The 71295-nt window shown below is 47.3% G+C and overlaps 4 protein-coding genes across 6 annotated transcripts; 3 read left to right on the top strand and 1 right to left on the bottom strand.

The window, feature by feature from the left end:
* Positions 1-4676: 4676 nt before the first annotated feature.
* On the bottom strand, positions 4677-9275 carry LOC149443136 (uncharacterized). The gene is made up of 6 exons (XM_089655868.1): positions 9200-9275; positions 8956-9112; positions 8436-8839; positions 8150-8356; positions 7901-8042; positions 4677-6901 (listed from the first exon to the last, which is right to left on the bottom strand). Exons 2-6 carry the CDS (start codon positions 9083-9085, stop codon positions 5949-5951), a joined length of 1836 nt encoding a protein of 611 aa, XP_089511994.1. The 5' UTR covers positions 9086-9112; positions 9200-9275; the 3' UTR covers positions 4677-5948.
* A 14086-nt stretch (positions 9276-23361) lies between these two features.
* LOC149443135 (gastrula zinc finger protein XlCGF66.1-like) lies at positions 23362-28267 on the top strand. Of its 2 annotated transcripts, XM_089655882.1 has the most exons (7): positions 23362-23664; positions 25429-25573; positions 26003-26137; positions 26224-26347; positions 26462-26559; positions 26686-26827; positions 27044-28267. In XM_089655882.1, the coding sequence occupies exons 2-7, from the start codon at positions 25478-25480 to the stop codon at positions 27790-27792; spliced, it is 1344 nt and encodes a 447-aa protein (XP_089512008.1). In that variant the 5' UTR covers positions 23362-23664; positions 25429-25477; the 3' UTR covers positions 27793-28267. The 2 variants fall into 2 exon arrangements, with proteins under 2 accessions (XP_089512008.1, XP_089512007.1); XM_089655881.1 differs by lacking the exon at positions 23362-23664 and having other exon boundaries at positions 24226-25573.
* Positions 28268-35392: 7125 nt separating this feature from the next.
* On the top strand, positions 35393-43048 carry LOC149443134 (uncharacterized). 2 transcript variants are annotated; one of them, XM_089655874.1, is made up of 8 exons: positions 35393-37734; positions 39041-39149; positions 39423-39557; positions 39644-39767; positions 39882-39979; positions 40059-40265; positions 40389-40530; positions 40759-43048. In XM_089655874.1, the coding sequence occupies exons 2-8, from the start codon at positions 39060-39062 to the stop codon at positions 41601-41603; spliced, it is 1641 nt and encodes a 546-aa protein (XP_089512000.1). In that variant the 5' UTR covers positions 35393-37734; positions 39041-39059; the 3' UTR covers positions 41604-43048. The 2 variants fall into 2 exon arrangements, with proteins under 2 accessions (XP_089512000.1, XP_089511999.1); XM_089655873.1 differs by having other exon boundaries at positions 35393-39149.
* Positions 43049-48609: 5561 nt separating this feature from the next.
* LOC149443133 (uncharacterized) lies at positions 48610-58603 on the top strand. Its single transcript, XM_089655854.1, has 8 exons — positions 48610-50609; positions 53144-53253; positions 53750-53884; positions 53971-54094; positions 54211-54308; positions 54380-54601; positions 54748-54886; positions 55115-58603. The coding sequence occupies exons 2-8, from the start codon at positions 53170-53172 to the stop codon at positions 56275-56277; spliced, it is 1965 nt and encodes a 654-aa protein (XP_089511980.1). The 5' UTR covers positions 48610-50609; positions 53144-53169; the 3' UTR covers positions 56278-58603.
* The last annotated feature ends 12692 nt before the right edge of the window (positions 58604-71295 follow it).

The following is a 71295-nucleotide window of genomic DNA, read 5'->3' as shown; positions in this document are numbered from 1 at the left end:
CATAGAGGGTCCACTATTTCACCAAATATCAGAGGGTCCACCATCTCACCAAATATCTGAGGGAACCTTATAGAGGGTCCACCATCTCACCAAATATCAGATGGACACTTATAGATGGTCCACCAGCCACAAAATATCAGATGGAAACCCATAGAAGGTCCACCATCCCAAAGAGGGTCCACTATCCACAAAATATCAGATGGAAACCCATAGACGGTCCTCCATCTCACAAAATATCAGATGGAAACCCACAGAGAGTCCACCATCTGCAAAATTTCCAATAAAAACCCATAGAGGGTCCACCACAGGGGCGGACTGACCATTTGGAAACTCGGGCACTGCCCGAGGGCCCGGGGTCAGTAGGGGGCCCCATGAGATGCCCCTGGTACATTTTTCATAGGCTTTTTTTGAGTTTGGGCAAGGACATAGGGGCCCCATGATCCCCTATTGCCCGGGGGCCCCATGAGTTGTCAGTCTGCTCCTGGTCCACCATCTCACCAAATATCAGATGGAAACCCATAGAGAGTCAACCTTCCACAAAATTTCCAATGAAATCCCATAGAGGGTCCACCATCCACAAAATATAAGATGGAAACCCATAGGGGGTCCACCATCCACAAAATATCAGATGGAAACCCATAGGGGGTCCACCATCTTACCAAATATCAGATGGAAACCCATAGAGGGTCCACCATCTCATCAAATATCAGATGGAAACCCATAGAGGGTCCATCATCTCACCAAATATCAGATGGAAACCCACAGAGGGTCCACCATCTCACCAAATATCAGATGGAAACCCACAGAGGGTCCACCATCTCACCAAATATCAGATGGAAACCCACAGAGGGTCCACCATCTCACCAAATATCAGATGGAAACCCACAGAGGGTCCACCATCTCACCAAATATCAGATGGAAACCCACAGAGGGTCCACCATCTCACCAAATATCAGATGGAAACCCACAGAGGGTCCACCATCTCACCGACTGTGGAGGAAGAGGACGGGCATGACGATGGAGGAAGAGGATGAGCACAATGATGGGGATGGGGAAGGGGACGGGCATGACGATGGAGGAAGAGGACAGACACGACGATGGAGGAAGAGGACAGGCACAACAATGGAGGAAGAGGACAGACGTGATGATGGAGGAAGAGAACGGACGTGAGGATGGAAGAATAGGATGGGCACAACGATGGAGGAAGAGGACGGACGTGACGGTGGAGGAAGAGGATGGACATGACAGTGGTGGAAGAGGACGGACGAGACAATGGAGGAAGAGGACGGACATGATGGGGGGGTTACTGGGTGTAAATAGAAAATAAGATCTTATTACCTCTTCTTCTGCCACTTCCAGCAATGTCTCCTCTCTATGTCGTCTTACCTTATAGAACCTCCTGTCTTTATCTGACATCACTTCCTGTCTACCATAGAGACTTCCTGTCTGAGTAGAAGTGAGATCACCACCTTGTGGAGCTCAGAGGAACTGCAGCCCCGAGAACCGTCTGGTAGTGTGACCCCGGCCTTGTGCTGGGTGTGTATGGACTGTATATCCTCATAGAGGGGTCACCTCCACTCCCACCAAGGGGGACAGAAATATATGCCTGCCTAGTCCAGCCTTTCTTAGCCAGGGGTCCTCCAAAGGGTTCTAGTGGTTCCTCCAAAGGGTTCTAGGGGTTCCTAGTTCTAAATTCTGATATGTCCCCTGCCCCCAGACTCCCTCGTCAAGTAGCCATGGTTGAAGGGATGAGGTCAATGTCCTGTTATTAATAAGGACAAGGTGCTTTACCAGGAAGGCCCCCCTGGTAATGCATCCCTACATGTTGAGGGAACATGGCCTATATGGTGTGGGGGGAGGCACAGGCTCATTCCCCCTTTCCTAGCCAGCCAGGCTGCATGCTCGAATCAGGGTATGGAATGGATTTCCCGGGAGACCTCTTTATTTTTGTTTGTGGGGGGGTCTGCTTTGTATGTCGGAGGGGACTCTACTGCTTTATTTCCTGTGGTAGGATGTGCTAGAGCAAAAGTGATATTTACAAAAAAAAGATAAAGTATAAAAAAAAAAAAAAAACAACACAGACCCCTCCACAGTTCCCCAAAAAACTTGGAGGGGAACCCCCCCTTTTTTTTCTTTTTTTACAATGCCCTGTCTACTAGTACAGAAAAATGGGAATTTTTTTTTCTATTCCCATTGATTACAATGAGGTTCAGGTTCAGCATCTGAACTTCCTTCAAGTTCTCCAAACCACCATCAAACCGAACCCAAGACAGCTCGGTCCATTCGTAGTGGAGTGGCCACAGGCATCCTGACAACTCGTCACACATCCCCGCCTATCCCGTATAGCCATGTATTCCCAGAAGACAGGTGAATGTGAACAAAGGGGAGTGTGTGGTGCCCCTCCCTAAAATGTATACCAGGTTCTTTGGGTCTTGCATGGATTTCAAAGGGCACATCACGCAAATAAAACAATGTAGGGTTGGTATTTCTGACCTGCCATCGGCATCATGTCGCGTTCCATGAGAGCGGGAAGTTTTATGTGTGTTTTCCCATCAACAGACCAAACAGTGAAGCTGGGTGGCCTTCACACTGTTTGGAACCTGAGCATGATTTTAGTGTGTAAGAGAATTTTTCACCACTAATGTTGAACACCTTAAAGAACTCTGCTTTGGCGAACGAGCGATTACCTTAATCACCTAGCACTGCATCCATTTTCACCCAACAGTCAGGTTCCTTCGAGGGGTGTACAGTCACTAAACACATCTTGGAACATGATCTGGGCCTCGTCCCATCTGCACATACCTACGTACACTTGGATACAGCAGTTGGGGTAGATTCATCCTCCGCCCTGATTTGCTCTTTGTAGGTTATCAGAGTCTCTGTTGCCCAAGGGGCTGGTCCTGGATGCAGTGCCGAGGTCTGCTGGTCACTACTGCACTCTCTGCATCTTAGATTGACCTTGCAGTCTTTAGCAATGTGTGTGGTAGATGCCCAACATCTGAAGCAGATCGCATTTACCTTCAGGTGAGCTTTACATTCACTGACGTGCTTGCTTCTGAATCCATGACACTTTGACTGTGAGTGTGGTTCTTTTATGGACTGGCCATGAACTGTCTGGGTCCATGGACTTCTTTTTAGAGTTGTTAAGGCGTAAAGCTGCATCAATGGCTGACACCGATGGTCTGTTGCCATGCTTTGCTCCTATCTTCTCTTTTTTGTGGACATCTGGTTATTGCAAGTTGAGAATATGAAGCTTGGGTTGTTTCTAGTTTTTGTTTGGTTGATGGTAAACTCTGTGAAGAAACTGAATGGTGAGAAGGAGACATGATGATGCTCCTTGTACTTAGAGCCTTGAGAAATCCACTTATAGATGGTAGAGGAGCATTTCAACTATTGGTTTCATCCCACATGCCATGTCTAGGTATCCCAATCCTGGTAAGCGGCCTTAGTCTTGGCTGCATTGACCTCCAACAACGTGTCACCAAGTCCTCTTGGGTTGTCTTTAGGGAAGTCTTCCAGTTTCTTCAGAAGAGCATTTCAATAGCTTCAGAGCTGCCATAACAGTCCTCTAGTCTCTGCCATACCATTCTAACCTAACCCCAGCAGTTGGATCATAAATGTGTACAGACCCAATTTACTTGGTCTATCGAGATGACTGTGGTCCGAGTCACTTTGTTAGCAAATCTAGCTCCTCTCTAGCCGTAAGACTAAGATCTCTGATGATGCCTTGGAAAGATGTCTAGTTCTTGGGGTGATCTTCAAATGTGAGTAGCCCTGTGCTCAGTAATTCCCACCGAATTAGGTGCTTTGCTAGATCAGTTGTCCCTGAGGATCCTAAAAGGCCATTTCTGAAGAAGGATACATGATAACCCAGGTCACGTAATGGATGCTGAAGGTTAACATCGTCTTTGTTTTCTTGAACGTGTACCCTTGGTTCTGGGACAGCTTCAGAGTTATTGTGAAGAGCGGGGAGCAGTTCAGTCATATCTGGAAAGGGCTGTCGGTTCGTCAAGTCAGGAACCTGGAATTATATTAGGCGTGATAGAAGCACACTCTGTCTTCAGTTGGTCTGAAGCATGGCTCTGTATATATTTCTGTCTTTTGTACTGAATTGTAAGGTCCTAGAGTGGACTTCCTCTGAGTTTCACATATTACAGCTTCTGCTGATGCTGCCACCCTTTGAATCTGCAGCACATGCATACTAGGTTCTAGCTCTGCTTTCTACCTCAAGTCACCTTCTTTTTGAGCGTATCAGACCTCTGCTCGAGATGCTTCCACCTTTGTGCTTGTTCTGAGGCCTGCAGATCTGACGATTGGCTAGAACACAATGAATATCTGGAGCCAGACATGTGAGACCAGGCCTCGGATGTTTGATGCAGAATGTCCACGCTCTTACCTAGATCCGTGATGTTTGCTGCAGAATGTCCGCGCTCTTACCTAGATCCGTGATGTTTGATGCAGAATGTCCGCACTCTTACCTAGATCCGTGATGTTTGATGCAGAATGTCCACGCTCTTACCTAGATCCGTGATGTTGGACGCAGAATGTCCGCACTCTTACCTAGATCCATGATGTTGGATGCAGAATGTCCACGCTCTTACCTACATCCGTGATGTTTGATTTAAAGTGGAGAACTATCCCAAGCTGACGGCTAGCTAACATAACTAACAGAAGCATTGTTTATGTTTAATTTCTAAACCGAATTTACTTCTGTGAATCGGTAAACTTGCAATGCAATCACATAAACTGAGGTTACAATATGCTATTTATGCGTGTCTCTTTCAAATGCAGACAATAAGCACATTTCTTTTGCAGACAGCTACCTACAAATCCCACGGCAAATACATAACATTGCAATCCAGATAGATCGGGGGTCTCCAAACGTTCTAAACAAAGGGCCGGTTTACTGTCCTTCAGACTTTAGGAGAGCCGGAGTGGCCAGTGGGAGTAGAAAATGTCCCAGCGTCAGGAGTAAAAAAAAAAAAGACAAGTGCTTGTAGTCAGCGGAAGGAGGAATAGTGGCCAGTCATTGGTATAAGTGGGAGGAATAGTGTCCCATCATTAGTGTCAGTGGGAGGAATAGTGCCCCATCATTGGTGTCAGTGGGAGGAATAGTGCCCCATCATTGGTGTCAGTGGGAGGAGTAGTGTCCCATCATTGGTGTCAGTGGGAGGAATAGTGCCCCATCATTGGTGTCAGCGGGAGGAATACTGCCTCCTTGTTGGTGTCAGCTGGAGGAATAGTACCCCGAGAGCCGGATAGAGGCAAGCAAAGGGCCGCATTTTGGAGACTACTGAGATCGATCATAAAAACGTTAATGAACGATAAACAGACTTACATGCATCTGTGTCTCAGAAGGGGAAAGGAGGAGAGCCACAGGGTGTGCTTGGCAAGATGGCTCTGACTGATGTGAGGGAGAAACTTTATTAACAAATACAAAGCACTTCCTGTTTCTGAACAGAGTGCAATTGCAGTGACCACCAGCTAGATGGCTCCCTCACCAACACAACAATGCGACAGCCAATACAACCCAATCTGGCTCCTAGCTGGAGCTCGTCTCTATGGTACTTCCTGCCATTTAATTGCCAATTTTGGTATTTTCAGTTTTGAGTCAATAATTGTCTTTTTTAACAAATTTAAAAACAAAAATGTATGAAAGGAGTTGATTCCATTTTTATTCATCTCCTGCCATCAATGGCCGACCCGGTCCTACACTTCATTCAAGTCTTTGGTGACCTCTGACCTCCTTGTGAACTGTTTCTTCGATGATGAAGATCAGCCATGGAGTATATCTGAGGTGTATATCAGGGTGTGCTTCTTCCCCACATGAGAGCTGGGATGTCCAGCAACATTCATCTAGAAGACATTTCCCGCACTCAAGGCACTAATACACCTCCAGGACTGTGTGGGACCCCAGGAAGACAGGCCTTCAATCAGGAACATTTCCCTCACTCAGGGCAGGAACGTGGCTTCTCCACCGTATGGGATCTCTGATGCGTGTCAAGATGTGACTTCTCCCCCGTGTGCACTTTCTGATGTGTGTAAAGGTTGGACTTCTGTGAAAAACATTTCCCGCACTCAGGACAGGAATACGGCTTCTCCCCCGAGTGACATCTCTGATGTCTGTAAAGACTGGACATCTGTGAAAAACATTGCCTGCACTCAGGACAGGAATACGGCTTGTCTCCTGCGTGAGACCTCTGATGTCTGACAAGTACTGACTTTTGAGAAAAACATTTCCCGCACTCAGGACAGGAATACGGCTTTTCCCCAGTGTGAAACCTCTGATGCGTGTTAAGACTGAACTTTTCTAAAAAACTTTTCCCGCACTCAAGACAGGAATACGGCTTCTCACCTCTGTGGGATGCCTGATGTTTGTTAAGACTGTACTTGTGTGAAAAACATTTTCCGCACTCAGCACAGGAATAAGGCTTTACCCCCAAGTGAGAGCTCTGATGCGAGACATAATCTGATTTCTGTACAAAACATTTCCCGCACTCAGTACAGGAATACAGCTTTTCCCCTGTGTGCAATCTCCGATGTCTGGAAAGATTGGACTTCTGTGAAAAACATTTTCCGCACTCAGTACAGGAAAATGGCTTCTCCCCAGTGTGCAAGATCTGATGTGTGTACAGATTGAACTTCTTTGAAAAACATTTCCCGCACTCAGCACAGGAGAACCTCTTCTCTGTTGGAAGGCTGGCCCGGTCCCGCACAGTCTGAGGTTCCTCAGGATACGAGGAATCCGATGGTCCATCTACACTGGGTGGTGCTGGATGAACATTGGAGGGAGCCGGGTTTTCTCCTGGACTATACTGCGTGATGTCCTCATCTTCTACTTTCCAGTCTGGAGACAAAGTGAGACAATCCTCGGAGGTTTTCCTCATCTCCCGGCCATGGACTAAAATACAAAGACAAAGAGGATTACTAGACAGGAGCCCCACCAGAGGTCAGAGAGTGAGGATGGAGGGAGGACAACCAAGAGGAAGACTGGACTGATCCTGAAAACCACCATCATTGGGGTATTGGCTCCTCCCCCATCCTGACCCTGAAGACCACCATCATTGAGGTATTGGCTCCTCCCCCATCCTGAAGACCACCATCATTGGGGTATTGGCTCCAGGAGTATGTAATGTACAACATAGAGTATATAGTGCAAGCTTCAGGAGTATGTAATGTACAACATGGAGTATATAGCGCAGGGGTCAGGAGTATGTAATGTACAACATGGAGTATATAGCGCAGGGGTCAGGAGTATGTAATGTACAACATGGAGTATATAGTGCAGGGGTCAGGAGTATGTAATGTACACCAGAGTATATAGTGCAGGGGTCAGGAGTATGTAATGTACAACATAGAGTATAAAGTGCAAGGGTCAGGAGTATGTGCAATATAAATTATAGTATAATGGACAGAATTCATATTAATGGTTTTCAGTAACCAGTCATGGGTTAAATGTTTACCTGAGACAACCTGCAGAGGTCCCACCCCTCTGCCCCCTATCTCCTGAGACTGCACTCAGGTGACTTGGGTCTGAGACTATACAGACATATCCCTCCACCCGGCACAGCCAGCAGACCACAGAGCAAGTAACCCCAGGGGAATTGTTCTGTCAGAGATCTTACTAGACCCAGGATGGGGCAGAAGGCCCAAGGTACATACTCCGGGTGCCTACATTAAGGAACGTTTATGGTGAAAACCAACATTTTGCTGTCAGCTGATCCCCAGAACCTCCATAAATCCAGTCTAGATACATAAATTGTGTCTGCAGCACAGAGAAGGAAGATTATCCGAGAGAAATCCAGGAATACAGCTCAGGAAAATGATATCACCCCGCCCTACTCTGCACCAATCAGTGAGCAGTATGGGTGGAGGAATGGATTTAGTATTCAAGACCCACCTGTGCTGATCTCTGTAGGAGTGTCCTCCTCTATAAATGTCCCCATTATTCCATCCTCCTCCATAGACTGCTGATCATCCTTCACATACGCCTCTTCTTCTTCTGATTTCACCTCAACTTTTATATCTGTCAGATCTTCACCCTAAACCAAGAGAAGGAGAGAAAATATCATCTGTAAAGTATAAGCTCACAAAAAAATCCACACATCATCCTTGTGAGTCCATGTTCAAAATGTTCTATCCCACCAACCTTGTAACGATGAAAGATGGTGTGACCTTCCTGTGTGGAATCCCGGGAATACAGAGGGCGGGGACATCTCTCTGGTGGGTTCCTGGTATTAGGTGGCTCCATCATATCCTTGTGTCCTTCTGGAAACTCCACCATCACTCCATACTCCTCATCCTCCTCTTTATACTCTTCTTTAACAACAATATTATAATCCCCGAGGATTCCACTCTGAATATATAATAAAACATTCATTGTAACAAACATGCTGTGTATACATCATAACTACCAATAATTGACAATCATCTACCTGAGGATGGTGAGGGATGGTGTGACCTTCCTGTGTGGAATCCCGGGAATACAGAGGACGGGGACATCTCTCTGGTGGGTTCCCATGACTGGATCCATCTACCTGATGATGGTGAGGGATGGAGTGACCTTCCTGTGTGGAATCCCGGGAATACAGAGGACGGGGACATCTCTCTGGTGGGTTCCCATGACTGGATCCATCTACCTGATGACGGTGAGGGATGGAGTGACCTTCCTGTGTGGAATCCGGGGAATACAGAGGACGGGGACATCTCTCTGGTAGGTTCCCATGACTGGATCCATCTACCTGATGATGGTGAGGGATGGTGTGACCTTCCTGTGTGGAATCCCGGGAACACAGAGGACGGGGACATCTCTCTGGTGGGTTCCCATGACTGGATCCATCTGTAGGAAACACACACACTGACTGAATCCATTGTTTCTATGTGTTTATCAGATGATGGGGGATCTAGGTGGATCCTCCGTACTGCTCTCTCCTTTCCAATAAAGTCTCCTCTTACCCGATGATGTGAGGGGCGGCAGATTGTCCATCATGACGTCCTTGTAGAGATCCTTGTGTCCTTTCTGGTGGTCTTCCATCCTGACATCCTTGTAGAGATCCTTGTGATCTTTCTGGTGGTTCTCCATCATGACGTCCTTGTAGAGATCCTTGTGTCCCTATAAAAGATGTCACAGTGACTATGGAGGAAGAGGACGGACGTGACGGGGGTTACTGGGTGTAAATAGAAAATCAGATCTTATTACCTCCTCTGCTGCCACTTCCAGCAATGTCTACTCTCTACTTCCTCCTGACTCACCTGTCACCAGGAACTTCTTGTCTGTACCTGATATCACTTCCTGTCTGTCCCTGACATCACTTCCTGTCTTCCATAGAGACTTTCTGTCTGGGTAGAAGTGAGATCCCCACCTTGTGGAGCTCAGAGGAACTGCAGCCCCGAGAACCGTCTGGTAGTGTGACCCTGGCCTTGTGCTGGGTGTGTATGGACTGTATGTCCTCATAGAGGGATCACCTCCACTCCCACCAAGGGGGACAGAAATGTAGTGAGGTCCTAGGATCTGTATAGTGAGGATGGGGATAGCTGTGTTTCTCTGCCTACCAGAGAGGCTGTTGGGTAAATTCAGTCGGGTATTGTTAGCAACCGCCTGGCGGTACCTCTAGCAGCCCACAGGACAGGATTCCCCAGAGCGCGTCTAAGCCCCAGCCTGCTTGTTCAGCAGGGCCCCTGGCAGCTGGCAGAAGAATAGTCAGGTCACTCCCCGGGGTCGGTACCATTAGTTCAGATCAGGTAGGGGTATCCACAAGAGAGGTCAAACTTAGCCAGGGGTCAGAGCAGGAGAAGTCAGCAGAGGTCAGGTCCAGGCAGGTCAGCAACGAATCTTCAAACAGGATACAGGTACACAGGGATAAGACCATACGGCAATGTGTGTAGATGCAGGGCAGGTTTAAATAGTGCGCCCTGCCATTGGTGCCAGGCGAGCGGCCGCGATCGCGAGTGCGCATGCGCGGCGGCCGCCGTCCAGGTCCTAGTGTCCGCCGGCTAGAATGGATCGGCGCTCTGCGCATGCGCAGAGCCATTCGTAGCCACGATCCCTGACATTGCCCCCCCCCCTACAGGCATCCTCCGGGTGCCCAACTGATCTTTCCCCCATGGGTGGCTACGATAGAACTCCCGGACCAGTCTAGGGGCATGAACATTTTGGGCCGGTTCCCATGAGTTCTCTTCGGGACCATAGCCCTTCCACTTGATCAGGAACTGTGTCTGGCCGCCTCTCTTCCTGCAGTCAATGATTGCCTCAACCTCGAATTCCTCCTGTTCGTTGATGTTTATAGGTTCCGGCGGCCTGGACCTTTGGTCCAGGAAGGGATCTGGCATTGCTGGCTTCAGTAGCGACACGTGAAACACTGGGTGAATCTTGAAGGTGCCTGGGAGTACCAACTCGTATGCCACCTCATTGATTCTCCGTTTCACTCGGAATGGGCCCATGAATTTCGGCCCCAGCTTTTTCGAAGGACAAGACAACCTCAAATTGGTAGTGGCTAACCAGACCTGATCCCCTGGTTGCAAGCTTAGCTCCCCTTTTCTCTTCCTGTCGAAGGCCCTCTTACTGTCCTCCTGGGCCTTCATAATGGCTTCTTGAAGTACCTTGTTATTGGCTGAGAAAAAATCCAGCATATTCTGTGTAGCTGGAACCGGGCTTTCCGGAATCAGGTCAGGTAAAAACGTGGGGTGAAACCCATAATTGGCGAAGAATGGGGATTGCCCCGTAGCAGAATGATTCGTGTTATTATACACGAACTCCGCCAATGACAAGAGTGCCAGCCAGTCGTCTTGAAGAAAAGACGTGTAGCACCTCAAGTACTGCTCCAGCGTCTGGTTTGTCCTTTCTGTCTGCCCATTCGTCTGTGGGTGGTAGGCCGATGAAAGGGACAGCTTGATCCCCAGGACTTCACATAATGCTCTCCAGACTCTTGAGGTAAATTGGACCCCCCGGTCCGAGATGATGTCTTCTGGAATCCCATGAAGCTTAACTACTTCTTTTACGAAGTTCTGCGCTGTTTCCATAGCTGAAGGCGTACTCTTTAGTGGCAAAAAATGGGCCATTTTTGATAAACGATCAATGATTACAAAAATCGCTGAATGGCCTTGGGATGGTGGGAGCTCCACAATAAAGGTCTTTACGTAACGTTCACAATCTCTTCCCATGTTTGGCCACCAAAATGTCCGCTGGAGTAGTTCCAAGGTTTTTGCAGTTCCAAAATGGCCTGCCAAAGGGTGATCGTGACAGTGCCCCAGAACTAGGGTTCGGACCTCCTCAGGTACCACAATTTGCCCTTTTTTCCAGAAGAGACCCTCCTTGCTCTGTAGAGATACCCCGGGTGGGCTTGGCATTCCCATGGATGCAGTCTGTAGTCTAGAGCATAGTTCTGTTTGGAGGGCGAGAAAGTTTCCCGTGGACAGAAAAGTGTCGGGTTTGGAGATTCCTTCTGGGTTCTCAAACATACGTGATAGAGCGTCGGGCTTTGTATTCTTGGACCCGGGTCTGTACGTGATGTGGAACACGAATCTGGAGAAGAATAGTGCCCATCTTGCTTGGCGTGGTCTCAGACGTTTGGCGGTCCTCAAGTATTCCAGATTTTTATGGTCCGTGAAAATCAGGATTGGATGTGTTGCGCCTTCCAGCAGATACCTCCACTCCTCCAGGGCTGTTTTAATAGCCAGGAGTTCCCGGTTTCCGATGTCATAGTTTCTCTCTGCCGGCGTCAGTTTCCTTGAGAAGAAGGCCACTGGGTGCATCAGTTCCTTGGCACCTTTTCTCTGGGATAGAATGGCCCCTACCGCGTTCTCCGAAGCATCCACCTCCAGGATATAAGGCAGAGAGGAGTCAGGGTGACTAAGGATTGGGGCAGAAGTGAATAGTTCCTTTAAAGTCTCGAAGGCTGCTTGAGCCTCGGGTGTCCACCGGAAACGGGTCCCCTGCTTGGTGAGCTGGGTAATGGGAGACACAAGGCCCGAAAAGTTCTTAATGAACTTTCGGTAAAAGTTCGCAAATCCAATAAAGCATTGTACGCCTTTCTTGTCCGTAGGTACCGGCCATTCTAAAATTGCCGATACCTTTTGGGGATCCATTGCAACCCCCGTGGTGGAGAGAATCAGCCCCAAAAAGGTAATGCTGCGCTGGTCAAAGCTGCACTTGTCAGCTTTAGCATACAACCTATGTTGGCGCAACCGTTCCAATACGCTTTTGACATGACCTCTATGGTCATCAAGAGAAGGGGAGAAAATCAGAATGTCGTCCAAATAAATCACCACAAAGACGTCCAGATAGTCTCGGAACACATCATTAATAAAGTATTGGAATGTTGCCGGGGCATTGCACAGTCCGAAGGGCATGACAAGGTACTCGAAGTGTCCAAAACGCGTGCGGAAGGCGGTCTTCCACTCGTCTCCCTCCCTTATGCGAACCAAGTTATACGCGCCCCTTAAATCTAGCTTGGTGAATACGACTGCTGTCTTTAGTCTTTGGAGTAGTTCTGGAACCAAGACAAGGGGGTAACGATTTTTTATGGTAATTTTATTTAGGTCTCGATAGTCGATGCAGGGCCTTCGAGACTTATCTTTTTTTTCCACGAAAAAGATTCCTGCTCCGGCCGGTGATGAGGAGGGGCGGATAAACCCCTTCTGGAGACTATCGTCTAGGTATTCCTTGAGGACCCCCAATTCCCGCTCTCATAGGGGAAATATTCGTCCGAAAGGAATCTCAGATCCTGGTAGGAGGTCGACGGGGCAGTCATAGGTTCGGTGAGGAGGGAGAGTGTTAGCCCCCCGTTTACTAAATACGTCCAAGTAGTCGTGGTAGGCCGGGGAATGACCTGGATGAGCTCGGTGTCCCCGTCAATACACAGGAGAGATTGGGGAGCCAGGGTGGTCGGGGCGTGACAATGATCCTGGCAGTAGGATGATGGGAACTGGATAGATCCTGTTTCCCAATCAATCTGGGGATTGTGTGCCCGTAACCAAGGGAGTCCCAGGATTACTGGGAACAGGGGGGATGCAATGGCATCCAAACGGAGGAACTCCCGATGATGGTTAGCCACCGTGGTACAGATAGGTGGGGTTTCCCGGTCCACTAGCCCTGACTTGATGCGTGACCCATCAGCCAAGAAGATATTAAGCTCCCGTTCCTTGGTTTGGAGGGGGATCCTCTGTTGGCTGGCAAATTCTAAATATACGAAATAACTACATGCCCCGGAGTCAATAATTGCCGTTGCCGACATGGTCCTCCCAGGCAGCTGAAAGGAGATGGGAACGGCTAGGTAATTAGCATGGGTACCACATCTAGAAGATACAGTGGAAAAGACGGCATCACACTTACCCCGTTTCGCTGGGCAAGAACGTACCATGTGACCTACCTCCCCGCAGTAGAAACATAAGTTGAGTGCCCGTCACCTTTGGCGTTCCTTCACTGATAGTGCTGGTCGTGCCAACCCGAGCTGCGTTGGTTCGGGCATCTCCTCAGGTATCGAGTTCCGGCTTCCTCCTGGCGGAGTCTGGACGGGAGTACGGGGAAGTACCCATGTGGGTCTCTGCCCTTGGTTAGACCTCTCTGATCTGTGTTCCCGCAGTCTGCGGTCAATCTGTATGGCCAGGGTGATGAGATCCTCCAAGGAGTCAGGTAGGCCCACCCTGGCTAGCTCATCCTTAAGGGACTCTGACAGACCCTAGCGGAACTGGTGGTGTAAAGCGGCATCATTCCATTTGGTGTCCCCCATCCAGCATCTGAACTCGGCTGTGTACTCTTCCGCTGCCCGGCGGCCCTGCTGGAGAAAGTACAGGGCCGATTCTGCGGAAGCTGCCCGCTGCGGATCATCGTATAGTACTGCCAATGCATCAAAGAAGTTGGTCACGGTCTCCAGGTGAGGATCATGGTTCTCCATTAGCTGGTGAGCCCAGGCCTGAGGCTCGTCCTGGAGTAAGGAGACAAACCCCACCTTCACCGATTCCGTAGAGAAAGTCCGGGGCTGCAGGCTAAAGTACAGCTGACAGGCAATCCGGAAGGCCTTGAATTTAACTCGATTCCCGCTGAAGTGTTCTGGTAATGGCACACGAGGTTCCAGCAGGGGCAACGTAACTACTGCCCGGTCGGGCGGTTCGGAGGGTTCTCTGGTTGCTGAAGGAGCACCCGAGCCCTGGGATGGGGATGCTGGTGCGGCCAGTGTCTGGATCCGGTCCCCTAGATGTATGTAGCCCTCCTGCAGCGTTTTGACGGCTTGCGTAAGTCAACTGCTGACATATGTCTCCGAGTGGGGATGGCCCCCTTCCAGGCTCCGTCATGGCCGTATGGTTCTGTTAGCAACCGCCTGGCGGTACCTCTAGCAGCCCACAGGACAGGACTCCCCAGAGCGCGGAGTCTAAGCCCCAGCTTGCTTCTTCACCAGAGCCCCTGATGGTGGGGATGGACTTGGAGCAGACTGGAACCAGGTCCCGGCCTCTGAGTACACCCGTCTGCGGTAGAGGAGTCCGCCGGGGGTCTGTGCAGGTGGAGAGCCTGACGTGAAGAGGCAGAAGGCGGAAGCAGGGATGGCTGGATCCGTGCCGGATGGATGGACGGAGGAGCGTGGTCAGACGGGCCAGGTCGGTAACAGAGAGGTCAGCGCAGTACAAGGCACAGGCAGAAGAATAGTCAGGTCACTCGCCGGGGTCGGTACCAGTAGTTCAGATCAGGTAGGGGTATCCACAAGAGAGGTCAAACTTAGCCAGGGGTCAGAGCAGGAGAAGTCAGCAGAGGTCAGGTCCAGGCAGGTCAGCAACTAATCTTCAAACAACAGGATACAGGTACACAGGGATTAGACCATACGGCAATGTGTGTAGATGCAGGGCAGGTTTAAATAGTGCGCCCTGCCATTGGTGCCAGACGAGCGGCCGCGATCGCGAGTGCGCATGCACGGCCGCCGCCGTCCAGGTCCTAGTGTCCGCCGGCTAGAATGGATTGGCACTCTGCGCATGCGCGGAGCCATTCGTAGCCGCGATCCCTGACAGGTATTCTGCTTAACAGTGCTGTGATGGATTAGTCAGGTCTGCTCATGCTGCTCTGATGTTGTTGGAGTTGGTCTGAGTTCCACCTGCCTCCAAGAAGCTATGAGAACCTTCCAGAACATGGGTAGGGGCTAGGGAAATTAATGTCTTCTTTAGCATAAGTATGAAAGTTTAGGGAATGTCCCTTTCACTTCAAAATGTGGGAAACCCTGGTAGTCAATATGGTGCCCAAAATTAGTGTACCCATTGGAAGATTCATCCTCTATTCATGATCAGAATGAATATGAATACAGCCGTGGCCAATTGCAGGGGAGGGTGGCCCCATTTCATGCCAGGAGAGGTATTTATGTTCCGGGAGCACATGGGCTCAGGGTCTTTCCATGGATTGTACCAAGCCAAGCTGGTGGCAGGCTTGTCTCCCCTGGCACTTGCTGCCATGCAGCCTCAGGTGGGTCAACCTAAGGGCCTGAAGTTGGAGAGAGTGACCCTGGTCCTACAGCCTGCTGAGGGGAGCCATCTGCCAATGATCTGTCTGGTATGACTGGAGAGAGTTGATTGGAGGGAGGCTGCCATTCTGTCCTTGGGCCTTGTGAGTACAGACACTGAGAGATCTCGGGGACTCTGTGTGCTCTGCTACCCCTCTGGTGCTTGATAGTTACCCTCCAATTCTCAGGTAAATCCAAAGATGGCTGCCGATTGATGGGTGGAGTTGAGCTCTCACAAAATGGCGCCTGGACAGGCTGGAGTTGTGTGCCAGATATGTAGTAAGATGGAAGAGAGTGTCCCGATGGAATGTTGTGTGGGATGTGATTATCTGATCTGATGATATCTCCAATATGACGATCTCCTCCCCTCTGTCTACATGACTTTCCCTTTTATCTATTGGCACACAATACATTCATCAAATGTGGATATACCGGCCTCTGAGGTAGCTTGGCAGGTGTTATCTACTCTTCATTGGTGACTTTGTAATAATAATTCACGTACTTCACTACCGATTGGTTAGAGATATGGCATCCTACATACACTATTTCTGTAATAAGATGCTATATACACACCATATTGCCCCAAGTATTGGGCCTTCCCACGCACATGACCTTTAATGGCTCCCCAGTCTTAGTCCATAGGGTTCAATATTGGTTGGCCGGCCTTTCCACACACATGACCTTTAGTGGCCTCCCAGTTGTAGTCCGTAGGGTTCAATATTGAGTTGGCCCCGCCCTTTGCAGCTATAACAGCTTCAACTCTTCTGGGAAGGCCGTCCACAAGGTTTAGGAGGGTGTCTATGGGAAGGTTGGACCATTTTTCCAGAAGCGCATTTGTCAGCTCAGGTGCTGATGTCGGGGGAGGAGGCCTAGCTTGCAGTCTCCACTCTAATTCATCCCAAAGGTGTTCTATGGGGTTGAGGTCAGGACTCTGTGCAGGCCAGTCAAGTTCCTCCACCCCAAACTGGCTCCTCCATGTCTTTATGGACCTTGCTTTGTGCACTGGTGGGCAGTCATGTTGGAACAGGAAGGGGCCATCCCCAAACTCCTCCCACAAAGTTGAGAGCATGAAATTGTCCACAATGTCGCCTTAAGAGTTCTCTTCATTGGAACCAGGGGGTCAAGCCCAACCCCTGAAAAACAACCCCACACCATCATCCCCCCTCCACCAAACTTTACACTTGGCAGTCATGCAGTCAGGTAAGTATCGTTCTCCTGGCCACGGCCAAACCCAGACAGGTCCATCGGATTGCCAGACAGAGAAGTGTGATTGTTCCCTCCAGAGAACACGTCTCCTCTGCTCTAGAGTCCAGTGGCGGCGTGCTTTACACCACGGCATCTGACGCTTTGCATTGCACTTGGTAATGGAAGGCTTGGATGCAGCTGCTTGGCCATGAAAACCCATTCCATGAAGCTCTCTATGCACTGTTGTTGGGCTCATCTGAAGGCCACACCAAGTTTGGAATTCTTTAGCCATTGACTCTGCAGACACGCTTGTGGAATGGCAACAAACTACGGTACTTAAAATATTTTCATAGGCGACGCTTAAAAACATTTTCCAGGTTAGAGTTACAGAGGAGGTCTAGCACTAGAATTATTGCTCTGGCTCTAATGTTCGCGGCGATACCTCACATGTTGGCTGTAAACATCATTTACGTAGGCATGCGTGATTTACTTATGCGTTCGCTTCTGCGCACAAACAAGGAGGGATGGGGGCTCATTTTTTTTTTTAGTTTTTTTAGTTTTTTCTTTTAATTTTTACACCATCCCATTAAATTTTTTTTGATCACTTTTATTTCTATTACAAAAAATGTAAACATCCCTTGTGATAGAAATAAGCAGGACAGGTCCTCTTTAAGGAGAGATCTGAGGGACAAAAAGACCCCAAACCTCTTCTTTACCCTTAAAAGCAAACAAAAAAAAATTTTTGGGATCTTTTGCTTTAAAAAAAAAAATTTGTTTACTTCTGCCGATGACCAAACATGACGTCATGACGTTTGCTCCAGGTCCTCCGGCATGATGGTGGAGATCCTCAGCATGATGGTGGAGATCTTCAGCATGATAGTGGAGATCCTCGGCATGATGGTGGATATCCTCGGCATGATGGTGGAGATCTTCTGCATGATGGTGGAGATCCTCGGCATGATGGTGGAGATCCTCGGTATGATGGTGGATATCTTCGGCATGATGGTGTAGATCCTCGGCATGATGGTGGAGATCCTTGGTATGATGTTGGAGATTCTCGGCATGATGGTGGAGATCTTCTGTATTATGGTGGCGATCCTAGGCATGATGATGAAGATCCTCGGCACGATGGTGAAGATCCTCGGCACGATGGCGGAGATCCTCAGCATGATGGTGGAGATCTTCAGCATGATAGTGGAGATCCTCGGCATGATGGTGGAGATCTTCTGCATGATGGTGGAGATCCTCGGCATGATGGTGGAGATCCTCGGTATGATGGTGGATATCTTCGGCATGATGGTGTAGATCCTCGGCATGATGTTGGAGATCTTTGGTATGATGTTGGAGATTCTCTGCATGATGGTGGAGATCTTCTGCATTATGGTGGCGATCCTAGGCATGATGATGAAGATCCTCGGCATGATGGTAAAGATCCTCGGCACGATGGCGGAGATCCTCGGCATGATGGTGGAGATCCTCTGCATTATGGTGGCGATCTTAGGCATGATGATGGAGATCCTCAGCATGATGGCGGAGATCCTCGGCATGATGGCGGAGATCTTCGGCATGATGGTAGAGATTCTCGGCATCATGGTGGAGCTCTTCGGCATGATGGTGGCGATCTTCGGCATTATGGTGGATATCCACGGCATGATGTTGGATATCCTCGGCATGACGGTAGATATCCTCGGCATGATGGTGGATATCCTCAGCATGATGGTACAGATCCTCGGCATGATGGTAGAGATCCTCGGCATGATGGTAGAGATCCTCGGCATGATGGTAGAGATCCTCGACATGATGGTGAAGATCCTTGACATGATGGTGGAGATCCTCGCCATGATAGTAAAGATCCTCGGCATGATGGTGGAGATCCTCTGCATTATGGTGGCGATCCTAGGCATGATGATGGAGATCTTCGGCATAATGGCGGAGATCCTCGGCATGATGGCGGAGATCTTCGGCATTATGGTAGAGATCCTCGCCATGATGGTGGAGATCCTCGGCATGATGGTAGAGATCCTCGGCATGATGGTGGATATCCTCGGCATGATGGTGGATATCCTCGGCATGATGGTAAAGATCCTCGGCATGATGGTGGAGATCTTCAGCATGATAGTGGAGATCCTCGGCATGATGGTGGATATCCTCGGCATGATGGTGGAGATCTTCTGCATGGTGGTGGAGATCCTCGGCATGATGGTGGAGATCCTCGGTATGATGGTGGATATCTTCGGCATGATGGTGTAGATCCTCGGCATGATGGTGGAGATCCTTGGTATGATGTTGGAGATTCTCGGCATGATGGTGGAGATCTTCTGCATTATGGTGGCGATCCTAGGCATGATGATGAAGATCCTCGGCATGATGGTAAAGATCCTCGGCACGATGGCGGAGATCCTCGGCATGATGGTGGAGATCCTCGGCATTATGGTGGCGATCTTAGGCATGATGGCGGAGATCCTCGGCATGATGGCGGAGATCTTCGGCATGATGGTAGAGATTCTCGGCATCATGGTGGAGCTCTTCGGCATGATGGTGGCGATCTTCGGCATGATGGTGGATATCCACGGCATGATGTTGGATATCCTCGGCATGACGGTAGATATCCTCGGCATGATGGTGGATATCCTCAGCATGATGGTACAGATCCTCGGCATGATGGTAGAGATCCTCGGCATGATGGTAGAGATCCTCGGCATGATGGTAGAGATCCTCGACATGATGGTGAAGATCCTTGACATGATGGTGGAGATCCTCGCCATGATAGTAAAGATCCTCGGCATGATGGTGGAGATCCTCTGCATTATGGTGGCGATCCTAGGCATGATGATGGAGATCTTCGGCATAATGGCGGAGATCCTCGGCATGATGGCGGAGATCTTCGGCATGATGGTAGAGATTCTCGGCATGATGGTGGCGATCCTCGGCATGATGGTGGATATCCTCGGCATGATGGTAGAGATCCTCTGCATGATGGTAGAGATCCTCGCCATGATGGTGGAGATCCTCGGCATGATGGTAGAGATCCTCGGCATGATGGTGGATATCCTCGGCATGATGGTGGATATCCTCGGCATGATGGTAAAGATCCTCGGCATGATGGTGGAGATCTTCAGCATGATAGTGGAGATCCTCGGCATGATGGTGGATATCCTCGGCATGATGGTGGAGATCTTCTGCATGATGGTGGAGATCCTCGGCATGATGGTGGAGATCCTCGGTATGATGGTGGATATCTTCGGCATGATGGTGTAGATCCTCGGCATGATGGTGGAGATCCTTGGTATGATGTTGGAGATTCTCGGCATGATGGTGGAGATCTTCTGCATTATGGTGGCGATCCTAGGCATGATGATGAAGATCCTCAGCATGATGGTAAAGATCCTCGGCACGATGGCGGAGATCCTCGGCATGATGGTGGAGATCCTCGGCATTATGGTGGCGATCTTAGGCATGATGGCGGAGATCCTCGGCATGATGGCGGAGATCCTCGGCATGATGGCGGAGATCCTCGGCATGATGGCGGAGATCCTCGGCATGATGGCGGAGATCTTCGGCATGATGGTAGAGATTCTCGGCATGATGGTGGAGCTCTTCGGCATGATGGTGGCGATCTTCGGCATGATGGTGGATATCCACGGCATGGTGTTGGATATCCTCGGCATGACGGTAGATATCCTCGGCATGATGGTGGATATCCTCAGCATGATGGTACAGATCCTCAGCATGATGGTAGAGATCCTCGGCATGATGGTAGAGATCCTCGGCATGATGGTAGAGATCCTCGACATGATGGTGGAGATCCTTGACATGATGGTGGAGATCCTCGCCATGATAGTAAAGATCCTCGGCATGATGGTGGAGATCCTCTGCATTATGGTGGCGATCCTAGGCATGATGATGGAGATCTTCGGCATAATGGCGGAGATCCTCGGCATGATGGCGGAGATCTTCGGCATGATGGTAGAGATTCTCGGCATGATGGTGGAGATCTTCGGCATGATGGTGGCGATCCTCGACATGATGGTGGATATCCTCGGCATGATGGTAGAGATCCTCTGCATGATGGTAGAGATCCTCGCCATGATGGTGGAGATCCTCGGCATGATGGTAGAGATCCTCGGCATGATGGTGGATATCCTCGGCATGATGGTGGATATCCTCGGCATGATGGTAAAGATCGTCGGCATGATGGTGGATATCCTCGGCATGATAGTGGAGATCCTCGGCATGATGGTGGAGATCCTTGGCATGATGGTGGAGATCCTCACCATGATGGTAAAGATCCTCGGCATGATGGCGGAGATCCTCGGCATGATGGCGGAGATCCTCGGCATGATGGTAAAGATTCTCGGCATGATGGTGGAGATCTTCGGCATGATGGTGGAGATCCTCGACATGATGGTGGCAATCGAAGACCATACAGTCTTTCATTTCAGTGTCGGATCGTTTCTCGGCTCGGCCACGGCTAACAGTAAGCCCAGGAAACTCCGGCGAGATAGATGGCACTAAATGTCATAGGAATTAGCACCATCTTATGGTGTTTTACATTTTAGAACAATGGAAAACATTCGACCAGTTTGGCACATAACCTAAGAACATTCGTCTATTCCCTATTCACACAGAAGGAATGTTCATGCGCATTCACCGGGTGAATTGCTATGCAGATTATTTCTGAAGAGACCCGAGATGTCAGGAGACATTTATATTAAGACGGGAAGTATGGAGCAGCTTAATGAATGGACCTCCCAGCGATGTTATCACCAGGCTGCTGCTAGGGGGCGCTCTAATGTTTAGAACATGGGTCTCAAACTGGCGTTCCTCCAGTTGTTGCCAAACTACAAGTCCCATGAGGCATTGCAAGATTGACAGTTACAAGCATGACTCCCAAAGGCAGAGGCATGATGGGACTTGTAGTTTCGCAACAGATGGAGGAGCACCCCTGGTCTACACAGCAGCAGTGTATGGGGATGGGTACAACCTCGGTCTCGGTACAGACCCCCGCTCTCCGGGAGTGCCCTGTAATGTTGCATCAGGCATTGGATCCAGCATGAGGCGCTCATTGTGGCACTTGGTGGAGAGTGTTGAGTTGTCCAGGGCAAGGGTGGTGGTCCATTGCTGAGGAACCCAGTCCCTGAAGATGCCTTATGTGTAGGCCCACCATGAGGGGTAAAGAATGGACCTTATATACAGTCCAGCATTCTGGGCAGATAAGAGGGTCACCCTGCATGCTTCAGACCATCACTGTATAAAACATCGCTATAATTTAATGGATTCAAGCTTTTCAAACTTGGCGCCAAAGTTCAACCACTCAGGGCTCAGTCTCAGGAGTTACATCACACCATTGGTCACACTCTTTAACGCCACTTCCACCTAGAGGCATGATGGGATTTGCAGTTTCACAACAGCTGGAGGACCTCCAGTTTGACACCCCTGGTTTAGAGTGTGACCACAGAAGAGAGCTTCCGGTTTTATTTCCCCCCCTCCACCCCATTGTCTATGTCGGGATCTTGTTATAATAATGGAACACGTGTATTGTACGCCGATCAATAATGACTCCACCTTCAAATTCCAGACATGGGATTTACCAGACCAATCGGATTTCTGCCTTTACTATTTCCTGATTCTATGATTTGCAATCTTGGTAAATGTAAAATGATAATAAAAAGTTTATTGAACGATATAAATGGTGTGTGCCGGTGCGATGGCGATGAACGTTGCTCCTAGGTGACCCATGAAAAGCCTTCACAACCTTGAATATTGGCCCAGAGTGCGGCAATCTGGAGTATATGGTGTACAGCCCACCATACGGGGTGCAGAGGTGGGATGTAGTGTGCCCCCACCCCTGAACCATACCAGGCCACATGCTCACAACATGGGAGGGTCACTATACCAGGGAGGGATTTTCCTGGACAAAGCACCTTGGCTGGTGGCTTTGGGAATCTGTGGGTGGAGGTCAAACTGGATTCTGGAAACCCCCTTTAATAATTAGGGGGGCTCATATACCTTCCCCCACATGAAAGAGTTTGGGGTAAATAGTATTGGACAGTAGATCTCTATGCTGTCATCCTCTATGTGAAGGGACGGAGATGGTGGTGACCCTCTTACCCAAATGTGACCAGTGGGCATATTTGGCCAGTGATGTCACTGCTGTCCCCACCCCCTTCCTTACATGGCAGAGACCCCCAATGACATCACTGATTCCTGGGGATGTGGCCACTGCAAGCATCCATGGCTTCCTCAGGCACCAGGGACAGCGGGAAGCTGCTATCTATAGATGTGGAAATGTCTCTTCTTTATGTGATCGGCTCCTGACAAACGGAACGGGGACAGCCAAGGATTGGTTCAAATTGTCCACTCATCCCGACAACCAAACCCAGAACTCTTCTCTAGTGGTCAGTGTAGTGGTCCCTACATTGGTGACCGATGGGAGAAGGACCCCCTTATATCAGTGGTCAGTGTAGTGGTCCCTTTCATTGGTGACCGATGGGAGAAGGACCCCCTTATATCAGTGGTCAGTGTAGCGGTCCCTTACATTGGTGACTGATGGGAGAAGGACCCCCTTATATCAGTGGTCAGTGGGGGGAGGATATTCTTACATGGTCATCAGTGGGAAGACTGCCCCCCTTACAGATTATTGATGTCAGTGGTTACTGAGAGACAGGAATTGTTCATTGCTGAAGGAACCCCTAGAACCCTTTGGAAGAACCCCTAGAAACCTTTGGAGGAACCCTGTCGGAGAAATGCTGGACTAGGCAGTCATCCATTTCTGTCCCCCTTGGTGGAAGTGGAGGTGACCCCTCAAGGCCGGGGTCACACTACCAGACGCTTCTCGGGGCTGCATTTCCTCTGAGCTCCACAAGGTGGGGATCTTACTTCTACCCAGACAGGAAGTCTCTATGGAAGACAGGAAGTGATGTCAGGTACAGACAGGAAGTGATGTCAAGGACAGACAGGAAGTTCCCTGAGGTACAATACAGAGGAGACATTGCTGGAAGTGGTAATAAGATCCTAATTTTATTTACACTCAGTAACCCCCCGTGACGTCTGTCCTCTTCCTCCATTGTCACGTCCATCCTTTTCCTCCACCGTCACGTCCGTCCTCTTCCTCCATCGTGATGTCCGTCCTCTTCCACCATCGTGATGTCCGTCCTCTTCCACCGTCATGTCTGTCCTCTTCCTCCATTGTCACACCCGTCCTCTCCCTCCACCGTCACGTCCGTCCTCTTCCTCCACCGTCACGCCCGTCCTCTTCATCCACCGTCGCGCCCGTCCTCTTCATCCACCGTCGCGCCCGTCCTCTTCATCCACCGTCGCGCCCGTCCTCTTCATCCACCGTCGCGCCCGTCCTCTTCCTCCACCGTCGCGTCCGTCCTCTTCTTCCACCGTCGCGTCCGTCCTCTTCTTCCACTGTCGCGTCCGTCCTCTTCCTCCACCGTCGCGCCCGTCCTCTTCCTCCACCGTCGCGCCCGTCCTCTTCCTCCACCGTCGCGCCCGTCCTCTTCCTCCATCGTCGCGCCCGTCCTCTTCCTTCACCGTCGCGTCTGTCCTCTTCCTCCCCCGTCACGCCTGTCCTCTTCCTCCCCTGTCACGTCCGTCCTCTTCCTCCCCCGTCACGTCCGTCCTCTTCCTCCATAGTCACTGTGACGTCTTTTATCTCCAGCAGATGATGATACACACATATATAGTGTGGGAACCCAGATTAACCCCTTCAGGGGCAGAACATTCCCCCACTTCCGGGGCCAGAACATTCTCCTCATTGTGGAGATGTCACCTTCTCACCTCTGCCGTCTCCTATAATGGGGGATGGGATTCGAATTGGACTGAAATGTCCACTTCCACACCTTTCCACCAAAAATACCGACCCCTCTCCCGCTCCTCTGCCATATCCTCCAGTCTCCTCAGCCCTTCCTGCAGGCCAGGGACCGGCATGGCGGACGGAGTGGAGGGTGGTAAGTTCTTGGATCTCCCCTCCGGTGAATGAACCCAGAAGAGACGGGAATGTCATCACTTCCAGGCTCAGAGCCGTCATTCCCCGGTCACTGAGGACAGAGAAGACGTTCTATAATCCTGATCTATACTTCATCAGCTTCACCGGGGTCCATAGATGAGGTTGGGGGTCTAAAAGACTCCTGATGTCTCCTTAAAGAGGACCTGTCATCTCTACACTGCTGTCCTATAGGGAGCTATTGGCCGCACATTTGTCAAGCTCAGGGTGAACACTTCCGGGGCCGTTACCCCCGGCTGACCTAAACTGAAGACCTGAGCATTTAACCCTTTTATTACGGGGGCAGCCCCAGTCCAAGGGGTAGGTGGTTGGTATGGTAACAAGGAAAACCACTTTCACTTACCTTTGCTCCTTGGCTGTCATCACGCTCCTCTACTCCTCTATGATCCAGCAGGGGACTAACCAATGAAGGGCTATGGGATCTGCATTGGCTTTTGATGACATCAAAGAACCTGCGACTGCCAGAGCACAAGGGAGGAGAGGCTGCAGGGACCAGAGGAGCCTGTGGAAGTGGATGATCGATGACGTAAGAGTGCTTTTCCAGGTTCCCGACACCTAAATGACCATCTAACCCTTGGAGTGGACTTTATTTTTACAGTTTCCATAAAAAGAATGTACATTCAGATTTGCTGGATGTGTTATTATGCAGATATTGTTTATAGGTAATCCAATTTACTTCTTCCAATTCACATCTGCTCACTATTACCCCCCCCCCCCCCCTTATATCCCCATCCGAATATTGTACAACCAATACAGTCCAGATGATTCTCCACTACCCGTCTACAGAGAAACCCGCATAGATCACATGACCACATCACTGAGGATGGAGGAGGACCGGAGTCACATGACCGAGAGGATACTAAACCTCACCCTGGAGATCATCTACCTGCTGACCGGAGAGGTGAGGAGGATTCTGGGAGGTCACATGACATCACTCTTATCTCTATTAATAAAACACAGACCTGACCGGAGAGGTGAGGAGGATTCTGGGAGGTCACATGACATCACACAGACCTGACTGGAGAGGTGAGGAGGATTCTGGGAGGTCACATGACATTACTCTCATCTCTAATAATAAAACACAGACCTGACCGGAGAGGTGAGGAGGAATCTGGGAGGTCACATGACATCACACAGACCTGACCCGAGAGGTGAGGAGGATTCCAGGAGGTCACATGACATCACACAGACCTGACCAGAGAGGTGAGGAGGATTCTGGGAGGTCACATGACATTACTCTCATCTCTATTAATAAAACACAGACCTGACCAGAGAGGTGAGGAGGATTCTGGGAGTCTAACATGATGTTCCTATTGGTTCCTCAATACAGAGATTTCCTCTTCTGAAGTCAGGTGATCATATGACCATCACAGTGCCTCCATGTGACTCCCTAAACCCTGAGACACACAACATGCAGAAGATTCTAGAAGTCACCAAGAAGATGATGGAGCTGCTGACAGGAGAGGTGAGCGGTGCCGGGAATTCTGGGACATTCTCCAGTAACAGACAAGGGATGTGTCTGGATGGTGACTGTATCATTGTGTGTGTCAGGTTCCTATAAGGTGTCAGGGTGTCACTGTCTATTTCTCCATGGAGGAGTGGGAGTATTTAGAAGGACACAAGGACCTCTACAAGGACGTCATGATGGACAATCTGCTGCCCCTCACATCACCGGGTAAGAGGAGACTTTATTGGAAAGGAGAGCAGTACGGAGGCTCCACCTAGATACCCCATCATCTGATAAACACACAGAAACAATGGATTCAGTCAGTGTGTGTGTTTCCTACAGATGGATCCAGTCATGGGAACCCAGCAGAGAGATGTCCCCGTCCTCTGTGTTCCCGGGATTCCATACAGGAAGGTCACACTGTCCCTCACCATTACAAGGTTGGTATGGAGGAACATCTAGAACATAAAGTGATGCATGGAGATGTAGAGATCATAGAAGATGATGTTGGTCTTTGTGGTCTCACATCATTAGAGCTTATATTTCCAATCCTTCTCTTGATGTAGAGTGGAGATCCAATCGATATAGAATTTAAGGTGAAATCAGAAGAAGAAGAGGCGTATGTGAGGGATGATCAGCAGTCTATGGAGGAGGATGGAATAACGGGGACATTTATAGAGGAGGACACTCCTACAGAGATCAGCACAGGTGGGTCATCAACACTAATTCCATTCCTCCACCCATACTGCTCACTGATTGATCAGATGATAAAGTTCTCATTGGATCTCTCTGTCTGACAAGAGCCTGGAGCTCAGGAGGAACCATTTACCTTGTAAGCTTCTCAGAGACCAGGCTGCCTGATGTGGGCGGAGTCCTGGTTTGGGGGAACCAATCAGCTGTCTAGTAATCTTCTTTGTCTTTTAGTCCATGGCCGGGAGATGTGGAAAACCTTCGAGGATTGTCTCACTTTGTCTCCAGACTGGAAAGTAGAAGATGAGGACATCACACAGTATAGTCCAGGAGAAAACCTGGCTCCCTCCAATGTCCATCTGGCACCACCCAGTGTAGATGAAACATCGGATTCCTTGTATTCTGAGGACCCTCAGACTGTTCGGGACCAGGCCAGCCTTCCAACAGACAAGAGGTTCTCCTGTACTGAGTGCGGGAAATGTTTCTGTTTTAAATTCAGTCTTATTGTTCATGAAAGATCTCACACGGGGGAGAAGCCGTATTCCTGCCCTGGGTGGGATAAATGTTTTTCTCATAGGTCTCATCTTTACACACATCAGAGATCGCACTCAGGGGAGAAGCCGTATTCCTGTACTGAGTGCGGGAAATGTTTTTTAGAGAAATCAGATCTTGTCAAACATCAGAGACTGCACACGGGGAAGAAGCCATTTTCCTGTCCTGACTGTGGGAAATGTTTTTCACAAAAGTCCGATCTTTACAGACATCAGAGATGTCATACGGGGGAGAAGCCGTATTCCTGTCCTGAGTGCGGGAAATGTTTTTCAAGGAAGTCCAATCTTTACACACATCAGAGATTGCACACGGGGGAGAAGCCGTATTCTTGTTCTGAGTGCGGGAAATGTTTTTCAGACAAGTCCAATCTTTCCAAACATCGAGCGAGAAGCCACTTCCCTGTCCTGAGTGAGAGAATTGTTGGTCACTGAAGTCCTGTCTTCCTGTACATCAGAGATCTCACATGGGGGAGAAGTCACATTCCTGTCCTGAGTGAGGGAAATGTTCCTCCCTGAAGTCCTGTCTTTCTGTACATCAGAGATCTCACATAAAGGAGAAGTCACGTTCCTGTCCTGAGTGAGGGAAATGTTCCTCACTGAAGTCCTGTCTTCCTGTACATCAGCGATCTCACACGAGGGAGAAGTCAAGTTCCTATCCTGAGTGAGGGAAATGTTCCTCACAGAAGTCCTGTCTTCCTGGGGTCCCACACAACCCTGGAGGTGTTGAATGTTGCTGGACATCCCAGCTCTCATGTGGGGAAGAAGCACCCCCTGAAATACACCTCAGATATACTCCATGGCTGATCTTCATCATAAGGAGGTCAGAGGTCACCAAAGACATGGATGAACTGTGGGACCGGGTTGGCCATTGATAGCAGGAAAATAAAAATGGCGTCATCACCTGTCATTGGCTGAGGACATTTTGTGGTGGGAGATTTCATATAAAGACAATCTGGAACTGTTGCGGAGGGCCAAACCTAATTCTGATGGAAATATCCTGTGAGCCACTATAAATATTTAGTCTAGGATAAGTTCGCGAGCTCCTAGCTATATTCTCATTAAATATACTGAAAATAACAAATTGAAAGTAAAAATGGTGCCGTGCCCTTATATTATAACCGTGAATAAATAAATAAAATCAATTTTTAACAAATATTAATTCAGTAATTAAATAATAAATAATTGCCCTTAATTTTCAAAATATAAAAATATAAAATGTGCAACTCATTATTGTAGAGATATATAATACATCAATTATGAAGAAAAAAAAAACAAAAAAAAAACGATCCAAATTATATAAATAAAATAATCAAAAATATAAAAATGTATATAATTAAAATTGATTAATAAATATATATATATATATATATATATATATATATATATACTTAAAATTAATAATTCATAAATGTCCAATATAGTTGAAGATCCAATCATGTATTTGATCCCATCAGGGTGGGACTATTCACTGCAAATTAACTGTTCACATAATTCCAGATAAAAATGCTCAAAATAAAATGAGTTACTTGGTGTGTTCTTCTATAAGTAGCAAACTGAATGGTTCTCCTCTTTGCTCCTACTATTCTGCTGTAAATAGATCCTGGGTAAGGTCTTCCCTCCAACAGTTGTTGTATACTTTCTCCCTGTTACTCAGCGTATTGCCAGAGAAAAAAGAGAAAGGAATAGTGCCTTATCCTTGGTGAGCATAAGAATTTATTGGTGCCAATTTTGCACTTACAGATATAAAAAAAAAAAAACGCTTTTGGTGTGTGATGTGTCCAGCCTGAACGGCGTGTGGACACATACTTCCTGTACTCGCCGTGCATAGGAGTCCGGGTACGTGGTGACGTCAGTGCCCCTCCCCAACGCGTTGCGGCACAGGGTCACGTGGCTTCGTCCGGGGGATATGATTGGATGAACACCATGTAATGACTCCTTTTATAGTCTCCAGCGCCATTTTCTTGTAGCCCTTATGTGCAGTGCTGTTAAATACTGAGAGTCTGCTATTGACGATTTAGCAGGAATAAACAAATGTTATTCTTTAGTTTATATATTTGGTGTGTGTTTTTTTTTTTTTTCGCCACGCTGTATGATCTTTATAATAAATACATATATATATACAGCCTACACTTTTTCTTATGAATAATTGCATTGAGTGTGAACTATAAAATAAATTAATACTATAATCAAATGAATTTCAAAATGTTACATATAAATAAATAAATAAAAATATCTAGAACAAATGAGAAAAGAAAAAAAGAAAAAAAAAATATATAAATGAATACAGGTAAATGCAAAAATGAAACTAAAAATAAAACTAAAATAAAAAAATGCAAAAATAAAACTAAAACTAAAAATAAAAGTTAAAATGTAATAAAAGAAATTGAAAGATAAAGATTATTAAAAAAAAAAATATTAAAAATCTCGGGATTCCATGTAATCTCCACACAAATCCAATTCAATATTTACACATGATGCCATAATGTCAAGTAAAAATAAATTTTTATCTCACCAATATTCCTAACAACAATAGTGTATTATTGGTCACTAATAAAGCAAGAGAGATCAAATTCTTTAGTCAGGCCTGCGGGGGCCAAACTGTTCATCTCATATATCAAATATGATTCTTTTTTACTAATCTCTCTAACTAAGTTGTCATCTCTCCAATGCTTAATATGTTTTTGTATACCCCAAAATTCCAGTCCTATAGCTTGTTGCTGATGAAATTGACGGAAGTGTATTGGAACATTGTGAAATTTATAACCCTTATTTATGTTAGAAACGTGTTCTTTTATACGTTCTTTTAATGTTCTTTTTGTTCTACCAATGTAGATTTTATCACAAGGACACTTGAGGGCGTAGATCACTCCTTTCGTATCGCAGGAAATAAATTGTTTGATTTTATATATATTTCCATTGATAGGATTTTGAAATTCTGACCTACATTTTGGATTATTTTTGGTTCTTAGGCAGCTATAACATCTGCCACATTTATAGAAACCTGTTCCTTGGAAGAAAGTAAAATTGATTTTATTACTGGGCGGATTTATAATATTCTTAACCACTTTATCCCTGATGTTGGGGGCTTTCTTATATATAAATTGCGGTTTGGCAGGAATGATGTCTATTAAATCTTTATCTAATTTTAGTACATCCCAATGTTTCGTAATAATCTGTTGAATATCTCTATATTGCCTGCTATATGACATAACCATAGCTACATTATTGTTATTCTCTTTATTTAATTTATTTTTTGTCGTGGATTCTATTAAATGTTTTCTATCAAGTGTTTCTATCTGTTTTCTAGTTTGTTCTATATTCTGTTTCTTGTACCCTTTATCTATGAATCTTTTTACTAAGATGTTACTTTGTTCTATGTAATCTTCCGTGTGTGTACAATTTTGTCTCAATCTTGTAAATTGACCCTTAGGAATATTTCTGATCTAAGGTTTATGGTGACAGCTGTTGATTGATATATAGGCATTCCTATCGGGTTTTTTTAAAAAAATTTTAGTATATATATTGGTTCCATCTTTAATTAGCCATAGGTCCAAAAAGTTGACCTCTTTATTGATAATATTCCAACTAAGCGTTATATTTCTGTCATTGGAATTTAGATCTACATAAAAGTCTACTAGAGATTTTTCTTCTCCATTCCATACTATTACTATATCATCTATGAACCTCTGGTTTAGAATCAATTCTTGTCTCTGGCTCTGATATATGGCTGACTCTTCCCATTGTGCCATATATAAATTTGCTACACTGGGAGCAAAGCGGGCTCCCATGGCAACTCCCCTTACTTGTAGGTAATGGGTGTTCTGATACCAGAAATAATTATGGTCTAAACAGAACGTTAGACATTTCAATAGGAATTTCTGTTGTTTTTTATGCAAAGTCGAATATTTCATCAAAGCCTATTTAACTGCTTGTATTGCACCCTCATGGTCTATGATTGTGTAAAGTGATGATATGTCAGCTGTGCTTAATAGTGTTCCTTCTTTAATGTGGAGATCTTGTGTTAGTATAATAATATGCCTTGTATCTTTCAGATATGCTTTGGTTTGTACTACTAAGGGTTGGAGATATTGATCTATATACTCCCCTAATCTAGATGTGAGCGAATCAATACCATTGACTATGGGGCGTATAGGGGGATTTATGGAATCTTTATGTAATTTGGGTACTGCATATATAACTGGTAACTTGCATGTGGACGGTACTAGATATTTAGTCTCTTTGTCATTTAAAATGTTTTTATGATTGCCATAATTAATTAATTTAATTAATTATTTTTTGTATCTCTGTGTGGGATCGCTTTCTAATACTTGATATGTATTGGTATCTTGTAACATATTATTCATAGAGTTTTCATAAAATTCTTTTGAAAGGATTGGAATGCCCCCTCCTTTATCCGCAGGTCTGATTACGATATTTTTTCTCTCGTTTAGACTTTTGATCCCTTTTTTTAAAAAAGGGTCTTCTTTATATTGTCGTATATGTAATAGTTCCAAATCTTTAGTTACTAATTTTTTGAAAGTATTGATATATGTATTGTCTACATTTTTAGGGTAAAATGTGGATTTATTATGAAGGTTACTATGTTGTATTGTGGTAGAATGAATATTGGTTGCACTGGGAGTTTTAGCAAAATATTTTTTTAAATTCAATTTTCTAACTAGCTTGTGGAGACTCACATAAGTTTCACATTTATTTAATCCTTTATTTGGAGCAAATTTGAGTCCATGATCAAGTACATGTATTTCTTCTGGTTTCAAAGGAATCTCACTAAGATTAAAGATTCCTTCTCCTTTTAATTTCTTCTTTTTTTGTTTTTTCTTCCTCCTCTGTTCCCTCTCTTTCTCCGTTCTCTCTGTTGTGTAAATTGTCTGTTATGGGATTCTGATTCCATTCTAAAAAAGGATTGGGTAAAGGTGTAGATGAATCTTCTGATTCTAAAGGTGAATATTGATTATATGTGGGTATCTGATACAATTGGAGTGAATTCCTTTTTGTGTACGTACTGGTGTATTGGTGTCCATTAGTGAATTCTGGTGTGTAGTGATTTCTATACTCATTTCCATACTGATTCCTGTAATCATTGTTATACTGTGGTATATATTGTCTACCTTGTGTGGAATGATATTGGGAACCTCTATTATGATTACCTCTATTTCTATTTTTGTAATATGGTCTACCTCTAAATTGCATGTATGGGGGTGGATTTCTATTGTGATAAGAATAATTGTTAAAATCATTCCATCTGTGATCCTCTCTTTGTTGATATGGAGATATAGCCTTGTTAAAGTGATGGGATGGTGGGGGTGGGTGATCATTATATTGTGTAGATATTTTATTGGGGAATCCTTTGTGTGAGTGATTGTTCTGTGCTTTGGGTGTGGCTTTTTTAAAAGCTATGGATTTTTTCATTATAGGAGGTTTAGTTGTTTCTACTTGTTTGATCAGAGTATTCTCTGTGGATTTTAATTCATTAATGTTGGTGTTTTGCCATTTATAAATTTGTTTTAAATTAAATTCTTGTACCACTTTCTCATATTTTTTCTTTTTCTTATTTTTGATTTCTAAATCCTTATTTTTAACAATTTTATTCAATTTAGTCATACATTTAATGAACTCTTTTTTTTAATAATATTTATCTTTCAATTTCTTTTATTACATTTTAACTTTTATTTTTAGCTTTATTTTTGCATTTTTTTATTTTAGTTTTATTTTTATTTTTAGTTTCATTTTTGCATTTACCTGTATTCATTTATATATATATATATTTATTTTTTTTTATTTTTTTATTTTCTCATTTGTTCTAGTATCTGATTGTATTAATTTATTTTATAGTTCACACTCAATGCAATTATTCATAAGAAAAAGTGTAGGCTGTATATATATATGTATTTATTATAAAGATTATACAGCGTGGCGAAAAAAAAAAACAAAAAAACACACACTACCTGAAAAGCCGTAGGATACATGGCCAAATATATAAACTAAAGAATAACATTTGTTTATTCCTGCTAAATCGTCAATAGCAGACTCTCAGTATTTAACAGCACTGCACATAAGGGCTACAAGAAAATGGCGCTGGAGACTATAAAAGGAGTCATTACATGGTGTTCAGCCAATCATATCCCCCGGACGAAGCCACGTGACCCTGTGCCGCAACGAGTTGGGGAGGGGCACTGACGTCACCACGTACCCGGACTCCTATGTACGGCGAGTACAGGAAGTGTGTGTCCACACTCCGTTCAGGCTGGACACATCACACACCAGAAGCGTTTTGATGTTTTTATATCTGTAAGTGCAAAATTGGCACCAATAAATTCTTATGCTCACCAAGGATAAGGCACTATTCCTTTCTCTTTTTCCTCTGGCAATACGCTGAGTAACAGGGAGAAAGTATACAACAACTGTTGGAGGGAAGACCTTACCCAGGATCTATTTACAGCAGAATAGTAGGAGCAAAGAGGAGAACCATTCGGTTTGCTACTTATAGAACACACCAAGTAACTCATTTTATTTTGAGCATTTTTATCTGGAATTATGTGAACAGTTAATTTGCAGTGAATAGTCCCACCCTGATGGGATCAAATACATGATTGGATCTTCAACTATATTGGACATTTATGAATTATTAATTTTAAGTATATATATATTTATTAATCAATTTTAATTAGATACATTTTTATATTTTCGATTATTTTATTTATATAATTTGGATCTTTTTTTTTTTTTTTCTTCTTTTTTTTTCTTCATAATTGATGTATTATATATCTCTACAATAATGAGTTGCACATTTTATATTTTTATATTTTGAAAATTAAGGGCAATTATTTATTATTTAATTGCTGAATTAATATTTTTTAAAAATTTATTTTTTTTATTTATTCACGGTTATAATATAAGGGCGCGGCACCATTTTTACTTTCAAACCTAATTCTGCTCAGTATTAATGTTCGATGTATATAATATAACAATCCGATACAATAAATAGATTCTTCATCAAGTTGGTTTGCGGCCGTGGAGATGTAAGCTTCCAGGTCTGTATTGGACAGATGAGACCAGCGTTGCTCCAGCCATCATTAATATTCACCATGTTTCATTTAATACCGTGATTTTTTTTTTTTCATTTTTTTTAACCGCTTTCAATCTGTCCTCTAGCAGAAATAATGCTACAGGGCGGCATGGGTGTGCAAAAGCATGACAGGTCCTCTTTATGGAAACATCCTGGGTCTGGAAGACCCACAAATCTTTCTAACCTTGAAAGCTTTAAAAAAAGCAAAAAAAAACCGAATGATATCATGCTTTAAATTAAAAAAAAAAATATTTACATCCGCCCTAGATCAGAAGTGATGCCATGACATCGCTTCCGGTCTGCATCATAGAGGTGAGGAGAGACAATCTGGTCTGACCTCTGTGGCAAGCCAGGATCGTTTACCTGGGCCCACCATTGAAGAAACATCGGCGAGCAGCAGGAGGGGTGGTGGTGGTTGTTGTGGGAGGGGACAACCCCTCCCGCTACTCCTAAAAATGATCCAGCTAATTAGCAGCTCGGATCACTATTATCAGAAAGAGAGCTACAGAGATGTATAAAAGGAGATTATGGTGATGTATAAAAGATGAAGTTGTGCCGAGTTAGTAGATACCAAACATGTCCAACCGTAAAGTGGTATGACCGGTGCATTGATGACATATTTCAGAACCCAAACATGGCTCATAGACGCAGTAAAAGCCTTCACAGGTCCTCTGCCTAATGCTAACAGGCCAGGAAAGATTGCGGTCACTCGGGTGTGCATGGTGATATGTAGTGGGTGTAGCACCACCGACATTTCTCATTGCTCATTACATGCCTTTATGTTCATATGTACATGGGGACTCAAACATTTGGGGGGGAGGGGAGGCTTAAGTGCTTGGGAGGAACTTTAATATTTTTCACTTTTTTTTTTGTTAACTATTTTGCTGTCACATAATGGACCAATAGCCCCCCTATGTGATAGATGTCTCTTTAGTGACATATCAGGGGTCTGTTAGACCCCTCAGGTCTCTCCTGCCCTTGACTGAAGATAATGAAGAGCAGAGTGATCTCCAATCACAGCTTCTCCGGCCACAACGGTCAGGAACGATAGCACTGAACCTGGAAGTGACCTCATACACATTACTTCCAGGTTCATTCTAGCTACGGGTGATCAGCGACCGGATGTTCCCTGGTGTCTCTCTTAGGATATCCGAGTCGGGAACCAGGGTGGGTGTGTCCAGAGAGGTGATCCGGCAGCTGTATACATTTTCAAAGCCAGCCCTGTGATGGTGTCTGAGAGTGCACTTATTCTTCCTCAGAATGTTCCAGAAGGGTCCTGCTGGTCTCTGGTACAAATGATTCCACCATTGTAGGTGGGTTGGGGAAGGTTTCTCTGAGCCTCGGCATTTGGTGTTTGGCCATTTCCACCATTGGAGGTGGGTTGAAGAAGGTTTCCCTGAACCTCATAATTTGGTGTTTGGCCATTTCCACCATTGTAGGTGGGTTGGGGAAGGTTTCCCTGAGCCTCGGCATTTGGTGTTTGGCTATTTCCACCATTGGCCATGTCTGTAATATATCTAATTCTCGTGTTGGCTGATATTCTGATACTGGACTGGTGAGATCAGAGATTTTCATAACCAGGAAGGAGATGAGGAATGATCCATATCTTGTCCAATCATGAAGCAGATTTCTGGTCTCATTTACATCTTTACTCTCAGATCTAGGAGACCCACCAATGTGCTCCAGGCAGTATAGGGATGTAGATATTTTTTACCTGAAGGGTCAGCCTTGGTGACCAATGGGAGAAGTATCCTCTTATATCAGTGGTCAGTGTAGTGGTCCCTTACACTGGTGACCAATGGGAGAAGGACCCCCTTATATCAGTGGTCAGTGTAGTGATCCCTTACATTGGTGACCGATGAGAGAAGGACCCTTTTATATCAGTGGTCAGTGTAATGGTCCCTTACATTGGTGACCGATGAGAGAAGGACCCTCTTATATCAGTGGTCAGTGTAGTGGTCCCTTACATTGGTGACCGATGAGAGAAGGACCCTCTTATATCAGTGGTCAGTGTAGTGGTCCCTTACATTGGTGACCGATAGGAGAAGGACCCCCTTATATCAGTGGTCAGTGTAGTGGTCCCTTACATTGGTGACCAATGAGAGAAAGACCCCCTTATGCCAGTGGTCAGTGTAGCGGTCCATTACATTGGTGACCGATGGGAGAAGGCCCCCCTTATATCAGTGGTCAGTGTGGCGGTCCCTTACATTGGTGACCGATGGGAGAAGGCCCCCCTTATATCAGTGGTCAGTGTAGCGGTCCCTTACATTGGTGACCGATGGGAGAAGGACCCCCTTATATCAGTGGTCAGTGTAGCGGTCCCTTACATTGGTGACCGATGGGAGAAGGACCCCCTTATATCAGTGGTCAGTGTGGCGGTCCCTTACATTGGTGACCGATGGGAGAAGAACCCCCTTATATCAGTGGTCAGTGTGGCGGTACCTTACATTGGTGACCGATGGGAGAAGGACCCCCTTATATCAGTGGTCAGTGTGGCGGTCCCTTACATTGCTGACCGATGGGAGAAGGACCCCCTTATATCAGTGGTCAGTGTGGCGGTCCCTTACATTGGTGACCGATGGGAGAAAGACCCCCTTATGCCAGTGGTCAGTGTAGCGGTCCATTACATTGGTGACCGATGGGAGAAGGACCCCCTTATATCAGTGGTCAGTGTAGCGGTCCCTTACATTGGTGACCGATGGGAGAAGGACCCCCTTATATCAGTGGTCAGTGTGGCGGTCCCTTACATTGGTGTCCGATGGGAGAAGGACCCCCTTATATCAGTGGTCAGTGTAGCGGTCCATTACATTGGTGACCGATGGGAGAAGGACCCCCTTATATCAGTGGTCAGTGGAAGAAGGACATTCTTACATAGTCATCAGTGGGAAGACTGCCCCCCTTACAGGTCATTGATGTCAGTTGTTACTGAGAGACGGGAATTGTTCATTGCTGATGGAACCCCTAGAACCCTTTGAAGTAACCCCTGGCTGAGAAAGGCTGGACTAGGCAGTCATATATTTATGTCCCCCTTGGTGGGAGTGGAGGTGACCCCTCTATGAGGACATACAGTCCATACACACCCAGCACAAGGCCGGGGTCACACTACCAGACGGTTCTCGGGGCTGCAGTTCCTCTGAGCTCCACAAGGTGGTGATCTCATGTCTACCCAGACAGGAAGTCTCTATAGAAGACAGGAAGTGATGTCAGGTACAGACAGGAAGTTCTAGCTAAGAGGTGAATTGGGAGGAAGTAGAGAGGAGACATTGCTGGAAGTGGCAGCAGAGGAGGTAATAAGATCTGATTTTCTATTTATACCCAGTAACCCCCCGTCATGTCCGTCCTCTTCCTCCACCGTCACGCCCGTCCTCTTCCTTCATACCTCAGCCGTCTCCTGTAACGGGGTGGGATTTGGGTTGGACTGAAATGTCCACTTCCACACCTTTCCATCAAAAATACCGACCCCTCTCTCGCATCTCTGCCATATACTCCGGTCTCCTCAGCCCTTCCTGTAGGCCAGGGACCAGCATGGCGGACAAAGTGGAGGGTGGTCAGTTCTCGGATCTCCCCTCCGGTGAATGAACCCAGGAGAGACGGGAATGTCATCACTTCCAGGCTCAGAGCCGTCATTCCCCGGAGAAGAAGACATTCAATAATCCTGATCTGTACTTCATCAGCTTCACGCGGGTCCATAGATGAGGTTAGGTGGTTTAAAAGACTCCTGATGTCTCCTTAAAGAAGATCTGTCATTTCTACACCACTGTCCTATAGGGAGCTATTGGCCACACCTTGTTCAGACATCTTCTTAGTAAAAGAACACAGTACAAAAATACTGACCAGAAATTAGCAACTGTCACTTTAAGGAGCGCTTAGTCCCCTTTGGTGTACCTCCTCAGAGCTCAGATGAACCCTTCCTCTTTCATTTGGCTGTACTGAAGGTATCCGTGGGCAAGGGATTCCAAGATCTGCAATGAAGTAGTCCTGAGTGAGAACTAGTTGGGTATTGCACCTGACCGCCCTCTCCCTTTTATCTGGCCCGGGGAGTGTAGAAATACTCACACCGTCCTGTAGCTTAGTGTGCTGCAGCTGCTTCCAGGCCTTACACTGGGCTGGCTGCTTCCCTGCTGACAGATTGTCCTCCCAAGATCCTGCCTGTAGGTAGGCCTTCCTCCCTGGGACCCCTCCCAGGCTCCATACTCCAGCACCTTCCTTCAGTTCATCTTCCAACCGGCTCCCCTGCTGGTTAGGCTCTTCCATATTTAAGGGTGGCTCTTAGCCACCATGCCTGGCCTCCTGCCTGGGGTTTGGCCAAGTTTCTTTAGACATGCAAATATAGGCCTCTGCCCTTCTTCTAGAAAGTTCCTCCAGTTTCTAGAGTGGAGGGAGGGCTCCAGAAGCCCTGACCTGTAGAGCCTCCCAGCCTGTACTGAGGTGGCCTCACTGACTCATGCCAAGCTGACTCATCACAGGCTTCTAACAAGCCTCTGCCTCACAAAATCCTATCTAGCTAAACTAGAGGGTGTTACTCCCTTTTTTCCCCGTCAGAATGTTGTGCAACCAATACAATACAGGTAATTCTCTGCTATACATCTACAGAGAAACCCACATAGATCACATGACCACATCAATGGAGGAGGACCGGAGTCACATGACTGAGAAGATACTAAACCTCACCCTGGAGATCATCTACCTGCTGACCGGAGAGGTGAGGAGGATTCTGGGAGGTCACATGACATCACTCCTATCTCTATTAATAAAACACAGACCTGACCGGAGAGGTGAGGAGGATTCTGGGAGGTCACATGACATCACTCTCATCTCTATTAATAGAACATAGACCTGACCGGAGAGGTGAGGAGGATTCTGGGAGGTCACATGACATCACTCCTATCTCTATTAATAAAACACAGACCTGACCGGAGAGGTGATGAGTATTCTGGGAGTCTAACATGATGTTCCTATTGGTTCCCCAATACAGAGATTTCCTCTTCTGAAGTCAGGTGATCATATGACCATCACAGTGCCTCCATGTGACTCCCTAAACCCTGAAAGACACAACATGCAGAAGATTCTAGAAGTCACCAAGAAGATGATGGAGCTGCTGACAGGAGAGGTGAGCGGTGCCGGGAATTCTGGGACATTCTCCAGTAACAGACAAGGGATGTGTCTGGATGGTGACTGTATCATTGTGTGTGTCAGGTTCCTATAAGGTGTCAGGGTGTCACTGTCTATTTCTCCATGGAGGAGTGGGAGTATTTAGAAGGACACAAGGACCTCTACAAGGACGTCATGATGGACAATCAGCCGCCCCTCACATCACCAGGTAAGAGGAGACTTTATTGGAAAGGAGAGCAGTGCGGAGGGTCCACCTAGATCCCCCATCATCTGATAAACACATAGAAACAATGGATTCAGTCAGTGTGTGTGTTTCCTACAGATGGATCCAGTCATGGGAACCCACCAGAGAGATGTCCCTGTCCTCTGTATTCCCAGGATTCCACACAGGAAGGTCACACCATCCCTCACTATTACAAGGTTGGTGAGGAACAATTATTGGTAGTTGTGATTTATACACAGCATGTTTGTTACAATGTATGTTTTATTATATATTCAGAGTGGAATCCTCGGCGATTATAATATTGTTGTTAAAGAAGAGTATAAAGAGGAGGATGAGGAGTATGGAGTGATGGAGGAGTTTTCAGAAGGACAAAAGGATATGATGGAGCCACCTAATACCAGGAACCCACCAGAGAGATGTCCCCATCCTCTGTATTCCCGGGATTCCACACAGGAAGGTCACACCATCCCTCACTATTACAAGGTTGGTGGGATGGAGAATCTAGAACATGGACTCATGGAGACGATGTGCGGATTCTCTATGTGATGTCACAATAATAAATCTTCTATCTTACAGATGATATTTTCTCTCCTTCTCTTGATGTAGAGTGGAGATCCAATCGATATAGAATTTGAGGTGAAATCAGAAGAAGAAGAGACGTATGTGAGGGATGATCAGCAGTCTATGGAGGAGGATGGAATAACGGGGACATTTATAGAGGAGGACACTCCTACAGAGATCAGCACAGGTGGGTCATGAACACTAAATCCATTCCTCCACCCATACTGCTCACTGATTGGTCCAGATGATAAAGTTCTCATTGGATCTCTCTCTGTCTGACAAGAGCCTGGAGCTCAAGAGGAACCATTTACCTTGTAAGCTCCTCAGAGACCAAACTGCCTGATGTGGGCGGAGTCCTGGTTTGGGGGAACCAATCGGCTCCTGTCTAGTAATCCTCTTTGTCTTTGTATTTTAGTCCATGGTCGGGAGATGAGGAAAACCTCCGAGGATTGTCTCACTTTGTCTCTAGACTGGAAAGTAGAAGATGAGGACATCACACAGTATAGTCCAGGAGAAAACCCGGCTCCCTCCAATGTCCATCCGGCACCACCCAGTGTAGATGGACCATCGGATTCCTCGTATCCTGAGGAACCTCCGACTGTGCGGGACCGGGCCGGCCTTCCAACAGAGAAGAGGTTTCCCTGTACTGAGTGCGGGAAGAGTTTCCATTTTAAATCTCATCTTAATGCGCATAAAAGATCTCACACTGGGGAGAAGGCATATGCCTGCCCTGAGTGCGGGAAGTGCTTCCGTTTTAAATACAAAGTTAATGAGCATATAAAATATCACATAGGTGAGAAACCTTTTTCCTGTCCTGAATGCGGGAAGTGTTTTCTACGGAAGTCAGCACTTGTAAGACATCTAAGTTTTCATACGGGGGAGAAGCCGTATTCCTGCCATGGGTGCGGCAAATGTTTTTCTCATAAGTCTCATCTTTACATACATCAGAGATCGCACTCAGGTGAGAAGCCATTTTCCTGTACAGAGTGCGGGAAATGTTTTATACAAAAATCAGATCTTGTCAAACATCAGAGGCTGCACACGGGGGAGAAGCCGTATTCCTGTCCTGATTGCGGGAAATGTTTTTCAGATAAGTCCAATCTTCATACGCATCAGAGATTGCACACGGGGGAGAAGCCGTATTCTTGTCCAGAGTGCGGGAAATGTTTTTCTCATAAATCCAATCTTTACAAGCATCAGAGATCTCACACGGGGAGAAGCCACTTTCCTGTCCTCCATGTGGGAATTGCTCCTCACTGAAGTCCTGTCTTCCTGTACATCAGGGGTCCCACACAACCCTGGAGGTGTATTAGTGCCTTGAGTGTGGATAATGTCTTCTAGATGAATGTTGCTGGACATCCCAGCTCTCATGTGGGGAAGAAGCACCCCCTGATATACACCTCAGATATACTCCATGGCTGGATGAAACGGTGCATAAGGAGGTCAGAGGTCACCAAAGACGTGGATGAAGTGTGGGACCAGGTTGGCCATTGATAGCAGGAGAAGAATAAAAATGGGGTCATCACCTGTCATTGGCTGAGGACATTTTGTGGTGGAAGATTTTACAAATACTCGGAGGATCTGGGACTGTTGCAGAGGCCGAACCTAATTCTCAATATTAATTTTGGAGCCCCACAGGTGACCTCGGGAGAAATACAGGCTGCTCTGGAAAAAGATGGTGGGGTTGTTTCAAGGAGCACAATACGACGACACTTGAACAAAACTGAGCTGCATGGTGGAGTTTCCAGAAAGAAGCCTTTACTGTGCCAATGCCACAAAAAGCCTGGAGAAGTGTGTCAAAGTGTTGTCGGCCATTTTGTAACTGAGCACTTTTTGTGGCATTGGTGCAGTAAAGGCTTCTTGCTGGCAACTCCACCATGCAGCTCATTTTTGTTTATGTATCGTCGTATTGGGCTCCTTGAAACAACCACACTGTCTTTTCTCAGAGCAGCCTGGATTCCTCCTGAGGTGACCTGTGGGGGGGTTTTCTTTCTATTCTGAACATTTCTTCTGGCAGTTGCAGCTGAAATTTTTCTTGGTCTACCTGACCTTGGCTTGGTATCAAGAGATCCCAGAATTTTCCACTTCTTACTAAGTGATTGAACAGAACTGACTGGCATATTGAAGGCTTTGGATATCTTTTTATACCCTTTTCCATCTTTATAAAGTTCTATTCCCTTGTTACGCAGGTCTTTTGACGGTTCTTTTCTGCTCCCCATGGCTCAGTATCTAGCCTGTTCAGTGCATCCATGTGAAAGCGTATTCATTGACTATTTATACATAGACTCTAATTGCAATGTACAAAGCCACAGATATGGGGAATGAACCTTTAATTGCCGTGGTAACCTGTGTGTGTTTGCACCAAAGCCGAACCTTCCAGGGGGCAGAGACTTCTGTACCAAGGCCGTACCTTCCAGGAGGCAGAGACTTCTGTACCAAGGCCGAACCTCCCAGGGGGCGGAGACTTCTGTAGCAAGGCTGAACCTTCCAGGGGGGGAGACTTCTGTACCAAGGCTGAACCTTCCAGGGGGCGGAGACTTCTGTACCAAGGCCAAACTTTCCAGGGGAGGGAAACTTTTCATCTTTGGGGCCATTTGGGGGATTTCTGTTATCATTTGATTTTAAAAAGGAGCCAAACAACCATGTGATCACAAATGGCTTCCTATCATCGCGATCCTTCAATAAAATAACTTTTTTTGGCATGATCCGTCAGATTTTCCTCATCGATGCCAAAATTTCACCATTTCTGCCAGGGGAGGGAGACTTTTTGGCAGAACTGTAGGTGCTTTGTCCTCTCTAAATATAAGGGATGTGCTGGGAAAAATCTACTGAAGAAATGTGATGTCAAATTTTCATTGAGGTGCCTATAAATAAGGAAGTTATAAGTGATGCCTTCAGATTCGGTGGGAAGGAGACCATTGGTGGGCTGAAGGGCTAAGCCGTATGTTGGGTCCCTATCTAGGACCCTCTAGGCCAGCTTTTTTGAACATTTTTACAACAGAGGAACCCCTAAAATAATGTTCAGGTCTAGGGGAACCCTTACAAAAACTAAGTTAGCGTGGGGTCAATGGGGAAAAATGCCCCTTCCACTTTTTAGTAGGCTGGGAGGAATGGAAGACTTGATGGTGGTGGTCAGAATGCCAACCTTGCTGACACCTACAGATATCATTGGTGTCATGTTTCTGGCTTTGTCAAGTGGTGTTGGCTCTGCAGACACCATCCAATGGTGGGCTAATCAGCCACAGCTCATGATGCCCCAGGAAACCTCTGTAGGAACTTATCACGTACCTGGTGACGGAGGCCAATGGAGACACGGCTTCCCTTGTAGCTAAGTTCCAGACTCCCCTGAAAGTGGGACAGCGGGAGTCAGCCCAAAGCTGCACAGGTCGCCTGTAAGAGTGCTGGTTGGTGGTCCACCCAGGAGCACAGCTGGTGCACAGAGATAGGTCTGCAGACAGGAGGCGCTTGTGCGTGGTATGCAAGCCCTTCCGGGATTTAGGTGTTTACTGGGTAGACGGTTCAAGCCAAGGTCAGGTACCAGGTGGGAATCAGAGCAGACGTGGTCAGATGGGATAGCCGAGGTCATAAAAAGAGGAGCGAGAGAGAGAGTATCCGTAAGCCAAGCCGAGGTCAGATCAGGAGTAAGGCAGAGTAGACCGGTCCAGGAGCAAGCCGAGTCGGTAACAGGAAATCACAGGTCAAGTCACAGGGAACAGGGCACAGGGAGCTAGAGATCGTCCAGCAACTAGAGGAAGTGATGAGCCTCCTAATAAAGGCCATCTGGCACCAAACTGAGGCTGATGTATACTTCTGCACCCATGCAGGGTATTGGCAGAAATACCAGATCTTCCAGAAATCCTGCCATAGACAGGACCATGACAGAACTGTAGGGTTCTTGGGAACTATGGTTAAGAATGGTTGTTCTAGGTCATGCTTACCATCTCCCCTAAGGGGCGTTCAGGTTCTAAGGAACTCTGGTAAGAATGGCTGCTCTAGGTCATACTTGACATCTCCCCTAAGGGACGTTCAGGTTCTAAGGAACTCTGGTTAAGAATGGCCACTCTAGGTCATGCTTAACATCTCCCCTAAGGGGTGTCAGGTGCTGTTGGCCAAAACATGTTTTATTACTCTGAGTAACTCAGGGTATATGTACCCCTTACACATTCACCTGTGGGGAGGTATCTGAGAGCCCCTTTATTTTTAATGGGGGCATCCAGATTCCATTAACCACCCCCCACCAAGAGACCTCCACTGGGCCAGGGTTGTGGGAAAGGAGCACTTTGTAAGGTACACTGCTTATGATGGGAGTATGTGGCCTGGCATGGTTCAGGGAGAGGGCACATGCTCGCCATGCTGTTCCTGTATGCTCAGATAAGGGTCTGGTATGGACTTTGGGGAGGATTCCAGGCTGTGTTTTTATGTTTTGTGCATTTCCCCCTTGACATCATCCCGGGTATATGTACCCCTTACACATTCACCTGTTGGGAAGTATCTGAGAGCCCCCTTATTTTTAAAGGGGGCATCAAGATTCCATTAAACCCCCCCCACCAAGAGACCTCCACTGGGCCAGGGTTGTGGGAAAGGGGTCCTTTTTAAGGTACACTCCCCATGATGGGGGTATGTGGCCTGGCATGGTTCAGGGGGAGGGCTTATATTTGCCCGCTGTTCCTGGCCGGCCAACCTCAGATAAGGGTCTGGTATAGAATTTGAGGAGGACTCCAGGCTGTCTTTTCTTGTTTTGTGCATTTTCCCCCTTGACATCATCCGTTGTAGTAGTTTACTGCCAAAATGTTATTACTTCCGACACTTTATGCCTATAAATAATGAAGTTAGAACGTGATGCCTTCAGATTCAGAGCCGTCTGGAAAGAAGACCATTGGTTGCCTGGTGGGCTGACTGGGCTGCCCTGTATGTTGGGTCTCTGTCTTGGACCCTCTAGGCCGGCTTTTCTCAAACGTTTTACAACAGAGGAATCCCTAAAATTATTGTTCAGGTATCAGGGAACCCTTACTAAAACCAGTGAATTGGGGGTCAATGAGAAAAATGCCCCTTACACTGATAGTAGGAAGAATGAAACCCTTACAGTGGTGGAATGCCAACCCTTCTGACACCTAGAAAGCTCATTGGTGTCATGCTGCTGGCTTTGCCTAGTGGTGTTGGCTCTGCAGGCACCATCCAATGGTGGGCCAATCAGCCACAGCTCATGAAACCTCTGCAAGAACCATAGGGTTCTAGGGAACTCTGGTTGAGAATGGCTGCTCTACGGTCAAACTTACCATCTCCCCTAAAGGGCTTCATATATGGTTGGCCAACACATGTTTACGACAAGGATGTCTTTGTATTAGATCATGGAAATTCACTTTGTAAAATTCCATCTTTGTGATGTTTACAGTATTTGCTCTTAGTTATCCCCCCCCCCCCCCGACTTTCTCCTGGAAAAGTGGATTTTTATTCATGAAATGCGTCGAGCAATATTAAGCATCTGTGCGCTAGTTTATGAAACTGAGGTCGGGGTGGTTTGTTCTGCTATTTGTAAAATTGGAGAAGAGTGATAATGAACCAAACCTAAGGAATGGGGGGGTCTTAAAGGGTACTGGTAGTCAGTAGAAAGAATGAAACCCTTACAGTGGTGGAATGCCAACCCTTCTGACACCTAGAAAGCTCATTGGTGTCATGCTGCTGGCTTTGCCAAGTGGTGTTGGCTCTGCAAGCACCTTCCAATGGAGGGCCAATCAGCCACAGCTCATGAAACCTCTGCAAGAACCGTAGCGTTCTAGGGAACCCTGATTGAGAATGGCTGCTCTAGGCCATACTTCGCACCTCCCCTAAGGGGCATCAGGTACTGTTGGCCAACGCATGTTTACGAAAAGGATGTTTTGGTATTGCATCATGGGAATTCATTTTGTAAATTTCCATCTTTGTGATGTTTAGAGGATTTGCTCTTGACGATCCCCTCCCCCCGGCTTCCTCCTGAAGAAGTGGATTTTTATTTATGAAACGCGTCGAGCAATATTAAGCATCTGCTGGCCAGTTTATGAAACTGAGGTCGGGGCGGTTTGTTCCGCTATTTGTAAAGTTGGAGAAGAGTGATGATGAATAAAACCTGATGAATGGGGGGGGGGGGATCTTAAAGGGTATTGTGTAGTAATTTGTTTTTTTATTTTTATAAATTGAATTTTGTGTAAGTTGTGTCTCAAAAATCCCACCAAATTGTTTTGGCCATTTATCAGATAATTTTGGACCCGGGAAGGTCAGTGAATGTGTAAACCTATAGAACACAAACACCTGATGCTGGGAATAATAGGTACAGGCGATAGTGAGGGGGGGGGGGGGGGTTTGATAAAAAAAAAGGGCGGCTAAGCCACAGTTTTAGTGGCCCAAATTGTAAAATAACAGCCGGATGGGGCTGTCACATGCCGTGGCTGTGATTTTTTTTTTTTTTGCTTCATGGCTGCAGCATTTACAATGGGGCCACACAGTGCGATGCATGGAATTGCATTGCAGTAGTGCAGCATTGCAGGGTGAGATCAGGCGGTGATGAGGCAACATACCACCTCCACCCCGCCTGTCAGATGTCTTCTGAAAAGCACTGCGACCGGAAGGAGAAAACCTGAAATAGATTTTAAAGGGGTATCTCATGCAAAAAAAAGTCTGAGGAAATCCATACCAGACCTTAAATCCAACCATGCAGCCCGGATGGCCAGGAAAGGGGGGGACTAGTGCACATCCCTTCCTGAACCCTAACCGGCCATATGCTTTCAGTCCTTGCCTGGTGGTTTTGGGGTTTTGTGGTTAATATATGCACTACTCAGAAAAATGAAAGGAAGACTTTGTAATCCGAGTCCGGCATCAAGTCTATGACACTCCTGGGATATGGATCTGGTCAGGTAAGTCACAGAGGGGGTTGTTCATCAGTTTCAGCTGCTTCGGTGTCCATGAAATTAACAACAGGTGCACTAGATGGGCAACAATGAGACCACCCCCAAAACAGGAATGGTTTTACAGGTGGAGGCCACTGACATTTTTTCCCTACTCATCTTTTCTGACTGTTTTTCACTCGTTTTGTATTTGGCCAGGGTCGGTGGTACTACTGGTAGCATGAGGACATACCTGGACCCTACAGAGGTTGCACAGGCAGTACAACTCCTCCAGGATGGCACATCAATACGTGCCATGGCCAGAAGGTTTGCTGTGTCCCCCAGCACAGTCTCAAGAGCATGGAGGAGATTCCAGGAGACAAGAGCACGGAGGAGGTTCCAGGAGACGAGCACGGAGGAGGTTCCAGGAGACGAGCACGGAGGAGATTCCAGGAGACAAGAGCATGGAGGAGATTCCAGGAGACAGGCAGTTCCTCTAGTAGAGCTGGACAGGGCCGTAGAAGGTCCTTAACCCGTCAGCAGGACCGGTATCTGTTCCTTTGTGCAAGGAGGAACAGGATGAGCCCTACAGAATGACCTCCAGGAGGCCACTGGTGTGATTGTCTCTGACCAAACAATCGGAAACAGAGTTCATGAGGGTGACCTGAGGGCCCAATGTCCAGGGGCATAGATAAGGGGGGTCTGAATCCCCCCCCCAGAGGAGAGTTGCGAGAGATGCTGCAGCCCTTGAAATTTGGGATTGGCAGTGAGAACACAGTCACAGGAGGGAGAGGAGGAGAAGCAGCTTCCAGCTGCTTCATTGAAAGCCATACAGGAGATCGCTGCTTGTCACCACAACCACCGCCGCCCCTCCCATACACCCCTGGCCCCGGCGCTGCTCTCAGCCTGTACCGCTGCACAGAACGGTTTTCTTTTGGCTCAAAGCTGTGTTCTTAAAACTGCCCAGACCCTCCTTCCATCCTCCGCACCAATATGAGAAGAGGGAAGAGAGACTGGATCTGCTCTGCCTCCGCCCTGTGCCCGACCACACTCCAGTCTGTGCAGCTTCAGAGGTGTGGGCGGGAAACAGCAGCCGACAGTCACAGCTCTGATGCTTCTAAAGGAGTCATGGTGAGTTTGACCTAACCTTCCATCCTTTCCAGCCGCCCTCCACCCCCCCTTCCATCCTTTTGCCCGCCCTTCCTTCCATCCATCCATCCTTCCACCCCCTCTTCCCTTCCTTCCATCCATTTCCCCTTCCATTCCTCCCACCCTCCTCCCTTCCATCTTTCCATCCTGCCTTCCACCTCCCCCCTCCCTTCCATCCATCCTGTCACCCCCCCCCCTTCCTTCCATTCCTCCACCTCCCCCTCCCTTCCATTCCTCCACCTCCCCCCTCCCTCCCTTCCATTTTTCCACCCTTCCATTTTTCCACCTCCCCCCTCCCTTTCATCCTTCCACCCACCCTTTCCTTCCTTCCTTCCATCCACCCTCCCTATCACCCACTCATCCTTCCTTCCACCCACCCCTTCTTTCCTTCCTTCCATTCACCCACCCCTTCCTTCCTTTCACCCACCCTTCCTTCCATCCACCCCTTCCTATCTTCCACTCTTCCTTCCACCCCCCCTCCTTTCCTTCCTTCTTTCCTTCCTTCCAACCTTTCTTCCTCCCTCCTTTCCTTCCTTCCACTTACCCCTCCCTTCCACCCACTCTTCCTTCCATCCACCTCTTCCTTCAACTAACCCCTTCCTTCACTCCTTCAAAGGGGAGAAGTTGGGGGGACATAAAAATGTAGCTCAGCTGCAAGCTGAATCCCCCCAGAAGAGAAAATTATCTAAAGCCCTGCAACGTCCTCTAGTGGGTCCTGTGCTCACTGCCCGGCACCATAGAGCTGGATTGGCAATTGCCATTGAACCCCAGAATTGGCAGGTCCACCACTGGCACCCTGTGCTTTTCACAGATGAGAGAAGGTTCCCCCTGAGCACATGTGACAGACGTGAAAGGGTCTGGAGAAGCCGTGGAGAACATTCTGCTGCCTGTAACATGGTTCAGCATGACCATTTGGTGGTGGGTCAGTGATGGTCTGGGGAGGCATCTCCATGGAGGGACGCACAGATCTCTACAGGCTTGACAATGGCACCCTGACTGCCATTAAGCATGGGGATGAAATCCTTGGACCAATAGTCGGAGCCTATGCTGGTGCAGGGGTTCCTCCTGGTGCAGTGGGTCCTGGGTTCCTCCTGGTGCAGGGGGTCCCGGGTTCCTCCTGGTGCAGGGGGTCCTGGGTTCCTCCTGGTGCAGTTGGTCTTGGGTTCCTCCTGGTGCAATGGGTCCTGGGTTCCTCCTGGTGCAGGGGGTCCTGGGTTCCTCCTGGTGCATGACAATGCCCGGCCTCATGTGGTAAGAGTATGCTGGAAGTTCCTCTAGGATGAAGGAATTTATACCATTGAATGGCCCCACGCTCACCTGACCTAAATCCAATAGAACCCCTCTAGGATGTCATGTTTCGGGCCATCTGATGCCACCAGGTTGCACCTTAGGCTGTCCAGGAGCTCCATGATGCCCTGGTCCAGATCAGGGAGGAAATCCCCCAGGACACCATCCATCATTAGGAGCCTCCCCCAACGTTGTCAGGCATGCATACAAGCACGTGGGGGCCACACAGACTACTGAGGACCATTCTGAGTTGCTGCAATGACATTTCACCAACATGGACTCGCCTGCTGCATCATTTCTTCACTTTGGTTTTCGGGGTGTCTTTGAATTCAGTCCTCGATCAATTATGATCTTTCATCAAACGATGGGGCGTCTTTACTTTCCTCACACATCACCTCGTCCATGTCAGTATAGAGATCCTGCAGGAGATTCCTCCCAATTGAGATCTGATGGGTTTTCAGTCTTCCCTTCATTTTTTAAATACTACATATTATATTATATTTAACTATAGTGTACAGTAAGCCTTATAGATGAGAATCTTTCATGTGGGAAGTCAACACCTGGTCCACTAATGGCTCTAGACATAGAAAACATTAATAACTTTTTTTTATATGCTTGAGAAAGATGTAAACTTTGGAAAATTGCTGCTACTTTATGAAGGATTGTATATCCCAAATGGCACCATATGGATCAGGTTGGATGCCCCATGCCTTCACCTTCCTCACAAAGGATATTTAAGGGCAAATAGGACAAGAAAACATTCAAAATGCCAAAAGCATAGCCAATAATCACAATATAAGACGTTTCTTGGGGCTGCAGTTCCTCTGAGCTCCACAAGGTGGGGATCTCACTTCTACCCAGACAGGAAGTCTCTATGGAAGACAGGAAGTAATGTCAGGTACAGACAGGAAGTGATGTCAGGTACAGATATGACATTCCAGTCTGTAGGAGAGTAGAACTTGCAGCAGAGGAGGTAATAAGATCCTATTTTCTATTTGCACCCAGTAACCCCCCGTCATGTCTGTCCTCCACTGTCACATCTGTCCTCTTCCTCCACCGTCGCGTCCGTCCTCTTCCTCCACCGTCGCGCCCGTCCTCTTCCTCCACCGTCGCGCCCGTCCTCTTCCTCCGCCGTCGCGCCCGTCTTCCTCCGCCGCCGCGTCCGTCCTCTTCCTCCGCCGCCGCGTCCGTCCTCTTCCTCCGCCGCCGCGTCCGTCCTCTTCCTCCGCCGCCGCGTCCGTCCTCTTCCTCCGCCGCCGCGTCCGTCCTCTTTCTCCGCCGCGTCCGTCCTCTTCCTCCGCCGTCGCGTCCGTCCTCTTCCTCCGCCGTCGCTTAAGTCCTCTTCCTCCACCGTCGCGCCCGTCCTCTCCTTTCACCGTCGCGCCCGTCCTCTCCTTCCACCGTCGCGCCCGTCCTCTCCTTCCACCGTCGCGTCCGTCCTCTTCCTCCACCTCCGTCCTCTTCCTCCACCATCACGTCCGTCCTCTTCCCCCACCATCACTCCCGTCCTCTTCCCTCACCGTCCCATCCATCCTCTTCCTCCACCGTCACGTCCGTCCTCTTCCTCCACCTCCATCCTCTTCCTCTACCGTCACGTCCGCCCTCTTCCCCCCATCCAGAATGGATTAAATTAATTTTTTCCTCCACATTCTACAAACAATACCCCATAATGACAACGGGAAAGAAGTTCATTTTGAAATTTTTGCAATTTATTAAAACTAAAAAACAAAACAAAAAACCCCCCATGTACATAAGTATTCCCAGCCCCCCCATGTCCATAAGTCTTCTCAGCCCCCCCCCATGTCCATAAGTCTTCCCAGCCCCCCCATGTCCATAAGTCTTCTCAGCCCCCCCCCCCCCCCCATGTCCATAAGTCTTCCTAGCCTTTGCCCAGTCCTCTGCAGCCCCTTTAACACCAATTCCGGCCTCGCGTCGTTTGGAGTATGATGCTACAAGCTTGGCTCACCTATTTTGGCCGATTTCTCCCATTCTTTTCAGGACCTCTCCAGCTCCATCAGGTTGGATAGGGAGGGTCGGTGCACCGCCATTTTCAGATCTCTTCAGAGATGTTCAGTCCGGTTCAAGTCTGGGCTCTGGCTGGACCACTCCATGACATTCCCACAGTCGGCCCGTAGCCACTCCTTTGTTATGTGGGCTGTGTGATTAGGGTCGTTGTCCTGTTGGAAGATGAACCGTTGCCCCAGTCTAAGGTCCAGAGTGCTCTGGAACAGGTTCTAATCAAGGATGTCTCTGTATATTGCTGCATTCATCTTTCCTTCCATCATGACTAGTCTCCCAGTTCCATCCCCACAGCATGATGCTGCCACTACCATGCTTCACAGTAGGGATGGTAATGGCCAGGTGGTGAGCGGTGCCTGATTTCCTCCAGACATGACGCTTGGCATTCAGGCCAAAGAGTTCAATCTTTGTTCCATCAGACCAGAGAGTTTTGTTTCTCATGGTCTGAGAGACCCTCAGGTGCCTTTTGGCAAACTCCAGGCGGGCTGCCATTTGCCTTTTACTGAGGAGTGGCTTCCGTCTGGCCTCTCTACCATACAGGCCTGATTGGTGGAGTGCTGCAGAGATGGTGGTTCTTCTGGAAGGTTCTCCTCTCTTCATAGAGAAACACTAGAGCTCTTTCAGAGTGACCATTGAGTGCTTGGTTACCTCCCTGGCTAAGGCCCTTCTCCCTCCATCGCTCATTTTGGCCGGGCGGCCGGCTCTAGGAAGATTCCTGGTGGTTCCAAACTTCTTCCTTTTATGGATGATGGAGGCCACTGTGCTCATTGGGACCTTCAATGCTGCAGAAATGTTTCTGTACCCTTCCCCAGATCTGTGCCTTCATACAATCCTGTCTCGGAGGTCTACGGACAATTCCTTGGACTTCATGGCTTGGTTTGTGCTCTGACATGCACTGTGACCTGTGGGACCTTCTATAGACAGGTATATGCCTTTTCTAATCATGTCCAATCAACTGAATGTCCCACAGGTGGACTCCAATCAACTGAATGTCCCATAGGTGGACTCCAATCAACTGAACGTCCCACAGGTGGACTCCAATCAGCTGAACTTCCCACAGGTGGACTCAAATCAACTGAACTTCCCATAGGTGGACTCCAATCAACTGAACGTCCCACAGGAGGACTCGAATCAACTGAATGTCCCACAGGTGGACTCCAATCCACTGAATGTCCCACAGGTGGATGCAAATCCACTGAATGTCCCACAGGTGGATGCAAATCCACTGAATGTCCCACAGGTGGACTGCAATTAAGTTGTGGAAACATCTCAAGGATGATCAGTGGGAACAGGATGCACCAGAGCTCAATTTTGAGTGTCATGGCAAAGGCTGTGAATACTTATGTACGGGGGGTTCATTTTTTATTGTTAATTGCAAAGATTTCAAAACAAACATCTTTCCCATTGTCCCCTGTTACCCCCTTATATCCCCATCCTAACATTGTACAATCAACACATTCCAGGTAATTCTCTGCTATCCATCTACAGAAAAACCCACATAGATCACATGACCAATGAGGATGGAGGAGGACCGGAGTCACATGCCTGAGAGGATACTAAACCTCACCCTGGAGATCATCTACCTGCTGACCGGAGAGGTGAGGAGGATTCTGGGAGGTCACATGACATCATTCTTATCTCTATTAATAAAACACAGACCTGACCGGAGAGGTGAGGAGGATTCTGGGAGGTCACGTGACATCACACAGACCTGACCGGAGAGGGGAGGAGGATTCTGGGAGGTCACATGACATCACTCTTATCTCTATTAATAAAACGCAGACCTGACCGGAGAGGTGAGGAGGAGTCTGGGAGGTCACATGACATCACTCTCATCTCTATTAATAAAACACAGACCTGACCGGAGAGGTGAGGAGGATTCTGGGAGGTCACATGCCATCACACAGACCTGACCGGAAAGGTGAGGATTTTGGGAGGTCACGTGACATCACTCTCATCTTTATTAATAAAACACGGACCTGACCGGAGAGGTGAGGATTCTGGGAGGTCACTTGACATCACACAGACCTGACCGGAGAGGTGAGGGGGATTCTGGGAGTCTAACATGATATTCCTATTGGTTCCCCAATACAGAGATTTCCTCCTCTGAAGTCAGGTGGTCATATGACCATCACAGTGCCTCCATGTGACTCCCTAAACCCTGAGAGATACAACATGCTGAAGATTCTAGAAGTCACCAAGAAGATGATGGAGCTGCTGACAGGAGAGGTGAGCGGTGCTGGGAATTCTGGGACATTCTCCAGTAACAGACAAGGGATGTGTCTGGATGGTGACTGTATCATTGTGTGTGTCAGGTTCCTATAAGGTGTCAGGGTGTCACTGTCTATTTCTCTATGGAGGAGTGGGAGTATTTAGAAGGACACAAGGACCTCTACAAGGACGTCATGATGGACAATCAGCCGCCCCTCACATCACCGGGTAAGAGGAGACTTTATTGGAAAGGAGAGAGCAGTACGGAGGATCCACCTAGATCCCCCATCATCTGATAAACACATAGAAACAATGGATTCAGTCAGTGTGTGTGTTTCCTACAGATGGATCCAGTCATGGGAACCCACCAGAGAGATGTCCCTGTCCTCTGTATTCCCAGGATTCCACACAGGAAGGTCACACCATCCCTCACCATCATCAGGTAGATGAGGAACAATCACTGATACATTATCTGCATTGTTACCATTGATGTCATTTTTATTATATATTCAGAGTGGAAACCTGAGAGATTCTACAGTTGAAGGTAAAGAAGAGATAAAAGAGGAGGAGGATGGTGTGATGGAGGAGTCAGAGCTTCCAGAAGTACACAAAGATCTGTACCAGGACACCATGGTGGAGTCATCCAGCTACAGGAACCCACCAGAGAGATGTCCCCGTCCTCTGTATTCCCGGGATTCCACACAGGAAGGTCACACCGTCCTTCACAAGGACCAGGTAGGTAGGATAGATCATCTACAACATGAAAGTAACTCATGTAGATGATGTGTGGACCCTACAGGATGATATTTTTTTCTATGTGATATCACAATAATAAATCTTCTATCTTACAGATGATATTTTCTCTCCTTCTCTTGATGTAGAGTGGAGATCCAATCGATATAGAATTTGAGGTGAAATCAGAAGAAAAGGCGTATGTGAGGGATGATCAGCAGTCTATGGAGGAGGATGGAATAACGGGGACATTTATAGAGGAGGACACTCCTACAGAGATCAGCACAGGTGGGTCAGGAACACTAAATCCATTCCTCCATCCATACTGCTCACTTATTGGTCCAGATGATAAAGTTCTCATTGGATCTCTCTCTGTCTGACAAGAGCCTGGAGCTCAGGAGGAACCATTCACTTTGTAAGCTCCTCAGAGACCAAGCTTCCTGATGTGGGCGGAGTCCTGGTTTGGGGGAACCAATCAGCTCCTGTCTAGTAATCCTCTTTGTCTTTGTATTTTAGTCCATGGCCGGGAGATGAGGAAAACCTCCGAGGATTGTCTCACTTTGTCTCCAGACTGGAAAGTAGAAGATGAGGACATCACACAGTATAGTCCAGGAGAAAACCCGGCTCCCTCCAATGTCCATCCAGCACCACCCAGTGTAGATGGACCATCGGATTCCTCGTATCCTGAGGAACCTCAGACTGTGTGGGACCAGGATGGCCTTCCAACAGGGAAGAGGTTCTCCTGTACTGAGTGCGGGAAATGTTTCCGTTTTCATTACAAACTTAATGAGCATAAAAGAACTCATACAGGTGAGAAGCCATTTGCCTGTTCTGAGTGCGGGAAATGTTTTTCAAGGAAGTCCAATCTGTCTATCCATCAAAGATGTCACACGGGAGAGAAGCCATATTCCTGTTCCGAGTGCGGGAAATGTTTTGCACAAAAACCAGACCTGGTCACACATCAAAGGTATCACACAGGAGAAAAGCCTTTTTCCTGCTCCGAGTGTGGGAAATGTTTTATACAAAAACAACAACTGGTCGCACATCAAAGGTTTCACACTGGAAAAAAGCCATATGCCTGTCCTGAGTGCGGGAAATGTTTTTCACAGAAATCCCATTATAACACCCATCAGAGAATGCATACGGGGGAAAAACCATATTCCTGCCCTGAGTGTGGGAAATGTTTTTCACAAATAACCCATTATAATAACCATCAGAGAATGCATACGGGAGAGAAACCATATTCCTGTCTGGAGTGCGGGAAATGTTTTTCAAGCAAATCCAATCTTTACACACATCAGAGATGGCACACGGGTGAAAATCCGTATTCCTGTTCTGAGTGCGATAAATGTTTTGTACAAAAATCAGATCTGGTCACTCATCAAAAGTCTCACACAAAGGAAAAGCCATATTCCTGTCCTGAGTGCGGGAAATGTTTTTCAAGGAAGTACCATCTTTCCGAACATCAGAGATCTCACACAGGTGAGAGACCACATTCCTGTCCTGAGTGCGGGAAATATTTTTCAACGAAATCCAATCTTTCCATACATCAGAGATTGCACACAAAGGAGAAGCCGTATTCTTGTCCTGAGTGCGGGAAATGTTTTTCATTTAAGTCCGCTTTTAACTCACACCAGAGATATCACACGGGGGAGAAGTCACGTTCCTGTCCTGAGTGAGGGAAATGTTCCTCACTGAAGGCGTATAATTGATTGCATCCTTCTTCAGGAGAAGGCACCAGCAGGGCTCTGGTGGAATTACAAGTGTGAGATGACAAATGAGAGGGGCAGACTGCTTCCTCCAGTGATGGGGTCCCATGTCTGGAGGTTCCAGTGGAAGGAGACTAGAAGGGGGTTGAAGATTGTTCCCCGCATGGACTGTGTCCTACTCTCTGGACTGTGGGACTGCTAGGACTTATATTGGCTGGATCTTCTGCCCTGTGGACTACTTCACCCTGAGGTTCCACAGTGCTTTTCCGAGGACTACTTCTCCTTACCACACCCCTACTCTTCTCATAATGGCCGTCTGTGTGGTCCTGAAGCTGTGGCCAGGACACACTGCCCTCTGAGGACCTGGGAAGGACCTGTGCCCTCCGTTGTCTGGTCTTCCTTTCTCTGACACCCTACCTGGACCCCTTTGGCTGAGGTTGCTATCGACTGGTGATTCATCTAAACTCTTGGTGTGCCAGGATATATGCCCCGTATGCTGGACCTTACCCGGTCTGCTGGACCTTACCCGGTCCGTATTGTACCTTGCTGTGCTGGATCCCTGCCCTCTGTGCTGGACTTAAACTCCTACTGTGCCAGGTCCTCTGTGCTGGACTTCAACTCCTACTGTGCAGGATCCCTGCCCTCTGTGCTGGACCTTACCCAGTCTGTATCTTACCCTGCTATGCTGGATGCCTGCCTCATGTGCTGGACTTAAACTCTTGCAGTGCCCAGATCTCTGCCCTCTGCGCTGGACTTCAACTCCTACTGTGCCAGGTCCTCTGTGCTGGACTTGAGCTCTTGCAGTGCCAGGATCCCTGCCCTGTGTGCTGGACCTTACCCGGTACATATCGTACCCTGCTATGCTGGATCCCTGCCCCATGTGCTGGACTTAAACTCCTACTGTGCCAGGTCCTCTGTCCTGGACTTAAACTCTTAGTGTGCCAGGATCTCTGCCCCGTGTGCTGGACTGTACCCGGTCCGTATCGTACCCTGCTGTGCTGGATCCCTGCCCCGTGTGCTGGACTGTACCTGGTCTGTATCCTAGCCTGCTGTGTTGGATCTCTGCCCCTTGTACTGGACTGTACCTGGTCCGTATCTTAGCCTTCTGTGCTGGATCCCTGCCCCACATGCTGGACTGTACCTGGTCCATATCTTAGCCTGCTACACCGGATCCCTGCCCCGTATGCTGGACTGTACCTGGTCCATATTCTAGCCTGGTGTGCTGGATCCCTGCCCCACATGCTGGACTGTACCTGGTCCGTATCCTAGCCTGCTGCGCCGGATCCCTGCCCCGTGTGGTGGACTGTACCTGGTCCATATCTTAAGCCTGCTGTGGTGGATACCTTCCCCACGTGCTGAACTGTACCTGGTCTGTATCCTAGCCTGTTGTGCTGGATCCCTGCCCTGTATGCTGGGTTGTACCTGGTCCATATCGTAGCCTGCTGTGCTGGATCCCTGCCCCACATGCTGGACTGTACCTGGTCCGTATTCTAGCCTGCTGTGCTGGATCCCGACCCTGTGTACTGGACTGTACCTGGTCTGTATCTTAGCCTGCTGTGCTGGATCCCTGCCCATGTGTACTGGACTGTACCTGGTCTGTATCCTAGCCTGCTGTGCTGGATCCTTGCCCCACGTGCTGCACTGTACCTGGTCCGTATCCTAGCCTGCTGTGCTGGATCCCTGCCCCACGTTCTGGACTGTACCTGGTCCGTATTCTAGCCTGCTGTGCTGGATCCCTGCCCCACATTCTGGACTGTACCTGGTCCGTATTCTAGCCTTCTGTGCTGGATCCCTGCCCCACGTTCTAGACTGTACCTGATCCGTATTCTAGCCTGCTGTGCTGGATCCCTGCCCCACGTGCTGGACTGTACCTGGTCCGTATCCTAGCCTGCTGTGCTGGATCCCTGCCCTGTGTGCTGGACTGTACCTGGTCCGTATCCTAGCCTGCTGTGCTGGATCCCTGCCCTGTGTACTGGACTGTACCTGGTCCGTATCCTAGCCTGCTGTGCTGGATCCCTGCCCTGTGTGGTGGACTGTACCCTTGTTTTATCATACCCCGATGTACTATATTACCGCCCTGTGCCCCTGGGCTGTACCCAATTGCAGCCTTCTGCTTCCTGTGCATGGATTGTTGCCTTTGGACTCTGGACTTGTCCCTCGATGTGCCCTATTACCACTCTTATATTTCTGCAAGTCCCTCTTGGTGTTGGAATAATTGCCCTGTGGTCTTCCCTTTACCTGACTGTTTTTCAGCCCCCCAAAATAAAGAACCCCTTGACCAGGGGCCCTAAAACCCCTCCTGATCTCTGTGTGTTTTGTGTTCCACCCATACCTCTGTCACAAAAAAAATTGTCATGTGACCAGCATTCACTCAGGCATGGCGAATGGGGATTTCTTATAGTCATCAGTGTCATCTAGTGCCTACTACGTGCTATTGCACTCATTTTTTGATTGAGGTGTTTTGGGACAAATACTGCATTATGGCCACTAAATGGAGCTGAAGATCATAGGAAATAATTGTGTTAATTAAAATACGACCAGAATTTGTACCAATCAATGAATAATATAATGGTGACCTGGTACCCAAAATGTAGAGCCTCCATCCCTATTCATTATATACAATTATTTTGCTCGTTCAACTTCAGGATAAACGTTTCTCATATGTGACGCTTTAAAAGCCTTTAGAGGTAAAAAAAATGGGCCAGAGAGCAGTGGTCAGGTGGATGCCATATAGGGCAAAGTATGCAGTGTGCAGTGGTCAGGAGTATATCATATACAGCCCAGGGTACAGAGTGCACTACACTGACCACTGATATAAGGGTGTCCTTCTCCCATCGGTCACCAATGTAAGGGACCGCTACACTGATATAAGGGGGTCCTTCTCCCATCAGTCACCAATGTAAGGGACCGCTACACTGACCACTGAGATAAGAGGGTCCTTTTCCCATCGGTCACCAATGTAAGGGACCTCTACACTGACCACTGATATAAGGGGGTCCTTCTCCCATCGGTCACCAATGTAAGGGACCACTACACTGACTACTGATATAAGGGGGTCCTTCTCCCATCGGTCACCAATGTAAGGGACCGCTACACTGACCACTGATATAAGGGGGTCCTTCTCCCATCGGTCACCAATGTAAGGGACCGCTACACTGACCACTGATATAAGGGGGTCCTTCTCCCATCGGTCACCAGTGTAAGGGACCGCTACACTGAGCACTGATATAAGAGGGTCCTTCTCCCATCGGTCACCAGTATAAGGGACCGCTACAATGACCACTGATATAAGGGGGTCCTTTTCCCATCGGTCACCAATGTAATGGACCGCTACACTGACCACTAATATAAGGGGGTCCTTCTCCCATTGGTCACCAATGTAATGGACCGCTACACTGACCACTGATATAAGGGGGTCCTTCTCCCATCGGTCACCAATGTAAGGGCAAAATTAAATATATAGTGAAGCGCTATAACTCAAATCTAAGGCATGTGCTATACTCTCGTGCTATATAATACAAGCCGTGCCAACACAATAGTGCTCAGTGGAAAAAGATCCTCAAATGCCAGCAATGCCTGCTCACCTCCACACATTGACCCGCACAGGGCCAAAAGGCTATGATTATCAATACCAGATCCTCTCAACTCCGCTCCTCATCAAAGGGACAATGGGATTGAATATAGACTTCTCCCCAGCGCACCTTATCCACTCCACCTCCACTTAAGGCCACATACATGAGATACAAAGCAAAGATCCTTCCATAGTGCAGTAATCTTTTTTATTTGAATTAGATGAATTTAAAATTGCAGTCACATGTATTCCCAATAGAAAACACCTGTCACCACATCCTATGGGTGTACTGCATGGTTATTGGGTGTAGCAATATGGTCGCTGCGTCTGGAAGTGCGTCACCTCGTACCGGAAATGGCGTACCGACGTGTTGCGTCATGTGCCTCGTGACTTCATCAGGGTTAACGCCCACTGGTGACCTTGATGTTTAAATAGGAGCTGCCAGGGAATGCTCCTAATGAGAGGGCGGGCTCCCGGCGGCCATTTTACTGAAGCCCATCACTCGGATCATAGGGGAACATAGTGAAGAATTCCTAGTGGCTATTCCTGGACAAGGAAGTTTTTTATGCTATACACCCATAGCTTGGGTTCACATTAAGAAATACCCCCCTACTAAATCCACTGATTCTAAAGTTAAGGGTATATCAACTGCATCATAAATATTCTAAAATACACGGCAATAAACTATATAATAAACAACGGGACCACTCTAAAAAACTGCTAAAATAGAGGCCAAAAAACTGATAAATTGTTAAAAATCACTAATAAAACAATTAAGATCAAACTCCACATTGAGGCCATAAGGTACCTGTGTATGCATGATATAAATCCACCTAGATTCTGATTTACTAAGGGATCTTATTATATTACTGCCATATTGACATATTTTTCTATGCCTCAGAATTTCAGACCTGAGGAGTCTTTATTATGTTGTTTTAAAAAATGTCTAGAAACACTGTATTTCGGAAACCCTTTTTTTATGTTTTCAACATGTTCCCTTATGCACTTCCACAAGGGTCTTTTGGTCCTCCCTATATATTGGAGTCCGCACTTGCATTCTAAACAGTAGACAACCCCTTCAGTACGACAAGATATAAAATCTTTGATCATGAATTCTGTTCCATCATAATTAGCCTTAAATGTCTTGCGTTTCAGGTTTTTTCCTTTTGTTTCTCTGCATGCATAACAATGTTTGCATGGGAAAAAGCCTTTCTGGTCAAGAAAGGTAATTTTATTTGTCCTACCCGGTGGGTCAAGTATATTCTTCACCAACCTTGTCCTCAAGGAAGGTGCCTTTCTGTAAACGAATTTAGGATAATCTGTCAGTAGTTTATTCAGAACAGGATCTGCTTTCAGAATGGGCCAGTGTTTAAAAAATATTTTCTCAACTTTTTTGTAGTGAATGTTAAAATCCAGAATAATGGCCATTTGGATATCGAATGCATCAGTTTTACATCTGTCTACTATCAGTGACTTCCTCTCTATATTGTTAACTTCAATAATTCTTTTCTCAATTTCCTGTTTAGAATAACCTTTTTTAATAAACTTTTCTCCAATCATTTTCGCTTGTTTCCTATAATCCTCCTGATTGGAGCAATTCCTCCTCACTCTGACTAGCTGCCCCTTTTGAATATTAAATATCCAAGGGGGAAAATGACAACTATCTACTGGTATAAAACCGTTCCGGTCAACTTCCTTAAAATAAGTTTTGATAGTAATCATACCATTTATTAATAATACTGAGATCTAAAAAGTTGACTTGCTCCTTATCATAAGTCCAGGAGAAATGAATAATACAAGAGTTATTGTTCAATCCATTTAAAAAGCCAAGTAAGGAGTCACTACTCCTTAAGGGGGTCCTTCTCCCATCGGTCACCAATATAAGGGACCGCTACACTGACCACTGATATAAGGGGGGCCTTCTCCTATTGGTCACCAATGTAAGGACCGCTACACTGACCACTGATATAAGGGAGTCCTTCTCCCATCGGTCAATGTAAGGGACTGCTACACTGACCATTGATATAAAGGGGTCCTTCTCCCATCGGTCACCAATGTAAGGGACCTCTACACTGACCACTGATATAAGGGGGTCCTTCTCCCATTGGTCACCAATGTAAGGGACCGCTACACTGACCACTGATATGAGGGGGTCCTTCTCCCACCGGTCACCAATGTAAGGGACCGCTACACTGACCACTGATATGAGGGGGTCCTTCTCCCACCGGTCACCAATGTAAGGGACCGCTACACTGACCACTGATATAATGGGGGCCTTCTCCCACCGGTCACCAATGTAAAGGACCGCTACACTGACCACTGATATAAGGGGATCCTTCTCCCATCGGTCACCAACGTAAGAGACCACTACACTGACCACAGATATAAGGGGAACCTTCTCCCATCGGTCACCAATGTAAGGGACCACCACACTGACCACTGATATAATATACTGCTCGGTATATTGTTCGCGTTCAAAGTCGAACATTCTGTAGGTTCGGATGTTCAACCGCAAGCCGTACAGGGGGGTGTTCAGCCCATCACTAACATGTAACTCATATTAGACTCCCAGGGATTCCATCACAATACAGAGGACTGCTGAAGTCCCCAGAAGTTGTGTATAGTCTTCCTTCTTTAAAATGCTCATACAGTCTCATAAATATTCGTGCAAATTCCTGCCGTATCGATAATCCCGCGTGTACATTCCTCTTACACCAACCATCATATATACTCTCACCCCTGGTATGGGGCCTACATATTTTATCGTCAAATGGCGCTTTTCCCTTATAATTCGGGTAGGTACTCTCCAACCAAATCCATCTTCCTACTCTTTATACCAGTGGTCTTCAAACTGGGCCAGATGTGGCCCTTTACTTGCCTTTATTGGCACCATTCCATCAACCAACACGAATGATGGGGCACTATTCCAGCAACCGACACCAATGATGGGGCATTATTCCACCAACCAACACCGTTGATGGGGCACTATTCCTCCTATTGACACCAATGATGGGGCACTATTCCTCCCACTGACACCAATGATGGGGCATTATTCCACCAACCGACACCAATGATGGGGCACTATTCCACCAACCGACACCAATGATGGGGCACGATTCCTCCCACTGACACCAATGATGGGGCACTATTCATCCCACTAACACCAATGATGGGGCACTATTCCTCCCACTGACACCAATGATGGGGCACTATTCCACCAACCGACACCAATGATGGGACACTATTCCTCCCACTGACACCAATGATGGGGCACTATTCATCCCACTGACACCAATGATGGGGCACTATTCCACCAACCGACACCAATGATGGGGCACTATTCCTCCCACTGACACCAATGATGGGGCACTATTCATCCCACTGACATCAATGATGGGGCACTATTCCTCCCACTGACACCAATGATGGGGCACTATTCCACCAACTGACGCCAATGATGGGGCATTATTCCCCCTACAGACATCATCAACGGGGCACTATTCTTCCCATTGGTACCAACAATGGGGAATTATTCCTCCCAATAAAGCCAATGATGAGGCACTGATGCCGGGGCATTTCCGCTGCCACTGGCCACAATCTGGACCCCCTAAAGCCTGAAGCTCAGAAAAACTGGCCCTTTGCTTAGAAAGTTTGGATCCCCCTGCTTTATACGATCTATCCTACAAAAATCCAGAAACAACTGCAGATCGTAGTGTATCCACCGATATTTATTAAAATAAATAACACATAAAAAGTGCCCAGCTGGGACACTGCCATACAACAGCCTATATTCACTTTCAAGTCCGGTGTTCCCTGGTCACTCACAAGATGGCGGCACACAAACTTCTGGACCACCGGATCTGGGAGATGTGACTTCCGGAGGACACGCCATCTTAGTGATCCCAGTGGCTGCCATCCACACACTGTCCTGAGGCTCCTGGGCTGAGCAACCTACTGTTGGGTCCAGGATCACGTGTCCTCTTCCAGCTTCTGGGAATGTGTTCCATGAGAGATGGGATGTCCAGCAACATTCATATAGAAGACATTTCCCGCACTCAAGGCACTAATACACCTCCAGGGTTGAGTGGGACCCCTGATGTACAGGAAGACAGGACTTCAGTGAGGAACAATTCCCTCAGTCAGGACAGGTAGGTTATTTCTCCACCGTGTGAGATCTCTGATGTCTGTAAAGATAGGACTTCCTTGAAAAACATTTCCCGCACTCTGGACAGGAATATGGCCTCTCAACTGTGTGAGATCTCTGATGTTCAGAAAGATTGGACTTAGTTGAAAAACATTTCCCGCACTCAGGACAGGAATACGGCTTTTGTCCTGTGTGAGATCTCTGATGTCTGCAAAGACTGGACTTCACTGAAAAACATTTCCCGCAATCAGAACAGAAATACGGCTTTTCCCCTGTGTGACATCTCTGGTGTCTGTAAAGATGGGAATTCTGTGAAAAACATTTCCCGCACTCAGGACATGAATATGCCTTTTCTCCCGTGTGAGACGTCTGATGTTTGAGAACATCTGATTTATGTCCAAAACGTTTCCCACACTCAACACAGGAATATGGCTTTTCCCCTGTGTGAGACCTCTGATGTGTGGCAAGTTGTGATTTTAGTGAAAAACATTTCCCGCACTCAGCACAGGAATACGGCTTCTCACCTGTGTGAGTCCTCTGGTGAGAATAAAGATTGGACTTCCCTGAAAAACATTTCCCACACACAGCACAGGAATATGGCTTCTCACCTGTGTGAGTCCTCTGGTGAGAATAAAGATTGGACTTCACTGAAAAACATTTCCCGCACTCAGGACAGGAATGTGGCTTCTCACCTGTGTGAGTTCTTTTATGAACTTTAAGATGAAATTTAAAATTGAAACATTTCCCACACTCCATACAGGAGAAGCTCTTCCCTGTTGGAAGGCCGGCCCAGTCCCGCACAGTCTGAGGGTCCTCAGGATACGAGGATTCCGGTGGTCCATCTACACTGGGTGGTGCCGGATGGACATTGGAGGGAGCCGGGTTTTCTCCTGGACTATACTGTGTGATGTCCTCATCTTCTACTTTCCAGTCTGGAGACAAAGTGAGACAATCCTCGGAGGTTTTCCTCATCTCCCGGCCATGGACTAAAATACAAAGACAAAGACGATTACTAGACAGGAGCCCCACCAGAGGTCAGAGAGTGAGGATGGGGGGAGGGGGACCAAGAGGGAGACTGGACTGGTCCTGAAGACCACCATCATTGGGCTATTAGCTCCACCCCCATTATCACTTTCTGGTTGGAAGATGTGATCACATTATTATCACTATGTAACAGTCTGTGCTCCAATCACATCATCCAATATAAAATGTCCAGCTGGTAGGAAATGGGGGGAACAGAGGAGAAGACATATTATGTGTATATATAGGAGTGGGGGGAGGGGGGAGAGCAGAAGTCAGGAGTATGTAATGTACAACGTGGAGTATATAGTGCTCTCTCCTTTCCAATAAAGTCTCCTCTTACCCGGTGATGTGAGGGGCGGCTGATTGTCCATCATGACGTCCTTGTAGAGGTCTATGTGTCCCTTAGAAAGGATCATCCCTCCATACTCCTCATCCTCTTTCTTATTCTCTTCTTTAACAACAATATTATAATCTCTGAGGTTTTCACTCTAAATATATAATAAAATGTTTATTATAACAAGAAAGCTTGAGGAACAATCACTGATAGTTGTGATTTGTACACATCTACCTGATGGTGAGGGATGGTGTGACCTTCCTGTGTGGAATCCCGGGAATAAAGAGGACGGGGACATCTCTCTGCTGGGTTCTCATGACTGGATCCATCTACCTGATGATGGTGAGGGATGGTGTGACCTTCCTGTGTGGAATCCCGGGAATACAGAGGACGGGGACATCTCTCTGCTGGGTTCTCATGACTGAATCCATCTACCTGATGATGGTGAGGGATGGTGTGACCTTCCTGTTTGGAATCCCGGGAATACAGAGGACGGGGACATCTCTCTGGTGGGTTCCCATGACTGGATCCATCTGTAGGAAACACAAACACTGACTGAATCCATTGTTTCTATGTGTTTATCAGATGATGGGGGATCTAGGTGGATCCTCCGTACTGCTCTCTCCTTTCCAATAAAGTCTCCTCTTACCCGGTGATGTGAGGGGCGGCTGATTGTCCATCATGACGTCCTTGTAGAGGTCCTTGTGTCCTTCTAAATACTCCCACTCCTCCATGGAGAAATAGACAGTGACACCCTGACACCTTATAGGAACCTGACACACACAATGATACAGTCACCATCCAGACACATCCCTTGTCTGTTACTGGAGAATGTCCCAGAATTCCTGGCACCGCTCACCTCTCCTGTCAGCAAATGGACCATCATGGTGGTCAGTTCCAGGATCTTCTGCTCTTTGTTCCTCTCCGGTATCGGAGAACGAGAGGGAGGCACCATGGTGGGGCTCTGGGTCCTGCTCAATCCTCCTGAGATTGGCTCCCCACTAGACTTCTTCACTACAACATAATCCTACAGATCAGGAGAAAGAGAAACCGATATCAATCATCTGACATCATCTACATGTCTACAAGAAGAACATGATCTATTGGCCAGACTAGACCAGAGTGATGTCATGTGACCTCCCAGAATCCTCCTCACCTCTCTGGTCAGGTCTGTTTGATGTCATGTGACCTCCCAGAATCCTCCTCACCTCTCTGGTCAGGTCAGTTTTATTAATAGAGATGAGAGTGATGTCATGTGACCTCCCAGAATCCTCCTCACCTCTCCAGTCAGCAGGTAGATGATCTCCAGGGTGAGGTTTAGTATCCTCTCAGTGATCTGACTCCGGTCCTCCTCCATCCTCATTCGTGTGGTCATGTGATCTATGCGGGTTTCTCTGTAGATGGATAGCAGATGTACTTAGTGTACACTCACACAATTATGGCAACTAACCAGGGCGTGGCCCTAGTCTTGGAGTAAAGAGGGAATACTTTGAATAATACTGACTGGCCATGATAACCTTTCACAACCCGCACTACCTCTGGCTACCACTAGAGGAAGACTCCCTTCCAATCCAGCTGGCTGACCACACACACAGGCAGATACGAATCTTACATACAGTCTGGTGCACTCTAAGGGTTGGGGAGCAGTCTAGCAATCACACCCTTCTAGGATTCCTCCAGTTACCTTACAAGCGCGAACTCCAGTGTTTATCACTCTTCCAATGACAATGGAGGAAGAGGACAGACGTGACTAGGGAAGAAGAGGATGGACATGACAAATGACGATGGAGGAAGAGGACGGACATGACGATGGAGGAAGAGGACAGACGTGACGGTGGAGGAAGAGGACGGACATGACGGGAGGTTACTGGGTATAAATAGAAAATAACTTCTTAATACCTCCTCTACTGCCACTTCCAGCAGTCTCCTCTATTTTGCGCCTCATGAAACTTCCTGTCTTTGACCAACATCACTTCCTGTCTGTGGCTGACATCACTTCCTGTCTGTGGCCCACATCACTTCCTTTCTTCCATAGAGACTTATTTAGCGCTTTGTGAAACTCAGAAGAACTGACCCCTGAGAAGCGTCTCGTAGTGTGAACACGGCATTGGGTTACGCTTTTGGCATTTTGAATGTTTTCTTGTCCTATTTGCCCTTAAATATCCTTTGTGGGAAGGTGAAGGCATGGGGCATCCAACCTGATCCATATGGTGCCGTTTGGGATATACAATCCTCCATAAATTAGCAGCAATTTTTCAATGTCTCAAGAGCATGGAGGAGATTCCAAGAGACAGGCAGTTACTCTAGGAGAGCTGGACAGGGCCGTAGAAGGTCCTTAACCACTTGCCTACCGGACACTTATTTACCAGGCCAATTTTCAGCTTTCAGCGCTGTCACAATTCGATTGACAATTGCGCGGTCATGCAAGATTGTACCCATATGAAATTTTTATCATTTTTTTCTCACAAATAGAGCTTTCTTTTGGTGGTATTTACTCCCCGCCGGGCACTTTACTTTTTGCGCTATAAACAAAAAAAATTTGAAAAAAAAAAAGTTTGTTTCTATTATAAAATTTTTCACACAGGTAATTTTTCTCCTTCACTGATGTGCGTTGATGAGGCAGCACTGATAGGCAGCACTGAAGGGCACTGATAGGGGGCACTGATAGGCAGCACTAATGAGATGTCACAGATAAGCGGCACTGATAGGTGACACTGATGATGGGTACTGATAGAAAGCACTGATAGGTGGCACTGACTGGCATCACTGCTGGGCACTGACTGGTGGCACTGCTGGGCACAACCGCTGGGCACTGACTGGCATCACTGCTGGGCACTGACTGGTGGCACTGCTGGGCACAACCGCTGGGCACTGACTGGTTGCACTGGCAGCACTGCTGGGCTGCACTGATGGGCACTGGTGGGTGGCACTGGTGGGCGGGCACAGGTAGGTGGCACTTCTGGGCACAGGTGGTGACACTGCTGGGTGGCACAGGTGGGGGCACTGCTGGGCACAGGTGTGCGCACTGCTGGGCACAGGTGGCCAGAACTGGTGGGTGGCACCGATCATCAGGGCACTGATCATCAGTGCCGATCCCTGCTCTGACAACTGCCGGTTCTCGGCAGTACTTTCCTCACGTTCTTTACACTACACTTTGTTTTTTTGTGAAGGAGTAGCGGGACCATGTACCGCAGACTCCTTCACGTGGGGGGGGGGGCGGGATCTGGGGGCCCCCTTGTTAAAGGGGGCTTCCAGATTCTGATAAGCCCCCCGCCCGCAGACCCCCACAACCACCGGCCAGGGTTGTGGGGAAGAGGCCCTTGTCCTCATCGACATGGGGACAAGGTGTTTTGGGGGGGGAGCCCCCCTGCCCCAAAGCACCCCCCCCTGTTGAGGGCATGTGGCCTGGTATGGTTCAGGAGGGGGGGGGGCGCTCGCTCGTCCCCCCCCCTTTCCTGACCTGCCGGGCTGCATGCTCGGATAAGGGTCTGGTATGGATATTGAGGGGGACCCACGCTGTTTTTTTTTAAATTTCAGCGTGGCGTTCCCCCTTAATATCCATACCAGATCCGAAGGGCTTGGTACAGATGGGAGGGGGGACCCACGCTTTTTTTTTAATTATTTTGCAATAAAGGAAATTATTTTACATTCAGCTGTCAGTGGGGAACCCCGCTGACAGTTGAAACACTAACACATGGTTGTCGCTCCTACAATCCCGCATGAGTTATGTTATCAACTCATGCAGCATTTTAGTAGCGAAAACCAATGCAGCGCTCATGTTTCAGCTGTCGGCGGAGTTCCCCACTGACAGCTGAATGTCAAAGTATTGCAGGGAATTATAAACAATTTTTAAAAAATCCGGCGTGGGGTCCCCCCTCCCATCCATACTGAGCCCTTCGGGTCTCGTATGGATGTTAAGGGGTAACTCCACGCTGAAATTAAATAAAAAACAGCATGGGGTACCCCCCAAAATCCATAACAGATACTTATCTGAGCATTCAGCCCGGCAGGTCAGGAAGGGGGGGGGGACGAGCGAGCGCCTCCCCCCCTCCTGAACCATACCAGGCCACATGCCCATACCAAATTATTCAAACATTTGTAAACAGACCAATTAACTGAAATGGTTTGGCATTTGTACCCCAAATATGACGTTCCCTGAGGCATTGGTAAACTGAGGTACGCCTGTATTAGTATTGCAATCCTTTGTATTGGGATACATAGAACCAACATACATCTGAATTGGCAACATAGCACAACATTTGTGTCACATTGGAGATATCTGGCTAGTTACACTGACCATGCCCAGGGACCTAGGATTGATTCACAGCACAGAAATACAGGCTGGGTTAGCAATGTAGCTCTGTGGATTAGTGGTTAGCACTACTGCCTCACAACTCTAGGGTTGTCGGTTTGAATCCCAACCTCGGCAAGGAAGTAGCATGATCTCCGTGTGTGGCTGTCTTCAAATAGATGTTCTGGCAACATCTTTGCTTTCTGTCTAAATGATCCCTAAAATGTGAATTAGAATGAGGCCTTGTTTGTTGAAACACCTTCAAAGCTGCACCTTATGTGAATGTCATACAATGGGATAAGATAAGGGCCTAAATCACTAATAGATTTGATAATGATGGTTTACACTCCACCCACTTTTGTGAAGGATTTGGCAAGCAAAGAGCTGACAGAGAGAGAGAAGAGCGAGCCAGTGAGATGAAGAAGATTGAGCGAGAGATACATACTGAAGAGTGATAAAGAGAGACATACAGAAGAGTGAGCAAGAGCGAGCCAGTGAGACGAAGAAGAGTGAGCGAGAGATACATACTGAAGAGTGATAAAGAGAGACATACAGAAGAGTGAGCGAGAGAGAAGAGCGAGCCAGTGAGACAAAGAAGAGTGAGCGAGAGATACATACTGAAGAGTGATAAAGAGAGACATACAGAAGAGTGAGCGAGAGAGAAAAGACTTGTTTGGTGAATCCACACATCAAACTTGTCACAAATACTGGTATGGATTTTTCCACCAAATGCAAAGCAGACCCTTATCCCAGCAGGCAGGTACCGCACGCCTTCAAAGATTTATTTCCTTTGTTGATTTTCCTGCTTCGTTCACACTATATGCAATTGAAAATTACTCTTTAAGTTGCCAATTTTACTGTGTTTTCTAGAGAATTACTAACTAGTTGTGTTTTCAATTGTGTGTAGCATTGCGATTTCTATTTGAGTCTAGATGTTAAACTGCTAATAAATGGACAAAATTTTCAAATATCTTTGAACTCTCGCTGCAACAAATGGCGTACGTTAATACACTCACATTCACATTCATTATATCCAATATCAGGTACGATGTCAATTCACAAATCGCACCTGAAATTGCACACCCTGGATGCGACTTGTCATGTGATTGGCATGGCCAGCAGCTTGCTCTTTGCATGGCAAATTGCACACAATGCTACTGGGGGCCAACACCACTGTCACATCTAATCCGATGCAGCAATTGCCCAATTTACAGTGAAGTTGCACGAGTTCACAATCCAATTGGATGTGAACAGAGCCTACAGTGGCCAATAGGGTGTGACTTGGTCTACGATTTGCAAGTCGCCTGTCATGCCAATTGCATGGCAATCGCAAACAATGTTACTGGGGGGCTACCCGGTCACATTAAAGCAGATTTCTAAGTGGTGTTATTGACACCACAGTCACATCATGTGACTTGCATAGAAGTTGCATGATTTCAAAGTCGGGGTACATGGTGATTTCAAGTGCAATTTGCAAGACATCTGACATCGATCTCTCAGCAAATTGCATGAAAAGTAGTGTATTCATTACTCTATTATTACTTGCGGCTCCAACCAAGTTTGAACCACAACAATATGAACGCTCCAATAGCGTGCACATTGAGTGGGACTTGGCATGTGATTTG

Source organism: Staurois parvus, unplaced genomic scaffold (genome assembly GCF_062004578.1).
Source record: "Staurois parvus isolate SC_StPar_1 unplaced genomic scaffold, SC_StPar_1.0 ptg000874l, whole genome shotgun sequence".
Taxonomy (NCBI): Eukaryota; Metazoa; Chordata; class Amphibia; order Anura; family Ranidae; genus Staurois; species Staurois parvus.
The sequence above is the reverse complement of the archived record's forward strand: the minus strand, read 5'-3'. Positions and strand labels throughout refer to the sequence as shown.

Coding starts and splice junctions, on each gene's coding strand:
- LOC149443134 (XM_089655873.1), top strand. CDS start 38,991: ATGTTGTGCAACCAATACAATACAGGTAATTCTCTGCTATACATCTAC. Junction 39,768..39,881: donor GCCGCCCCTCACATCACCAG/GTAAGAGGAGAC, acceptor TGTTTCCTACAG/ATGGATCCAGTCATGGGAAC. Junction 39,980..40,058: donor CCATCCCTCACTATTACAAG/GTTGGTGAGGAA, acceptor TTATATATTCAG/AGTGGAATCCTCGGCGATTA.
- LOC149443133 (XM_089655854.1), top strand. CDS start 53,170: ATGAGGATGGAGGAGGACCGGAGTCACATGCCTGAGAGGATACTAAAC. Junction 53,885..53,970: donor TGGAGCTGCTGACAGGAGAG/GTGAGCGGTGCT, acceptor TGTGTGTGTCAG/GTTCCTATAAGGTGTCAGGG. Junction 54,602..54,747: donor CCGTCCTTCACAAGGACCAG/GTAGGTAGGATA, acceptor CTCTTGATGTAG/AGTGGAGATCCAATCGATAT.
- LOC149443136 (XM_089655868.1), bottom strand. CDS start 9,085: ATGATGGAGAACCACCAGAAAGATCACAAGGATCTCTACAAGGATGTC. Junction 8,840..8,955: donor GCCGCCCCTCACATCATCGG/GTAAGAGGAGAC, acceptor TGTTTCCTACAG/ATGGATCCAGTCATGGGAAC. Junction 8,043..8,149: donor CCATCTTTCATCGTTACAAG/GTTGGTGGGATA, acceptor CTCTTGGTTTAG/GGTGAAGATCTGACAGATAT.
- LOC149443135 (XM_089655881.1), top strand. CDS start 25,316: ATGCAGATATTGTTTATAGGTAATCCAATTTACTTCTTCCAATTCACA. Junction 25,574..26,002: donor TCTACCTGCTGACCGGAGAG/GTGAGGAGGATT, acceptor TCCTCAATACAG/AGATTTCCTCTTCTGAAGTC. Junction 26,138..26,223: donor TGGAGCTGCTGACAGGAGAG/GTGAGCGGTGCC, acceptor TGTGTGTGTCAG/GTTCCTATAAGGTGTCAGGG.